We start from the raw sequence: 66680 nt of genomic DNA on the forward strand, positions 1-66680 counted from the left end.
TTGGGGGGGGCTGGCACGGTGCAGCCCGTTCAGGGGTCACCCGGCATTTGGGGGGGCTGGCACGGTGCAGCCCATTAAGGGGTCACCCGGCATTTGGGGGGACAGCACGGTGCAGCCCGTTCAGGGGTCACCCGGCATTTGGGGGGCTGGCACGGTGCGGCCCGTTCAGGGGTCACCTGGCGTTTGGGGGGACAGCACGGTGCGGCCCTTCTGGGGGTCACCCGGCATTTGGGGGGCTGGCACGGTGCAGCCCATTCAGGGGTCACCTGGCATTTTGGGGGACTGGCATGGTGCAGCCCGTTCAGGGGTCACCCGGCATTTGGGGGGGCCGGCACGGTGCAGCCCGTTAAGGTGCTCCGAGGGGGCTGAGAGGTTTCACGGGGGCTCCCGGTGCACCCCTGGGGCTGTGCTGGCCGCCCGTGCCGGGGTCCAGTGGCGCCGAGGGCTCGGCATCACGGCTCTGTCCCCCAGCAGCGGCGCGGGACCCCGTCCCCCCGTGGCACCCACGGGTGCAGCCGGGGCTCGCAGGCTGCTCGGGGGCTGTTTGGTCCCGTGTCTTCCAGCACTGCGTCCTGCCTGGCTCTGCCCCGCCACAGCGCGGGACCCGTCACCGTCACCGCTGCTCCATGGCGTCACCGTCACCGCTGCTCCATGGCGTTGGCGCTGGGGCAGCTCCAAGCCCCGGGGCTGGCTGCTGGCAGCCCCCGGCCGGCCACAGCAGCCCAGATCCGCACTGGGACTCGCCTCTGCAAATGTTTAATGCGCTCCCATGGGTCATCCTGGGGTTTTCTGTTGGTTCTCCTCCGCGGAGTATTTTTTTATCAATTACTTTTTCCTAGTACTGAGCAGCTGGCGGGTCCCACGCCAGCGGTGCGCTGCACGCACCGTGCGGGTTTGGGCTTTTCCTGGGCTGCTCGTCACCTTTGTCCGATCCTCCGAGCACACGCTCGGCACCGTGCAGCGTCTGGCCCTTCCATCCGGAGGACACGGGCCCCTTTCTCCCCAGGCTCGGTCACCTCTGTGCTCCCCAGCTCCAGATAAGGCAGCGCTGCTCACGGAGCTCGGGGTATAACTATCGCTAACCTCCAGCGTTAAAAAATCATGCGATCGGCTTAAAACCCCTTGGACTTTGCAGCAAAAATACAGCGATGTGCGCGTGTGGAGCAGAGAGAAGGTGTCCTGTCCTCCTGGCTTGCTTCACCTGTCCGGACGGCTGCGTGGGGCTGCCCTTCTCCCCACCCTGAGCTAGCAGCCGCTCTCCTCCTCCTCCTCCCGTACCTGAACCGCAGCATCAAGGTCGCAGGGCTCCCGGTAAACCCTGCTCACGCAGCCCTTGGTGGCCAGACCCCTTGTAAGTAAAAAAAAAAAAAAAAAAAAGAAAGTCTTAAAGCTCTTGCAAAAGGGGTTTCTCTGCTGTTTCCCCTGGCCCAGCAGCCGCTGCTGCCCACCCCGGGGTACCGCAGCCCTTCGGGGCTTTCCGTGCCCGCCCGGGGTCAGCAGCGCTGCGGAGCATCGCTGAGGCTCGCGGAAGATGCTATGTAAGGAATCGGTCTTAAAAAGCTATGTACGCAATACAGCGAACAGTATTTACAGGGTAATAAATGTCCTAAGTGGGTGATGTTGGATGGCGGTTTGGGTTTGTGACAAACCCCAGCAGGAAGTTTAAAAATTCTTAATAAAGACTTTATATGGGAAAAAGAAGGGCGAAAAATTGAATTCCTCTGGAAGAGGGGAGCCTGCGCTGGCGGCCGCGCTGGCTTGCCCCGCACCCGGCTTGCGGGGTGAGCGCCGCAGCCCGGCCCCGCGCTCGGCCCCGGGACCCGCCACGGCAATCTTAGATCCAGCAGCTCCGTACGGCGTTAAACACGGAGCTGATTAAGCCTCAGCCCCCCGAAAGGAAGCGTGCTGTGTCTTTGTGGGCGCCACAACCTCCCTCGTTTTAAGGAGGAAGCAGAGCTCGCAGGGGCAGGAAATCATTAATTGCCTTCCACCACTAGAAACTGCAATTGCTCCTTTTTTTCTTTCCCCCCTCCCCACCCCCAAGAGATTTATTTTTGCTGCAAGTGGTACCTCGCTGTTTAAAATATAAGTTAGCGCCGAGCGAGAGAGGGAGCGGGGAGTCGCGGAGACCTGGAGGAGCTGGCAGCGTGAACTGGGGCATGGAGAAAGTACAGACAGCTCTTAGCACATCGTTATAAAAACCAAATGGCTGATGAGCCCGGGTTCATCTGGGGTTTCTGCCGGGCTGCATTGTGCTGCAGAGCCCCGAGGAGAGGAAGGGAGACAAGGAAACAGCTGGAGCCGCGCAGGGAGGTCGGGCTGCTGCCGCCCTCCGCTTGCTCCTGCCACCATCCCCTCGCTCCTGCCACCATCCCCTTCCTCCTGCCACCATCCCCTCACTCCTGCCACCATCCCCTTCCTCCTGCCACCATCCCCTCCTGCCACCATCACCTCCTGCCACCATCCCCCTTCCTCCTGCCACCATCCCCTCGCTCCTGCCACCATCCCCTCCTGCCACCATCCCCTCCTGCCACCATCCCCTTGCTCCTGCCACCATTGCCTCCTGCCACCATCCCCTTGCTCCTGCCACCATCCCCTCCTGCCACCATCCCCTTGCTCCTGCCACCATCCCCTCCTGCCACCATCGCCTCCTGCCACCATCCCCTTCCTCCTGCCACCATTGCCTCCTGCCACCATCCCCTTGCTCCTGCCACCATCCCCTCCTGCCACCATCCCCTTGCTCCTGCCACCATCCCCTCCTGCCACCATCGCCTCCTGCCACCATCCCCTTCCTCCTGCCACCATTGCCTCCTGCCACCATCCCCTTGCTCCTGCCACCATCCCTTCCTGCCACCATCCCCTTGCTCCTGCCACCATCCCCTTCCTCCTGCCACCATCCCCTCCTGCCACCATCACCTCCTGCCACCATCCCCTCCTGCCACCATCCCCTTGCTCTTGCCACCATCCCCTTCCTCCTGCCACCATCCCCTCCTGCCACCATCCCCTTCCTCCTGCCACCATCCCCTCCTGCCACCATCACCTCCTGCCACCATCCCCTCCTGCCACCATCGCCTCCTGCCACCATCCCCTCGCTCCTGCCACCATCCCCTCTCCTGCCACCATCCCCTCACTCCTGCCACCATCACCTCCTGCCACCATCCCCTCACTCCTGCCACCATCGCCTTCTGCCACCATCCCCTCGCTCCTGCCACCATCCCCTTCCTCCTGCCACCATCCCCTCGCTCCTGCCACCATCCCCTTCCTCCTGCCACCATCCCCTCGCTCCTGCCACCATCCCTTTCCTCCTGCCACCATCCCCTCGCTCCTGCCACCATCCCTTTCCTCCTGCCACCATCCCCTTGCTCCTGCCACCATCCCCTCGCTCCTGCCACCATCCCTTTCCTCCTGCCACCATCCCCTCGCTCCTGCCACCATCCCTTCCGCCTCGGTGGGATGTGAAGCCCCGTCGGACACACGGACGGTGTCGGTGGGGACATGTCAGTGCTGGGACCCCGGGACCGGGGAAAGTTTCATCGTTGTTCTTGCAAGCGAGCTCACGCCTGCGATACCAGTCAGGTGCTGGGGAGAAAGCCCTGCCTGCCCGGCAGTGAGGGAAGGGCTGGAGCAGTGACCCTGCAGTTTGGTGTGGGTTGGGTGGGGAGCCTCCGTGCGTGATTTGCAGCCAGGCAAAGACACCTGAGACGTGCTGAGACACCTCGCTGGAGCAAAAAGCCCTTCTCCTCCTGCCTCACCTCTGCTTTCAACGCCCCGGTGCAGCTTGTGGCCACGGGTGACTCTCCCGGGGCAGAGCCGTGGCCAGGCAGGCAGCAAGGTCAGGGGCAGGATAAACCTATTCCTGGAGCAGAGCCGCTGGCCGCTGCGGGAGGGAGGCGGAGGGCTTGTCTCATCTGAGCTTTAATTCCTGCCCGGATGGCTACGCGGGTCGCTGGGTGCCCTCCCGGTGCGCGCCCGGTGCTGGGGGCAGTGAGGGGGCTCGGTGGCCGCACTGGCTGCGGGGTTTTGTGCTCGGCAAAGGGCTCCGGGTGCCTTCTGCGGCTGCTGGTCCGCACGGGAGATATTGTTAGATGACAGATGCTGCTGTCAGCAAGAATCCAGAAAGAAGGAAAGAAAGAAAGAGCGAGCCTCTGCCGAGAAAGCCGGGGGGAAGCCGCCGCCTCTGCCGTGTCCTGACCAAACCGGGTTCTCCTGCAGCGCCAGACTGGGGAGAGCCCAGGGACAAACGGACGGGGTGGAAGCCAGGAGCTGTAATTAGCCCAGAGTCTCTGCAGCCACCAACCGCTGTCAGTGCACCACTTTAATTAGGAAAACAAGGGGAAAAAAAAAAGGGGAAGAAAAGAAAAAGAAAGATCCCGAGAGAGGCTTTTCTTTTCTTCTGTCTTTTGCCAGAGTTTTTGCCGTTCTTGCCGAGAGCGGGAGCAGCCGGAGGGCACCGGCTAATCCTGCCTCGCAGGTCTGGGCCGGCGGCTTAGGGCAGGAATCTCTGGTATTCGGGAGCATGGGGATGACGGCGTGCTCGAAGCTGCAAAGTGGCTCCCGGGGCCTCTTGCTCCGCAGGCTGTTCCCGGGGGGTTGGGAGGTGTTTTGCATCACTTCCCCCACGCCTCGCACGGCGTGGCGATGCATGCGTGCGGGTCTGCCCGTCACGCTCCTGCCTCGCCCTGTACCTGGGGCAAATTGCACAAGGATGGAGGCAAATGTGGCCAAGCCCCTGCCTGGAGCTGCCGGGGATAGCTCAGCTTTGGGTGGGTGCTGAGCACATCCCACTTCTGCTGGTGCTCAGGTCCCTCCAAATCCCAGCCCTGGTCCCGCTCTCCGATGGGGCAAATCCCAGAGTGGTGATTTTGCAGGGGGAAGGTCACACGTGGGCTGGGGGCACGGTCAAGTGGCATCCCCAGAGGCCACCGCTGCTGGGGCGAGCCCCGTCCCGAACCGCAGCAGGCAGCGATGCTCCCGGGCCGTGCTCCCCAGCAGCCCCCCACGGCGAGGACGTGGCCCCAGGGGGATCCCAGAGCCCCGTAATGGCTGCCCACGGTGGTAAAACCAGCTGAGATGGCATCACAGGGCAGCTCTGCTGCTGGGAAAGCCAGACGGGCTGGGAAAATCCAGCCCCACGAGTCCCGAGCCGTGGGAACGTGCCGGGGCCGTGGGGCGCGGGGGCCGGTGGCTCAGCCCCGGCTGCTCCAGGACCGGCTCCATGACCCCGGGGCTTCGACCCTGCTTTCCAGAGGGGAAAACGGCTCCACTTTTCCCCTTGGGGGTGCGGCGGGGAGGATCTCCCCTCTCCTGAGTCCCCACGAGCATGGGGAGGATCTCCCCTCTCCCAATTTTGAGTCCCCACAAGCATCGTGCCAGATTTTTGGAGCCGCTGCCGGGATGCAGATGCCACCCCCCCACCCATGGGTGCCGGGCTCCCACCGGGCCCCCCGGCACAGCCCCGCAGGGCTGCTCCCGGCTCGCCCCGCTCACGCCGGCACAGATAACAGCATGGCCTGGGATCAACGGTCTCGGGCGCAGCGGAGCCGTCACTACACATTAACCAGCTGTCCGATGGAGCAACGCTTCCTCGCCGCCAAGATCAACAGTCCCAAAAGCAAACTGGGAGCAGGGCCAGGCGGAACGAGAGGAGCCCGCAGCCTCCCGACGAGCCCCCCGCTCCCGCGGGGCCACCCCGGGGTTGGGCACCCCCGTGCTGCGCTCGCCTTTGGGTCTGCAAGATGGACCCCAGGCCTCACCCTGCAGCTGCGGGCGGGTGCTGAGCATCCCTGCGGCGTCGCCGGGGCTCCCGGAGCTGGAATTGGAAGGGAAGGAGTTTTGGGAGAAGTGTGTGGTTTGGTTCGGGGCATCGCTGCTGCGCCCCCGGAGCTGCCGCCCCCCCGTGGGACCCCCGGCCGGGCCCCTCAGCCCCCTCCGCCGCCAGCCCCGAGCCCCGCTGCGGTTCCCAATGCCGAAAGCGTCGGAGCCCGGCCGAGCTGCTGGGGGGGGGCTGCACAGGTCCCCCCGGGGGGGCTCCGCAGGGCCGGGGGGGGGGGCAGGCGGGTCCGAGCCCCCCCCCAGCACCCCCTGCATGGGGGGGGGGGGGGGTCCCTCTCGCCCATCGCACGTGGCCCGGGGGGACCCCGCACCCCCCCTCCCGCTGCACCGGGGCCGCGGCCGGCGCGCGCCGCAGGGCCCCCCCCAACACCCCCCCCGCGCCCCGGGGGTCCCCCCGCCGCGCGCAGGGGGCGGAGCCTCCGCCGGCCCCCGCCCGCCCCCGCAGACGATGGAATTTTCCACTCGCCGCCGCGCGGGCTCCCGCCGGCCCCGCCCCCGCCGCGCGCGGCCCCCCAGGCCACGCCCTTCCACGCCGAGGCCCCGCCCATGTCCCGGCGGGCTGCGCGGCGGGAAGATGGCGGCCGCCGTGAAGGCGGGCCTGGGGCGGCGGGGCCTGCGGCTGTGCTGGCAGGTGGGGCCCGGGAGCGGGGCTGGGGGCCGGCAGGAGGGACGGGGGGGAGCGGGGTGAGGGGCTTGTGTGGGGCTTGTGTGGGGCTTGTGAGGGGCTGCGTGGGGCTTGTGAGGGGCTGCGTGGGGCTTGTGAGGGGCTTGTGAGGGGCTGCGTGGGGCTTGTGAGGGGCTGCGTGGGGGCTTGTGAGGGGCTGCGTGGGGGCTTGTGAGGGGCTGCGTGGGGCTTGTGAGGGGCTTGTGAGGGGCTGCGTGGGGCTTGTGAGGGGCTGCGTGGGGGCTTGTGAGGGGCTGCGTGGGGGCTTGTGAGGGGCTTGTGAGGGGCTGCGTGGGGCTTGTGAGGGGCTGCGTGGGGCTTGTGAGGGGCTTGTGGGGGCTGTGAGGGGCTTGCGTGGGGCTTGCGTGGGGCTGTGAGGGGCTGTGTAGGGCTGAGGAGCCACGGGGAGGCTGAGGAGCCATGGCATGTCGGGAGTTGCTGAGGAGCCATGGGGCGAGGGATGTGGGAAGCCATGGACGAGGGGATATGGGGAGGGCCATGGGACAAGGAAGGCTACAAGTCGTGGTGTTAGGTGTATTTACAGCTGCTCTGTGCTTGGGAGATGTGAAGGGAAGTCAGTCAAGGTGGTGGTGGTGGTTCTTGTCCATTGGGCTAACTCCACGGCTTCGTTATTTCTCTTCCTTAGACTGCACAGTCTGTGCTCCGTTCTGCTGGAGCGGCCCCAGCCTGTCTTGTTGTCCCAGTGAGAACAAAGAAGAGGTTTTCTGTCCCTGAATGGGTCAGAGAACTGTCCCCTGAAGAGCAGGAGAAGAGACTCAGATCTTTGGGGACAGAATTTCCTGAGCAACATATAGAACGGACTTTCTACTTGGCCTGCACAGGTGGTAGAAAGCTTGCTTTGGTCTATTCTCAAGGGCAAAACTAATGCAAAGTAGCAGCATGGAGCAGTGTGTGCCCATGCTGACAGAGAGTGTCTGCCTGCAATACACTGAATTACACACTCTGCCTCCTGCTGAGGGGTAGCGGCTGTCCTGCTTTACCTCAGAAGTGTGTCAAACCATTGGCCCCTTCATACCTAGGAACAAGGAATAGCAAGGGGAGATCACATTCCCTGCTGCTGAACGTGTCTTCTCCTCCTGGGCTGTATGGAAAAGGAGAGCAGAGAGCAGGCACCCGTCACTGCTGACGAGCTGTGTTAGACTGGCAGTTGTTTGCCTGCTCATATTTCATCTTAACAAATATATTCAGGGAAGAATCCCTCTACTCCAGCCCCCGGCAGCCAGGGTGCTGCACCTCTGTTTCTTTCATCTTGCTGTTTTTGAGCCTCCTCCTGACCTTTCTTCTCTCTCCTGCAGCTGATATTATAGACCCTTATGTCCCTCCCGAGGGAGATGCCCGCTTGACTTCCCTATCCAAAGATGGGCTGAAGCAGAAGGTGGAGAAGCTGAAGCAGAGTGCTGCCTCCCAGCTGGCGTATGTACCTTCTTTTTAATTAGTCTGTGGTGCAGAAGTTTTGCTCGGTTCTGTCTTGCAGTGGTGAGACAGCATGTTTTGTTTCCTACGCGCTTCTTCCATTGTTGCTGTTGTACCACTTAACCAGGAGTCCCTGGTGTGAGAATGAATGCAAAGCACCTGTCCTGGCATGAATGAATACAGTGCGCACTCATTTTCTTGAGGATTTTTTGGGTTTGCAGCACTACATCTGCTTTACGAGCACCTAGAGGTTATGTCTTAGTGGCGAGTCTCCAGTTCTCAGTTGTTCCCTGGTAAAAGCTGGGCTTGAACCGGATAAGATCGCTGTCATCATCTGAAACACGTGAGATGGTTCCAAGTTGTTCTTTACTCACTGTAGAGCTTTTCTTGTCTTTTCAGTCTGCGGAAGGTAAAAGATCACGATCCGGATTTCAGCACTAAAACCTTCCCAGAGAAGGCACAGGAGATATTTATTGAAGCTCACAATTGCTTGGCAAAGTAAGACCCTTTCTCTGACTGCTGTGGTTATGTGGGGCCTGCTTCTCTTTGCTTACCTGCTCTGTTTTGGTTCCTTGTCTTTCTAATCATTGTACCTCCTCTGCAACAAGTGCTTTGCCTTGTTCTGCCCCCATCTCTGTAAAGAGCAGAGTGTTAGAGATTTGGTCAGTACCCTCTTGCTTTTGATAATGAAAAGCAGGTTGCAGAAAATTAATCTTGATCTGACCTGCAAAGCAGATGAGCTGTTGCGGCACTAGTGTTATCAGCAGATGAGTGGGTGGTTGGTGCTGTTCAGAATCACGCTGCAAGGAATTGTTTGGGTATGAAACGATACTCCACTGGCTTGCTCCACTTTCTAGTAATAGAACAGATTTCAAAACTGCATCATTCTTGGTTACAATTCCAAACATCAATAAAACATTTAGGTCATAACTGGCTTCCAAAGGATGTTGTTTCTTTCCCTGAAGTCTTGTCAGCCAGCTTGTGTTCATGCTCTGATTTCGTGCTGAGATCACAGCTGAGAATTTCGCTTTTTCTGTTTTGCCAGTAGACTGTGTGTCTTCTGGGGAAGCAGGAATTTGTAACCCCCTTTACAATACGTGTATTCAAGTAACTGGGTGTGTTTCACTTGCAGTTTTAACAAGCAGAAACTTCACTCCCTGGTGACAGAGCGCTGCTACCCAGTAAGTGTTTACCTGGATGTAGCGTGTCCTTGATGCCTTCCGTGGTCTCTGAGGCTCTCTAAACCTGATCATCTCTCTCATTTTTTTCTGGATACAGTAAAGACAGAGCTGGGAGGGAAAGCACAAGTCTGAGTAATAGCTAATGAATCAATGCTTCGTTATACACAGTAGTTTGCTTGTCATTCAACTCGCATCCTAATTAAGTTGGTGCTTATTTTCCTTTATAGGAAATGGTCCGTGGGAACAGGTACAAGACCATCCGGTGGAGTTTTGTGGAGTCGCTGGAGCCTCCAAGAGTGGTTCACGTTCGATGCAACAGCATCGTGAATCGAGGCAACCTGTATGGCCAGGTGACGGTGCGGATGCACACGCGGCAGGTACGTCCCCTTGTGCCCTTTGCGTTTCCCAACTGACTCCAACCTGCTGCCGGCCCAGCGTTAAGTTTCTTGCCTGTGTTTACAGACTCTGGCAATCTATGACCGCTTTGGGCGGCTGATGTATGGTGGGGAGCAGGTGCCCAAGGACGTTTTGGAGTACGTCGTGTTTGAGAGATACTTGGTCAACCCGTATGGCACATGGAGGATGCACGGCAAGATCGTTCCAGAGTGGGCTCCGCCGAAGGAGCCCATCATTAAGGTAATGCTACAAGGAGAAGGCAGCAGCATGGCCTGTGTCTGTGAAACATAGGTCCCTAGTTAATTCTGGACGAAACCAAAGCCAAGCTTCCTGTAACGGGAAGGTGGTGCGTTAATCTGCAAGCAGACCTATTTATTAATGTTGGAGATTATCAGCCTCTAGGACCTGGAAGCTGTAATAGGAAGCTGATGGCGTTTGACGCATATGTGATAATTTAGGGGGTTACTGCTCCCTGCACAAAGCCTGGCAAAGTGATGCAGGTGCTCTGTCTTCCTGTGTTACCAAAAATAGGTCCTGGAGAGGAAGGAGGTGAGAACTATGGTGTGGTAGAAGGCATGTCATCCCATTCCCCCTCTGTGTCCTGCCCCATGCTGCTGCCATCTGGTCATCTTCCTGTGCGAGGCCTTTGCATTGCCAGAACCCCCTGCTCTCCCTTTCTTATGCTCTGTAATGCAAAGAATTCCTGTTACAGCAGTTCAGAGCTGCTCTGTGTCGTGCTGATTTTGTTCCTTGCTTTTTCAGACTGTGATGATTCCTGGCCCAACCTTGGATCCCTCAAAAGAGTTTGAAGAAACGAAGTAGGAAGTTCCAGAGCCTGTACAGAGACAGCAGTGCAAACCATTCTGGAGGGAAGAAGTGGAGAATGTGCGTGGAGGTAGCGGGTTGGATATGGTGTGCCTTTCCAGAGAGCAAGCAACAAACAAAGCAGCTTCAGAAATGGACTCCAGTCACAAAGAATTTGCCTTTAAAGGACTGAGAGGGGCTTGGGAGAGGGATTCAGATGAGCTCTGAGAAGAGCTTTACTCTGTCCAAGTAGACTTAGTGTGCTGCAGCTTAACCCTCTCTGTGTTTCTGTGAAGATGAGAAGTCTGTTCTCTTCAGGACTGCTCCTGACTAGGCTAACTTCTGTCCTGAACCTGCATCGTGAGAGCCCTTGGTGGCAGGAGTCTGTCCAGACACGGAATATTTGGCACTTCCATGGGAAGTACTGTAGATGTGGTGGGCTTTCATTAAAACTCGCAGCAGTAGGTGTTGGTGCTTTCTTTTCCCGTCCTCTTTCCCTCTCTACTGATTCCCAGGCTGCTTTTTTTAACAGAAAACAGGGAAGAGCAGCAAGCAGGCTTTAAATCGAATTCTCCTGAGTGGGTACTGCAGTTGGACTCCTGCTGAACGATGCTTGTCAGTGGCCAAGCTTCCCAAAGGGGCCGCAGCACAGCACTGATAATTTAATAAAATCTTTTGACTCCTACGCTCAGCGTTTGTGTCAACCAATGCTTTCTTGAAAGGCAGCGTTTCTTGTAGCTGATGGGTTTTGGTGCATTTGTTACAGACGCTGGTGAACGCAGCGCTGGGATGTTGTTAGTGAGCGGCTGGCACCATCCTGTGGACGCGAGGACATTCGCATCAGGTCGCCTGGTTTTGCAGGCTGTGTGGGTCAGAGGTTAGCTTTTTCCGTGGCTGGGAGTAAACCAGTGCACTCTGCTAATCTGTTCTTGCTCTGTTTTGCTCAGAGAAGTTCCATTTACTCCTAGTCACAGAGCAAAATATTCCCTAGTCGTCAAACGACAAAACATTTTCTTTTTCAACCATGTCTTGCTTTTTAACTCGGCCATTTTCCAGAGCTTGTGAGAGTTAAGTGCATTTTTTCTTTTCCTTGAAAGAGCTTTTACAGAGTATGCAGTGAAAGAGTTATGGCTCCTTATGCTTGCAGAGTTGTTCAGTGTTTCTTGTGAATGATGTTCTTTTGAAAGGGCAGAATATCATCTTTATGCTCTGTGAGGAGAGGAGCCAGTGATGGAATCCCTTTCATCTTTTTTGAAATCGGAGGGGTGTCGCAGTCTGTCTGCCTTTCCTGAAAGAACTTACTATTTTGAGCCTTCTGCCTACGCCTCATTCATGAGCTGAAGAGAGATTCAGTGCTCCAGCATATGTGAGCTGGGCTAGGAGCTAAAATAAATGAGTGTGAGCTGCCTGGTTTGTGTCTGGTGTGACTCGGGCAGCTTACAAGCAGGTGTGGACGTGACTCCTCAACCAAGACCAACAGACAAGGTTCTTCAGCCCTGGCTCTGAGTGAAAAGAGTGTGTTTTCCGGTGGAGTGGCTGGTTTTTCTGGGAGAATGGCCTTCCCTTCTGGTCTAGCAGCATGTGGCTCTCCATCTCCTTTGCCAATATTCAAACCTCTGCAACTAAACCCCTCCTGTTCCTGGGTTTCCCTCACAGCCTTGCTGCTTTCTGTTGTTATCTCTTCCTTCAGCACATTTAGTATCTTACCCACACCCCATGAATCGGCCACTAAGCGTGCACTCTGTAGATAATACTCTTTTATTTTCTGTATGTACACTTACTTACACAACTGGGTGATCATTTGACATTCAGCGCTGAAGACCACAGCAATGCCACTTTCTAAGGAGAGTGGAAGTAAACGACAGAGGAACGGCAGGATGAGCCCTGAGCCCCAGCCTTGCGTGGAGATCAGAGGGAGAACCAAAACCTTCACTTCTGCTGTCTCTGGTTTTATTTGCTTCCATCTAAGTGGAGCAGAGGGACAAATCTGGGCAGACAGCAGGCTTTGTTGTGTGGATGGCCGCGTCCTTTCCCTTGCGTGTTTGTGAGCGGGTGGCCTGCAGTGACGGCAAAGCCGGGAGCCCTGTCTGATGCTCCGGGGACCGTGTTGCCTCCGTGGTCTCAGCATCTTCTCTGGTGTACTGGAGCCTCTTTGCATCTCTGCCCCAAAGGAACAGGTCTTGCAAATACAGGGAGAAGCTGAAACGTGAGATGACAAAAGGCATCCGGCGCTTCTACAGATGGGCTGTAAAAGTGAGGGCTTGCTAGTGCCGGTGGAAATATTGATGGAAAAAACTCCTCTGTGATGGGAAAGTGAGCCCTGGGCATGTTTCCATGCATGGTGGATGTACGCACACGTATACATGGTGTGGGTGAAGAAGAAACCAGTAATGACAAAATGCTTTGGAAAGTTAGTGGTGTTGTTAATTAACAGCGGAGTTGCTGCAAGAATTAGAAGTAGCAGTGCCGTAAAGTTAGTCAGAGAGGAGGCTAGTAGCGGGAATACCCATCTCGGCCTTCGTGGTTGCGGAGGTTTCTAAAAGCAGAGTAGTGGGGTGGCTTTATCCCAGGTCGAGCGATAGGCAAAGGCGTCTGGGAGCAGAGATGGTGGTGGGCATCGCCAACGCGCAGTGCCCCAGCGCTGGGCTGGCGTCGCTGGACCAAAACGGGGCAGAAAGGTTTGCTTGGCCTGCGTGGAAGCGCTGTGCCTGGCTCGGCGACTTCAGAGGACGTTTGAAAATAAATGCCTTTGTATCAAGGAAGCAAAATGTATTGTGGGGCTGGCTGGGAACAAGGGGTCTTCATCCCAGGCTTCAGAACCTGCCTGGCTCTAGCAGTGCTTACAGAAACCACCCTGGCTTGAAATAGAGGTGACAGCAGTGCTGGAGGAGATCAGCTGGGCTGCAGAAGCTCTGGAAAGCTGTGTCCTTCCCCAGTTGCATCATTTTGCTGCCCCTGGTTTGATTCTCCCCTTGTTTCACTTGGCTTAGGATGGAGAGCTTGCTGCCTGGTCTTCCAAGTGCCTGGCTTGCCGAGGCTGTGGGACTGCATATTTCGGGGCAAGCCGTTCCTCGCTGTGCCCGAGGCGCAAACCTCCCCACGCAGTAGGAGGACGTTCAGCTGCTGGAGAGCTCGCGGGGGAGCGTCTCTGGCCAGCAAGCCGCAGCTTTGCGTCTGCTGCATTGGTGGGAGCGCGCGAGGCTGGCGCCGCGGGGGTTTTAACGTGTTTAGGCGGGGGCCCTGCGCTGGGCCAGGTACCTGTGGGGAAAATGCCCACGGGTGGCGTTTGCAGGCTACTGCCTGGTGTGAGCGCTTCAACGAAGGCAGGAGATGTTAATTGTCTCCTCGCTGCACTGGTCCCCGAGCGTGGCTGGTTGGTGGCCATTGCTGGAGCCCGCCGGGAGTGTGGCCGTGCCCTTGGCGTTGGCGGACACTCCTGTCCCCGTCTGGGCTGTGCAGCAGCCTTCAGCTCAAGACTTTTTGGTCACGAAAGCCGTGTCTGCACCCAGCTGGCGGCCGGGCAGAGGGAGCTACTCATGGTCCCACGGACAGACGTCGGGTTTGGCTTCACTCGCGCCTCTGCCACTCTCCTGGGGGCTCGCCCCGGCTCTGCCCTGCCTGCGGAGGGTCGGGGTGGGATCCACGCTCTCCGCCTCCCACGGACACACTTCAGAGGTTTTCCTCATGTCTGTGCTGGTCTTGGCAGGTGTTGGCGGAGCCTCTTCCGCTTCCCAGGGACAAACCTCGGCTACGCTAGCGCCTGGGCTGGGGCTGCTGCCCGCCGCAGGAGCCGGGCTTGCAGGCAGGATGCGGCACAGGGGCTTGTGCTCAGCCTCGCCGTCGGATCTGCCCTTGGGTTTTTTCGGCAGAGATGTTGTTGGAGACGTGGTGCTGGCTCCTGCCGCTGGCTTTGACTTCCCCGTTCCCGTGGGGGATGCTCTGTCAGCTCCCTGTGGGTGCACACCTGGTTTGAAGCCTTCCTTCTCCAAGCCGGTGGGTTCTGCTTCTTCCCAGGGGCAAATACCAGATTTCCTGCTCTCCGTGCTGTCGGACTTCTTGGACACCTCTTTCCCCATTGCGGTTTTCAGGGAGGGCTGCTCCGTGCCCAGGCTCTCCCGGGGACAGATGGCCTCACGCTCGCTGTTCCTCTTCTCCAGTGCTTTGGAGGCACCCGCTTTATTTGGGGGGAGGCTGCCCTTGCCCAGGGCTGCTGCTTTCTCTGGCAGAGGTGCAGCCGCCTCCCAGGGGCAGATTTCTGCTTTACCAGCAGCTTCAACCTCTGCAGCCTCCCAAGGACAGACCTCTGCCTTCAGGCTCTCCACACTCTGGGATTTCTTTGAAGGCGATTTGGGCAGTGCCGGGCTCCCAGTGCAGGGTTTTTTGGGGGGCTGCTCTGTGCCCAGGCTCTCCCAGGGACAGATGGACTCGCGGTCTCTGCTGCATTTCTCCTTCTTTGCAGACGTGCCATCTCCAATCTCTCTGCAGAGACCTTGACCTGTAGAAGGGCTTGTGCTCACCACGGACAGAGCATCTTTGTCCTGTCTTGATTTCTCTTTACCTGATGGTGGAACAGCCGTCTCCCAGGGGCAGATTTCTGCTTTATCAGTGGATTCCAGCTCCCAAGGACAGACCTCTGCCTTCAGGCTCTCCACGCTCTGGGATTTCTTTGAAGGCGATTTGGGCAGTGCCGGCCTTGCAGCGCAGGGTTGTTCTGGGGGCTGCCCCATGCCCGGGCTCTCCCAGGGACAGACGGCCTCTCGCTCGCTGCCGCCCTTCTCCGGGGACCTGCCCGGGCTGGCTAACGCTGCCTGGCGCGTGATGTGCTTGTCCCCCTTTGAGCCCCCCCCAGGACCCCGCTTTGCCCTTGGTTGATCGGGGGGAGGTGCAGCCACCTCCCAGGGGCAGATTTCTGCTTTATCGGTGGTCTCAAGCTCCTGAGCCTCCCAAGGACAGACCTCTGCCTTCAGGCTCTCCACACTCTGGGATTTCTTTGAAGGAGATTTGGGCAGCGCCGGGCTCCCAGTGCAGGGTTTTTTGGGGGGCTGCTCTGTGCCCAGGCTCTCCCAGGGACAGATGGACTCGCGGTCTCTGCTGCATTTCTCCTTCTTTGCAGACGTGCCGTCTCCAATCTCTCTGCAGAGACCTTGACCTGTAGAAGGGCTTGTGCTCACCACGGACAGAGCATCTTTGTCCTGTCTTGATTTCTCTTTACTTGATGGTGGAGCAGCCGTCTCCCAGGGGCAGATTTCTGCTTTATCAGTGGCTTTGAGCTCCTGAGCCTCCCAAGGACAGACCTCTGCCTTCAGGCTCTCCACGCTCTGGGATTTCTTTGAAGGCGACTTGGGCAGCGCTGGGCTCCCGGCGCGGGGTTTTTCTGGGGGCTGCTCCATGCCTGGGCTCTCCCAGGGACAGACCTCCTCCTTTATGCTCTCCATGCTCTGGGATTTCTTGGATTCTGCTTTTGAGCACTCTAGGCTTTTTCTAAGGAGCTTTGCAAAGATCCCAGTGTCCCTGCGCTCTGGCCGACAGCCACCCATCTCTGCCAGCTTCGCGTTGATGTCTTCAAGTCCTCCAGATCCTGGTTTGTTTTGCCCTTTGGAAGTCCCACACGTGTCCTGACTCAGTCTCTCCTTTCCCGATGGAGCTGCAGGCTCTTCCCAAGGGCAGATTTCTGTTTTAGGAAGTGGCTCATCCTCCACTTCCCATGGACAAATGTCGGCCTTTTTGCTATCGCTGGTTCCTGCTTGCTTAGATGATGTTTTGGGCAGAGCTGGGTGTTTTGCTGTGAGCCCTGTGCCGGGCTGCTCCGCACTTTCCCTGGGGCTGGGGGATCCTTGCTGGCTGTTCCCCTTGTCTGCAGCCGGAGCTGTCTCTTCTGTGCCCCTTGGGGCCACTCTTTGCGGAGAAGTCCTGTTTTTCCCGTGGGAAATTTCACCATCATCTACTTCTCCTGCGTTGGATAAGGCTGTTCCCCTTTCCCAAGGGCAAACTTCTTCTGCATCACTGTCAACTCCAGCCACTTCCCAGGGACAAACCGAAGCCTGCGCACTCGCCGGGCTCCTCGAGGTCACCTCTGGCAGCTCAGAGCTGCTGGGAGCAGGTTTTGGTGGGGGTCCCTCGCTGCCAGTGCTGCCGCAGGGCTGGCCGGGCGCTTGCAGGCTGCTCCCTCTCTGCTGCAGTCTCAGCAAACCCAGTGATTTTGGTCTGATGCTCTTGACCCACTTGGCCAGCTGCCTCCGCTCTCCCTCCTGCCTCTCCTGCTCCGGCTGAGCCCCCTCCACGTCCCAGGGGCAGATTTCTGCTCTGATGGTCCTTCCCCCTTCCCCAGTCTCCCACGGACAAACCTCAGCCGTCCTGCCCTCCACACTGCCCGCTGTCTCCGAAGCCGCTTTGGGCAGCTCTGAGGTTTTTGCTGGTGGTTTCTCCGTGCCCAGCTCTTCCCCGGGGTTGCCGGGATCCCTCTTGCTGCCGCCCTTCCCCGGGGCTCTGCCTGGCCCCCAGTGCTTGCCCCCACTCTCCTCCCAAGGGCAAATTTCTATTCTAATGCTGGAATCTGCCCGGGTTTCCCCAGGACAGACCTCTGCCTGCCTGCCTGCCGTGCTGCCGGCTTTCCCCACTGCAGCTGGGGCCACCTCCACGCTCCGGCTCTTTGCAGGGACCCTCTCAGCACCCCGGCTCTCCCCGGCACCGAGGGGCTCGGGCTGGCTGCCCCCCTTCTCCAGCGCCTTGGCTGGGCTCTCCCCACGCAGCGGGACCCCGCTGTCCTCCCGGGAAGCAATGGCCTCCTGGCGCAGCAAGGTTCCTTTTGCTGCTGGGACGCCCGGGGCTCCCCGAGGACAAACCTCAGCCCCCGGCTTCTCGGCAGCTGCTCTCCGCGCACCGGCGGCGGGCGGCCGGGGGCTGCCTGCGGTGGGTTTCGCACATGGCTGCTCCACCTCTGCACGGTGCTGGGGTCGGATGGAGCTGCTGCCCACCTCGAGCCCTTCAGCCAGCCCGGCCGCCCCTTCCTTCGGTGTGATCAGCCTCACGATGGCTGCCGGAGCATCATTCCCCGGCTCCACGACAGGAGTCTGGGCCCCTTGCCCGGGATCTATCTGTGCTTTCCTGCTGCCGGCCACCGCAGGGGGTTCACGGGGATGTTCAGCTTCTTCGTGGTGGCCAACACTGGGTGGGATTTTGTGCACCCCCAAGGGTGGCCCCGGGCCCCCACCAGCATCCATGTCTCGCTGGGGAGCGCTGGGCTCCTCTGCCAGTTTCTCACCGTCACCTGTCCCTGGGGCTGGGCTGTCCCGCTGTCCTTCTGCCTCTTCCCTGCCGTACCCCCAGCCTGTGGCTCCCCAGGCGCTGCCGGCGTTGTTGTTGTGCTGGCAGGGGAGCGTCTCCCCCTGCCACGGGCGGGCGGTGGGCTCGCTGCCGGGCCGCTGCCTGCTCCACGCGGGGCTTTTGGTGGCGGGGTCTCGGCCGATCCCCCCAAGGGACACGGCTGACATCTCTGCCAGGCTGGGCCTCTCCCTCCTGCTGCCTTCCTCCCGCTTGTGCCCCCTCTTCCCGAGGCTCCCCTCGCCCTCTCTCTTCCTCTTCAGGATGCTTTTCCCCCTGGAGCGGTTGAAGGCTTTGATGGCGAGCCCCAGGCCCCGGAGTGAGGTCTTCTGGGAGGGGGGCTTGAGGCTGGGGGGGGTGACCGCTGCGTCACCAAGGGTCCCCGAGTCTGCTGCTTCGGCTGCTTTTTGCTTCTGGCTCAGCATCTCCTCCTGGAGCAGCTCCCAGGGGCAGACCTGGGCCGGGATGGAGGCTGCGGTCAGCAGCCTGCCCTTCCCCGCCGGCGCGGATGCACGTCCCGGCTCTTCCTCCGCCGGCCCCTCCGGCATCCCCTCTGCCTCTCCCACCCGTGCCAGGGGATCCGCGGGCGGCTGCGGGCCGTCCCCCGCCGTCACGGCACGCTGCACCAGGCTCTGGTAGCGAACGGGGGGTGGCGGCGGGGTCCTCCGCACCGCCACCCGCACCCGCCCTGGCAGGTGGGAGCTGTCGACGCTGATGCTTTTGATGGGTGCGTGGGTGACGTGTTTCTGCACCTCGCCATCGCCCGGCGGGGACACATCCTCCTGGGAGCACCCCTCGGCGGGGCGGGAGCCGGCTGGCAGGAGGGCATCAGCTGCACCGGGGCTTTGGGGCTCCCCGGCATCCTTGGGGGGTCCCTGCCCTGCGGGGTGCTCCGAGGACAGGGCGGACGGGTGCCGGTGGGTGTCCCGCTCCTCCCGCGCAGTTCGGCTGGCGGCGAGCAGGGCCTCTTCCCGTGCACCGGCAACGATGCTGAGCGACTTCTGCAAGGGGGCTGCGCGGGGCGGGGGGAGCTGCCCGTGCCCCGCCAGGTTGTGGGCGCTGGCCGACTTGCACACGAGTGGGGCGGCATCGAGGGACTCGCTGTCGGATTGCTCCGAGGCCGTCGTCGCCATCGTCACCATCGTCTTCCTCCCCGGCGCAGGCTCCCCGCCGGGGCCAGGGATGGGTGAGCCTCCCCGGGGCTCCCGCACAGGACCCTCGGTGCTGCGGGATTTGCGCAGGGCTGCGGCGCGGCGCCGGGAACCCTCATCCCGCATCCGCAGGCCGGCGCCGTCGGGGAGCCGCTTGGCCGAGGAGCCGCGGCGTGCCGGGGTGCCCACCCGCTCCCCGCCGCTGCTCCGGCGCGCCACGGCCTCGGGCAGCTCGGCGACGCGGCGGGCGATGGAGCGGCCCAGGCTGCGGCGGGAGCTGCGCTTCTTGGGGAGGTGGGGGTTGTTGGCTGCCATCCTCCACGCCTTGTGCATCTCCAGCTGCGCGTAAAGCTTCTTCAGCTCCTCCTGCGCGCCGCGGGCGGGGGGACGCGGCAGAGAGAGGGGAGAGGAGAGCGCGTACAAGGCGACCGCGCAGGGGCTGCGGCTGGGACGACCCTGCAAAGCCCTGGCTCGGCCCCTCGGGCCAGGCTGTCCCCGTGTCCCCAAGCCCCCACGCTGCCCGTCCCTCCCACCCGTGGTTTCCCCACCCGTGGCCGGTGGCGGTTCACCCTGCACCCCCTTCTCCCTCCCCTCTGCTTTGCATGAGAAGGAAGATTGCAAAAGGCACCTCTTACTCTGCATAGCTAGCGTCAAAAGAAGGTCCTGAGTGTGCCACCCACCCGAATGTCATCGGGGTCGAGACTGTGCTCGCTCCAGGCGGACGCGATGCTGCTGTTCAGGCAGGAGCCCGAGCGCCGCATGGCCAGCTCGTCCTCGTAGACCTCGGCTGCGATCTCCTCCCGCAGCGGCGAGCCGGCGTGCAGGAACTGGGGGTTGGCAAGGGGCGAGCTCGCTGAGGGCATCCCTGAAACGCCGGGGACCCCCAGCCCCGTCTCCCCAAGTCCCCGGGCCGAGCGTTACCTTCGGGATGAAGAGCAGCGCCAGGGTCGCGGTGATGGTGCCGTGGGTGTGAGCGAAGAAGAGCAGCAGGGTCCAGTCAGGGTGCAGCGAGGGGACCATGACGAACCTGGGAGGGACAAGGAGGGCAGCGCCCGGTCCCACCGAGGCGCCCGCAGCCCCCTCCCGACCCTGGACCCCGCAGCCTCCACGCTGCCTGGGGACCCGTGCAGGGAACCCGCTGGCTTCAGGGATTTGCCGCCGGTTTTTCCGCATCGCCGGGGACGGGGACCTCGGATCCCAGGCCCCTCGCGGCCCCGCGCCCTACCTGACCACGTGGAAGGCGGCCGAGATCATGAGCTCGTTGTGGAGCGCGATGCCCATGTAGCGGGGCTCGTGGAAGGCGGAGGGCACGGCGCGCGTGGCGTAGCACAGGAAGCTGCCCCACAGCAGGAACAGCATTTCGGCTGTGGGAGAGAGCGGGGGAGCGACGCTGAGCATCCAGCCCCATCACCTTGCTGCTGTCGGCGTGTTTTCCTGAGTGGCACCCATGGGTGCTGAGCTGCAGGGTGGGTGCTGCTGCCCACCGGGACCTTCCCGATGCCTCGGGGCGCATCCAGCCCAGCACGTTCACCCTGGCTGCCATCGGCACGTGCCGTGGTCGGAGCCGGGTCCGGTGCAGAGCGTCCTCCGGCACAGCCTGCCCGAAAGCCACCGAAAGCCTGCACCGGGTGATTTACCCTGTGCCAGGGCGAGTCCTGGGGATGCTCAGGGGGGAGGGTGGGGGGCAGCTCGGGTGCCCCAGCCCTGCTTGCAGGCTCCAGGCAGATTACACGGACAAGGAAATTAAAACCCCACATGCCGCGTTTACGGGATGGGGTCCTGGGGCTGCGGGGACCCCGGGACACCGCGGGGGCTGGTCTCACCGATCACCATCATGTAGTCCCAGTGGTCATGGCTGCAGATGTAGAAGTGGAGCCCGCGGGCGGTCTGGGTGCGGATCACCAGCGGGATGTTCTTGTCGACGTTCTCCAGCATCCCGATGGTCCAGGCTGCCAGGAACCACAGCACCAGGAGCAGGATCAGCCCCAGCATCTTCAGCACCCGCCCACTCGACACGTAGGGCACCCGCTGGGCCGTGCGGGACAGGAACACCTTCAGCACCCTGCGAGGCGTGGAGGGGTGAGCCCCCAGCCGCTCCCCACTGCTGGGGGTCCCAAGCATCAGCCCCCGCCCCGTCCTGGCTACCTGTACAGCTTGAGGGTGATGGTGCCGTAGACGATGGCGAAGCCGAGCATGCGCACCCAGCGCAGGACGATGCAGCGGAAGATGCTCGGCTTGAAGTACAGGATGAACACCTGGGGCGGCGGGAGAGAGGGGTCGGCGGGCGGCACGGGGCCGCATCCTGCTTGCCAGGCGGGCAGCAAACGCCGGAGACTCGGAAACCACCCGCTTTCAGGCCAGCCCCACCGCCTCCCTTCCCCCTTGGCTCTACAGCATCCGCCGCAGCTCTTGCGGGACGGAGAGGGGATTTGGGTAGGGATTAATTCCCACGGCCAGCGGGAGAAAAGGGATTTGGTTTCCCGAGAAGGTTTATACCGCAGCTGCCGGGGGCCGTGCCAGCAAATTTAACAATTAGGTGGAGTTGTGCCCATGCCCGGCTTGGGGCCAGCTCGACGCTCTCTCCCGGGGGGCAGCCGGCCAGGCTGCAAACCCTCTTAAACCCCAGCCCAGAGGTTTTCAGCCCCGGGCCCGGCTGGATACTCACGGGGAAGTAGAGGAGGAGGGACCCGAAGAGGATGGTCTCCAGGAGGATGACTCCCGACGCCTGGATCCTCTGCAGGGACAGAGGCGTGAGGGTGCAGCCGGGAGCCTCAGCCGGTGCCCGGAGGGGATGGAGCCAGGGCAGGGAGATCCCCCCCGAGCGTGCTGGGCTGTGGCATCCCCCCCCAAGAGCCCCCCTGAGACTGCGGGGTTTGGGGGTGGGAGGGGAGCTGGGCCGGGGATGACGGGTGGACGGGGAGGACGCGGGGATGCCTTGCCTTGCTCCGTCGGAAGTGGTAGGAGACGAGCATGCTGAGGAAGACGGCCAGCATGCAGCAGGCCTGGCAGGAGAGGACGGCCGCCCGCAGCGCCCGGTCCTCCTGGATGAGGCAGGGCGCGTCGTCCTCGCAGGTGGCACATCCTTGGCGGCAGGGCCGGCACGCCAGCCGGGACCCCCCGTCCGCCCCCACCGCGCTCCCCGCCACGCCTGGGGACAGAGCGATGGCCGGGTGAGGCCACCGCATCCTGGATGCGGCGCTTTCCTTGCCAGGGCACGTGCCTGGGGGCTTCCCAAAGCTCCCCCCCAGCCCTGGACCCCGCTGCTGTAGCCATGTGCCACAGAGTGAAACGGGGGTCCCAGGGCCAGGCACGGCACCCACCTGCCTGGGCACCGCTGGCCACTCCGCCGGCCCCGTAAAAGCCCGGCTTGCACCGGCATAGGTACCTCCCGAGGACGAAGCTGCGGCTCTCCTGGGGGACACACTGAAGGAGACAGGCTGAGACGCACGGGAGGGCGAGGGCTCATCCTGCACCCCCTATGCTCCCCCCGGCCCCGCATCCCCCCCCTGCACCAGGGGCTCCAGCAGCCCCCAACTCGCAGGTACCCGACCCCACGCCATCCTCCCCGGCGCCCAGGAGGAATCAGTGGTTAAACATTTAAGAATTAAAAGCCAAAGCTTGGCCCCCAAATCTCTCCCTAAAACCTAAATGGACAGCTAATGCAGCAGAGCGCACTAATCCTGCCCGGCCGTGACGGCAGCGGCAGGCAGGGCGCTGCTTCCCTAATCCCCCCCAGGCTCTGTGGGGTGGTGCGGCCGGATCCTGTCCCGAATGGGCCGGGCTGGCAGTTTTTCTGGGTATTGTTGTTTTCTGGAGAGATGCCCGGCGGCAGAGCCCGTCCCTCCAAGGGCATCGCCCGCGGGGCGCTGGCAGGAAGAAGCTGCTGACGCTTTTCCCGCTTGGGAATGGCTCTTTGCCTTCGGGGTGGGACCCTGATGCGCGCTGAGCTGGGGGTCGCGGGGCTTGCCCCGGCTGGGGATGGTGCCGGTTGTGCCGAGCCCTGAAACACGCTCGGGCATCACCGTCTTGCCCGGGTGGGCACTGCCAGAGGGGATCGAGTTGGGGTGCTTCGCCGCCGGCTGCCAGCCCCCGGAGCCCGGCCGTCCCCGCGGTGCCCGGGCAGGGAGCAGCCAGGTCACACGCCGCTGCTGGCGGCGGGGAAGGAAGATTTGCACAATAAACCCCTCGGCTGCGGCGTCGAGAGCGGCTGAACGAAGCAGATGGATCGGCCGGGAGAGGATAAAGCTCAGCCCGGAGGGAGGGACACGCGGCAGGGGCAGCTCGGCCGGGGGGACGGGGACGGTTCGCTGCGGGGGACCCCCAGCCCTGCCGGGCGAGGGGATGGGGCGCAGGGTGCCGGGTGCCGGCGGCCGATACCTGGGTGCTGTTGAGGTCGCAGCGGTGTGTATCCGCAAACCAGCCCGGCCCGCTGGCGCACTGGTCGATGGCCACGTCCCGCAGCTCGATGTCCACCCGCACGACGCCCCTGTGCCGAGGGATGGGGTTGGCACAGGGCGTCCCCGTGCCCACCTCGTGCCCCCCACCCAGCGTGGCCGTGCCCCACTGCTGCCTCTGGGGGAGGCACCCACAGGGGTGGCTGGTGCCGGTGCAGGGACGGGTGGGACAGCACGAGGTGTCAGCAGTGTCCCCAGATGCCCAGGCAGGGATGTCCCCCCTCAGAGCCGTGTCTGGGGGAGGCTGGAGCTGGGACAGGGACAGGGACAGGGACAGGGGCAGGGACAGGGACAGGGACAGGGACAGGGGCAGGGACAGGGGCAGGGACACAGACAGGGACAGGGGCAGGGACACAGACAGGGACAGGGACAGGGACAGGGACAGGGACAGGGGCAGGGACAGGGACAGGGACAGGGACAGGGGCAGGGGCAGGGACAGGGGCAGGGACAGGGAAAGGGACAGGGGCAGGGGTACGGGCAGGGACACAGACACGGGCAGGGACAGGGACAGGGACAGGGGCAGGGACAGGAGCGGGGCAGGGGCAGGGGCAGGGGCATGGACAGGGACACAGGCAGGGACACGGGCAGGGGCAGGGGCAGGGAAAGGGACAGGGACAGGGACAGGGGCAGGGACAGGGAAAGGGACAGGGGCAGGGGTACGGGCAGGGACACAGACACGGGCAGGGACAGGGACAGGGACAGGGGCAGGGACAGGAGCGGGGCAGGGGCAGGGGCAGGGGCATGGACAGGGACACAGGCAGGGACACGGGCAGGGGCAGGGGCAGGGAAAGGGACAGGGACAGGGACAGGGGCAGGGGCAGGGGCAGGGGCAGGGGCAAGGACAGGGAAAGGGACAGGGGCAGGGACAGGGGCAGGGAAAGGGACAGGGGCAGGGAAAGGGACAGGGACAGGGGCAGGGGCAGGGGCAGGGACAGGGACAGGGGCAGGGGCAGGGGCAGGGACAGGGGCAGGGACACAGACAGGGACAGGGACAGGGGCAGGGACAGGGAAAGGGACAGGGGCAGGGGTACGGGCAGGGACACAGACATGGGCAGGGACAGGGGCAGGGGCAGGGGCAGGGACAGGGGCAGGGGCAGGGGCAGGGAAAGGGACAGGGACAGGGGCAGGGACAGGGGCAGGGACAGGGACAGGGGCAGGGAAAGGGACAGGGACAGGGGCAGGGACAGGGACAGGGGCAGGGGCAGGGGCAGGGACAGGGGCAGGGACAGGGACAGGGGCAGGGGCAGGGGCAGCAGCTCCAGGCTGTGAGTTCTGCCTCTCAAGAGGAACTTTCATGCAACCGATTGAGAAACAGGAGCTGCTGGGGTGGCCCCTGCACACCCTCCCTCGCCCTGCGGGACCAAACCTCTTCCCTGGGTGCTCCGAGGGGGACGGGGCTTTTCCCTTGGGAACGGGGCCACGTCCCCTCTCCCAGGCCGTGGCCGAGGGGAGTCGGGGGGGTGGCAGCCCAAGGTGGGCAACACGGGGACGACCGAGGGGGGACGGGAGGCAGCTCCGTGCCTGTGGACGTGCAAATACCCACGTGCACGCACGGGGACGCGGGCAGGGGGCTGGCACACACCTTGCAACCCGCTGCCCGCACCCGGGGCTGACGCCTCCAGCTGCACCCCCCCCAGCACGCACATGGGGCAGCCCCCAGCCCCCTTACACCCTCCCCAAACCCCTCCGGGTGCCGCTTACTTGAACTCGGGGCTGAGGTCCGGCTTGAGCCCGTAGAAGGCGGAGGAGAGCGTGACCGTCCAGGCGGGCAGGAACCTGCCGTCCTGGCACTCGAGGAACGGTGGGGACCACCGCACGTGGCCCGGCTCCCCCACGTAGCTGTCCCCCCGCTGCCATTTGGGGGTCTCCATGCTGCGCAGGTCGTTGCTGAGCACGCGCTTGTGGAGGACGGGGGTCCGCTGGGACTTGAGGGCGTTGAACCACTCGTTGTCCCAGCTGAGGTTGCCGAGGCCGGGGGCGGCAGCGGAGAGGTCCCGCAGCAGGATTTCGCCGTCCCCCTTGGTGGCCTGCAGCATCAGCCGGGGCTTGGCAGCCAGCGGGTGGGCGTCGAGGGCGAGCACCGCCCGGCGCACCCACGGGTGCCCCTCCGCCAGGCTACGGACCAGCGCCTGGTACCACTCCACGTCCTCGGCCACGCTGGCTTCGCGGATGTCGTTGGCCTGGAAGAGCATGTTGAGGAAGTTGGCGGCGTGGGCCAGCGCCTCGGGGGCGGCACGCAGGGCGGCACGCAGCGCCGGGGGGGGGCCGGGGCCGGCTGCCCCTGCCACGACGCCCCGGCTGCAGTTGGCCCGGGCCAGCCGCTGCGCATCGCCCGTCTGCAGGAAAGCCAGCGCCGCCGCCGAGCCCTCGGGGTCCCCCGACGCTCCCGGCTCCGGCGTGGGTGCCCAGGAGGATGACGGGGCCAGGGACCATCCCGCCGGCTGGGGGGGTCTCTCCTGCGGGCGCTGGCCCCCCGCGAGGATGGTGCCGCAGAGCAGCGCCGTGTGCAAGCGCCAGAGCAGCGGCCACCGCCACGGCCCCATGGCTGGGGCTCAGCGGAGCCCCCCGGCCCCCTGCGGCCCCGCCGGCCGGCCCGGGGTGGGCATGGTGGGCACGGTGCCCGAGCCGGCCGGGAGCCAGCTCTGCTCCGCAAGGCCGGACTCAGGCTCTGCCGCCTGTTTTTCTCTCTCTCGGCGATGCCGGAGCAGACGTCACTGGCTCCAAAACGTGTTCATCTGCTGGCGCTGCCCGCCCCCGCGCTCCCGCTCGGGCAGGCCGCGCAGCCGGGGAGCCCCCCGCCCTGAGCCCCGCGGGGACCCCCGCACCCCGGCCCCCTCGGGCTGGCCATGATGCAAGCGCATCCTGATGGGAAGCCATGGCAACGGGGCCGGGAATTTTCCTCCCAGCATCGCCCTCCCCGCGGCCCCCTTGGCAGCCAGGGGGGAGAAGGTCGCCCGCTGGTTCCCCATATGGTCCCGGGCTTCAATCCTGCAGTGCCCGGCCCCCCCCGGCCGTGGGCTGGGAATGGGGGGGGTGGCACACGTGGGATGTCCCTGTGGGGCTGAGGGTGGCGAGTGCGGTGGGGAGGCGGCCACGAGCACAGTCCCCGCAGCAGGGCCTGACGCCCACCGCCCAAGCTGGGGATGATGTCCTGGGTCCTGCGCAGCACTGCCCTGGTTGCAGAGGGGAAACTGAGGCACGCGAGGCTGCTCAGCCCCACCCCGCCCGAAGCAACAGTGACTTCCCTCTTCACCCGCTGCCAGGCAAGCGTGGGGAGCTGGTGCCCAGCCCCTCTCCTCCCGTGGGGCGTGCTGCCTGCAGGAGCCGTGCAGAGCCGTGCCAGAGCTGTGCAGCAGCCATGCAGAGCTGTGCAAGAGCTGTGAAGAGCCGTGCAAGAGCCATGCAGAGCCGTGCAAGAGTCATGCAGAGCCATGCAGAGCCGTGCAAGAGCCATGCAGCAGCTGTGCAGCAGCCTTGCAGAGCCGTGCAAGAGCCATGAAGAGCCGTGCAAGAGCCGTGCAAGGATCGTGCAGAGCCATGCAGAGTTGTGCAAGAGCCGTGCAAGAGCCGTGAAGAGCTGTGCAGAGCCGTGCAAGAGTCATGTAGAGCCATGCAGAGCCGTGCAAGAGCCGTGCAGAGCCATGCAAGAGCCGTGCAGAGCCATACAGAGTTGTGCAAGAGCCGTGCAGAGCCATGCAAGAGCCGTGCAAGAGCTGTGCAGAGCCATGCAAGAGCCATGCAGAGCCATGCAGAGCCATGCAAGAGCCGTGCAGCAGCTGTGCAGCAGCCATGCAGAGCCGTGCAAGAGCCGTGCAAGGATCGTGCAGAGCCATGCAGAGTTGTGCAAGAGCCATGCAGAGCCGTGCAAGAGCTGTGCAGAGCCATGCAGAGCCGTGCAAGAGCCGTGCAAGGATCGTGCAGAGCCATGCAGAGTTGTGCAAAAGCCGTGCAGCAGCTGTGCAGCAGCCGTGCCAGAGATGTGCAAGAGCCGTGCAGAGCCGTGCAGAGTTGTGCAAGAGCCGTGCAGAGCCGTGCAAGAGCCGTGCAGCAGCTGTGCAGCAGCCGTGCAAAAGATGTGCAAGAGCCGTGCAGAGCCGTGCAGAGCCGTGCCAGAGATGTGCAAGAGCCGTGCAGAGCCGTGCAGGGCTCGCAGTACGAAGGTGCCGGGCGCCCGTGCCTCAGTTTCCCCTACCACACCCCCCGGGCCCGGGGGTGCCGAGTCCCCTGGGTGGCGGCGGGGGCTGCGTCTCCCGGCTCCCCGGCCGCCCCCGCTGCCCGCCGGTGCCCGGGTGTCCCCCCCGCCCCGCCCGTGGGTGCCGGGGCCGCCCGTGGGTGCGGGGGGGGCTCGCGGCCGCGCTCCACGCGTGGTGGGGGGGCTGGGGGCGTGGCTTCGAGCAGTGGGCGTGACCACAGCCCGCTGGGGGGCGTGGCTTGGGCAGGGGGCGGAGCCAGCGGCGGAAGTGGGGGGGCGTGGCGGCGCGCGGCCGTCGCCGCGGAGGAGCGGGGGCAGCGGCGGCGGCGGGGCCCGTGTGAGGGCGGCGGCGGCCCGGCCCGGCCCCGTCCCGTCCCGGGGAGCCATGCGGCGGCCGTAGCCATGCAGCGCGCCGAGCTGCGGGAGGGGGAGGCGGCGGCGGCCGCCGCGGCCTCTTACCGGGTGCTCAGCCGCCTGCTGGGCTACGGGGCCGGGCCGGAGGCGGGCGCGGCGGGCGGTGCCGTTCCCGGCGCGGCGGGCGCGGGGCCCTTGGGCCCCGGGGGCGGCGGGCGGCTGCCGGCGGCGGCCTTGCCGGGCGGCGGGGCGCTGCGGGCCCCGCGGCCGCCGCCGCAGCTGATGGTGTTCCGCAACGCGGCGGAGGGGCGGCCCGGCGAGGAGGGCGGCCCGGCGGCGGGGGGCGGCGGGGGCCCGGCGGCGGGGGGCGGCGGGGGCGAGCCGCTCTGCCCGCGGCACCGCTGCGCCCTGGAGCCCAAGGCGGCGGCGAGGTGGGGGGCCGGGCCGCCGGCGGGGCTGGAGCTGCAGCTGGCGGCGCTGGGGCTGCGGCCGCCCGGGCTGGGCGCGAAGGGGCCCGGGGGCTGCCCGTGCCCCTGCCTCGGGCCGCCGCCGCCCGCCGGGCCCGCCGCCGAGGAGACCAGCGACGCTCTGCTGGTGCTGGAAGCGCTGGAGCCCGACGAGGCCGGGAGCTGCTCCGAGGAGGAGCCGGGATCCCCGGGGCGCGGGGCCGGCCGTGCCGCCGCCGGGAGAGCAGCGAGCGGCCCCGCGCTGCCGCCCGGGGGAGCCGGCCCCGGCGCCAGGAAGGGCTCGCTCAAGATCCGCCTCAGCCGCCTCTTCCGCACCAAGAGCTGCAGCGGCGGCTCGGCCACCGGGGACGGCGGCTCGGCCACCGGGGACGCCGCCGCCGCCGCCACCGAGGGCCGGCGGGCCGGGGAGCTGCCCGCCTCGGCCGGCAGCCTGACCGACGTCTGCGGGGCCCGCGGCCGAGAGCAGGAGGCGGGCAGGTACGGGGCGCGGGGGTTTGCCTCCCGGCCTTGGGGGGGGTCCATGGGGTGGTTTTGGGGCTGTGGGGAGCAGCCGCCTGCGTCGATGGCAGCCGGGAGACCGTGGGGCTGTCGCCGGTGTGAGAGCTGGGAGCGTGGCGGTGCGGCCCCGCAGCGCGGGGGGAGAAGGGGTGCCGGTGCCGTGACGCCTTGCTGGAGGTGGAGGATGGCCGCGAGGCGCAGGTGCCATCCCGCAGACGGGCGCCGTGGCCGTCCGTCCGTCCGTCGGCTCCGAGCTGGGCTCCGGCCTCTCAGCAGCTGCCGAGGCCTCGTCTTTCGCACGGGGTCAGCGAGCGCGGCTGGAGCCCCGGAGAGGCGGGCGCAGGACAGACACGCTGCTCTGAGCCCTGCATCTGCGAAGGGAATGGCGGAAAAACGTCCGGGAGCAGGACCGGCGAGGAGGCGGGTGGCTCGGAGCAGCCGCCGGAGCCCTGGGATGCTGCAGGTGTCGGCCGAGCGAGGAAGTGGTGTGCCCCGGGAGTGGCCCCTGGTGACACTGCACTGAGACCCAAGGGGCTGCCGTTTCCTCTCACCCTCCCGTGTCTCGCAGAATGATTTCCTGAGGCTCGCGAGCGTCGCAGTTGGGCTCCGGCCTCGGCTGGTGGTGGGCGCTGCCGGGGGGGGCTCTGCTCTCCCCGTGCTCTCCCGGTGCTCCGCGGCAGGATGTGGCCGGAGGAAGCGTTGGCAGCCAGAGGTTGGCTGGGTCATGCGTGAGGCCGCAGGGACAAATCCTGGGACCTACCGGTGTGGGTTTCCATGCACCCACCCTGTTCTGTCGGCTCCGGCACTCGGCTGCTCGCCCTACTCCAGCCTCGTGTTTCGGCAGAAGATTTGAGCTGCTTGGTACCAGCTGGGGAGGGTGAAGGGCTGATCTGTACCCGCTGCCCAGGCTCCGGTCGCGGCGGGCCTCCTGTGCTCCAGAAACCACTTTCTGCAGCGTTTCCAGCAGCAGAACCGAAATTCCTCGTGGAGGAGGCAGCGAGAGCCTGCCCAAGGTCTGCGCAGCCAGCCCGGGAGCAGCACTAAATAATTGAGTGGACTCTTGAGTGTTACAGCACAGGCCTTTCCCTGTGGGGTTAATTAACCTCGTGTAAGGCTTTCGGGGTGCGTTGCCTCCTCAGTGCAGCTGAAGACCTTTCAGGTCTTCAGAAAAGAAACTTTCCCCAGGCTTGCTCTGAAGATGCTGGCCTTGGGTCAGGTGTGACCCGCGGCAGTGGCCTGTGGCGACTGGACACTTGGGCAGCCCAAAAGGCAGCCGGGGCCATAGCAGAGGCCAAAATTACCACCCTTGTGAAGCGGAGGATGGCTTCGGAGATGGCGCAGCCTCGGCTCCTCCGGCAGCTCCCAGCCCTGCAGCTGGTCAGGGCGTTTGAGTCCTCTCGAGAGCTCGTGTGCCTGCGAGGAGCCTTGCTTTTGCATGTGGGGTGGTGAAGCAGTTTTCTACGATGGCTTCATTCCCCACGAGTGACTAAATGGGCCTCAAACGGCAGCGAGCTGCCCGTAATGACATAATGTTTTGCTAATGGGCTTGTGGTTTATTCGGTCCTCGCGCTTGGCGAGAGACCTCCCGGTGCTGGATTTGGCGGTGGAGAGTTGGCAGTCGCGTTTTAGCAGGTTGGGAGCGGCGAAGCACCGTATCGCTGCCCGCGTCTTCCCTCTGGTCAGGGAGTTTAATGGTCACTTCTCGTGCCACGGCGTCGTGCCACTCCGTCACGCTAATTAGGCGGTATTTTAACAAAGGTTACTTCAAGGTGCCTGATGCAGCAACTCTTGTGGTTCGGGGACGATTTTGCTGCTTCCAATTGCAGGATTCCCCTCCTGCTGACGAGGGCCGCATTATTGGAACGCTGCTTTTTGCTCCCGTGCTGGTGGGATGCGGGACGGGCGTGCTCGGCGCTGGCATCTCTCCTGCCGGGAGGCTGCGCGCTGGCGGGACGGTGCCCGCTGGCCCCGGAGGTTTGGCCCCGCTCTCGTCAGCGAGGACGAGTGGTTCGGGGTGCTGGGGTGCCCGTGCTCTCGTGAGCGGGTCAGGCGCAGTTTGGCTAAGCTGGGCTTGCTGGGAAGTGAATATTTGGCCTCAGCAGATGCTGCTTTTCTTTTCCTCTCCCCTCCTGGCTGCCCCGGTCCCCCAGCTGAGTAGTGCAGTGACTCGATTTTCTGCCGTGGGCTTTGCTAGACTTCATCTCGCACCCAGTGAACGCTGTCTGCTACTCCGCACCAGTTTTCCTTGGTTGGCTGGGAGGAAAATAAAGCTTTCCTCGGTTGTACGAAGAGCTGGAGGTTGTTGCCTCCCAACCTGTAGCCCCCATTAATATGGGATGGATCTGGCGTTCACCGTGAGTCGCTGCTGCAGTCGCTCGTGGCTGATGGGGTGGGCACAGAGCGACTTTTGGGTTAATTCATGGCTCTGCTTGCCATCGAGCTCTTGTTCCTGACTTGCGAGTCTCTCCGGGCTGGTGGTGAAGGGTGTTCCCTTGGTCTGTGGTGGGTGTTACCTAGGCTGGCTCTTTTTTTTAAATGTCCGCAAGAAGCAGAGTTCCTGGTATTTGGAGTTGCTGCCCAAGCTTCCCATCGTGCTGCGGGTCCTGGAGGCAGCACGGTGCAGCTTTGCCTCCCGCCTGCGGCAGCAGTTAGGAAGGAAACCAGCCCCATTATCTAAAATCAATAGTCGGGCTCTGCTGAGCTGCAAGAGGCTGAGAAACTAAATGTGGAGATACCAACGTGTGGCATCTCACCCCGGGCCTGAGTGTTGATATTTAAAGGTTGCATCAGTGAAAAGACTTTTTTTTTTTTTTTTTTGGAAGCGATTTGTACTGCAGAGGTAACAGGAGGGGAAGGGGACAGGGTTAGGCACCCGTTCTGCAGGTGGATGGGTGCAGGCGTACCCAAGCTGCAGCCGCATCGCTGCGGATCGCTTGCCAGGCTGGTACCCAGGTCTGGTAAGGTAGCTGCACGGGTGACCTTGGCTTTTTTAACGCGTCTGTATTATTACCTGCGTAAACTGGCGCGTAGCCCGCCGGGGTGGCCGGGTAAGACTTGCCTTAGCGTCAGCAGGACGGCTCTTTGGGATGAGCGAAGGCAGCACCGTGGGAAGTGCTGGCAGTAGCCACAGCTATTGCAGAACTGGTGGGTAACTGACCCTAAAAACCCTGATTTGCTGGAGCTCGAGGGGTTTCCCAGATTTGTACGTGCACAAATCCATGCAGAATCTGTCCACGGCATTCCTCAACGGCAATGTCCACCTTTGGCTTTCTCCAGCTCTGCAGGGCTGTGCTGATCCCATGCAGCAGCATTCAGGTACCGGTCACACATAATTACTTCTCCGTGGGTTTCAGCATTGCTTGGAGATGGCTGCAGAACCTGAGGGCAGGAGGAGGAAGTATGGAAGTACGTTGTTTTGGTGGAGACTGAGTTGGGAAGTGGAGGATTCGGTCCGTGTGAATCATCTCTTGCTCTCACCCTGCTGCCGATGTGAGCTTGCTAGAAATGAGAAATCTCAGAAATGGGTGGCTGTAAAATGTTGGCATAAAACATAGCTGTTTTGGTAACAGCAAAATGCCAGCAATGCTCCTTTCCGTTTGGCTTAGTGTGTGGGAACAGAGCTGTTGCTACATTATAAGGTTAGTTGATATTAGTCCAGAAGTGTAATTTTGCGTGTGCACGTGTGGCTGATAATTGGTGAATTGTTCTCCTTCGGGGGGGAAAAAAAATCCAGCCCTCAAATAGGTGTGAGAGGCTTAAAATGAAAACACTTCCAAACATTTTAATGGGATTTTATGTACCAGGCTGATGAGTGTATGAGTGTTCTTAGTATTTTTATTTGCAGACTTACAGTATTAAACGTTTATTCACGGCTGTGTGACCCGGTGACGTGTCTGGCCACAAACAAGAGAAGCATTTGGTCTGCCCTGGGAGGAGATGAGGGTGCACCCATCTGCTCCGCGCTCCCAGCGCCCTTCAGCACACGGCAATCCGAGACCAGAGCTCAGGTTTTTTTTTCCCTGCAGGGTGGTTGAGTTGCATCTGCTGGGCGCAATCCTTCCTGGAGGGTGGCAGTCCTTGCTCAGAGCTGGTTTTATCTGAAGCTCGGTTGGGGTTTCGCAGGAGGCTGCGAGCGGAGCTGGGGGCTGAAGCACAAGACGGGGTTAAGGTTCGGGGTCACCCGCTTGCTGGGCTGAGGTTGGGGAGTGAGGAAGGCGTCCGAGAGGAGCGGTGGCAGCCCTGTAGCAGCCTGCTTGCCGTGGAAGTGGGGTGTTCTTCTGGGTGGTGAGTAGAGCTGGTCACTGAGCTCCTGGAGATCTCGGTGGTGCAGGCGTTTGCCTGGATGCAGCGGCACCGGTTTCTCTGGCCAGCGCAGTGAAGCTGCACCGTTTAACTTGGAGTAACCGTGTCCGACCCAGGACAGACCTGCAGACTGATACGGGCTGCCCAGGGCTGGGACAGGCATTGCACGGCGTGCTGCGGATGCTGGCAGGACCTTTGTCGAAGCTGCGGCACACGAGAGCTGCGCTTGTGCTCAGCTTTGTTCTTGTGCTCCCCTCTCGGGTGGGAGCGAGTTTCTGGCAGCAGGGACGCATTTCTCTACTCGCCTCAACCATGGATTGAAGTCCTGAGGGTGCCATACTCCGTGCCTCAGTTTACCAGCATTTTCTCTGCCTAGATTTGGATAAAGCCCTTTAGCATTGCAGTACGGAAGGTGCTGGAAGGAGTGGCTTTGTGTGGGGAGAGCACAGGGCTGGCTACAGCGTTGTTACAAAACTGCTGGTTTGGAAAGCAAGCTTCGTGGGAATTGCTGGTATTCCTGGGTCCTCATCAGAGGTGCGTTTTTAGCTGTTTCCGTCCATCTCGACGGTTCCGGGTTTAGCTCGCCTTCCCTTCGCCTGCGTTTTGAAACCCTTCGGGGAGGTGGTGTCCTCCAAAGGCAGCGCGAGGGCATTCGGCGCGCTCGCTCTAGGCACAACCCCTAATTGCGCAGGGACCCAACCTGTTTGTCGAAGGCATTTGGCAATGCCTGATCCAGAGAAATAGCGTGACGTCTCTTGTGAAAGAGCTTCTTGGCTCTGGTTACCATATTTGCTTGGGGTTTTTCTTTGCAAAGGCTTTATTAATTACCTAGTTAGAGATTTGCTTCGTGGCAGGACAGAGACCTAGCTTTACTGGTTGACTGCCCTACTTAGGCCAAAGCACTGCTCTCGGAGTCGAATAAACGCGCAGCACGGAGCTGTCTCGAGCTTCTGTAAAGAGTGGTGAGGGTTCTCCTGGTCTGAGAAGGTCAAATGGTGTGTTTTTCTCGTGGGATGCACTGAATCTCATCTCTACTAACTGTTTTTCTTATTTCCAGCAGGAAACACAGACTGACAAGAACTCAAAGTGCCTTTTCCCCGGTTGTGTTCAGCCCCCTCTTCACAGGTAAGGATTTGAAAGATTTACAGTATGGCGTTTCATTTCGCTATGAAAAGAGTGGTGTGCGCTTAATGATAGACGCTGAACGTTGCCTCCACGCGCAAACCGGGGTCTCTGTGAGGAGCACCTCGGTCCTGCTCGGCTTCGAACCCTGAACAAGAGGAGTTGTAAAGAACGTGGCTGTTGCACGTCAGAGTTTTGCAACTCCTCCTGTTGAAACGCAAGTTTGAGTTGCGCTCGCAGAGGCGAAGGTCCTTCCTCCGCGCAGGGCTGTTTGCATTCAAATGGTTTGGAAAATCCCTCGTAGAGCACGTGCGGTTGGGCGCTCCCCTCCCGTGGTTTGCAAGGGGCTAAGACCAAGCCCCGCTTCCCGCCGGGACTGCGCACCAACATCAGCGGCTCTGCTGCGTGACAGCTATGGGAACCGAAACCTCTTTTGCGGAGCACCACCTTCTTCTGCATGTTTCCCCCCTCTCTCTCCACATCCTGCTGGTTTCTGACCTTCCCTTTTCTGCGGGGGGGGCGGGGGGGTGAAGTTGGCCGGTTTACAAATGGTGTGGGGGGCAAGTCCTGCTCCGCTGGTGGCTGAAAGCTGTAGTACGGAAGAGCTGGTCACGGTCACGTGCCTCTTGTAGTGTGGGCTCGTAGTCAGAACAGTCCTAGCCACAGGGCTTGGGGCTTCCTTGGGAGAGTCCTGTCTCGAGACTTGCATGAGTAGGAATCTAAGGTCACAAGTGAGTATTTATCAGCTGCGTGGGGTTTTACGCGGCTTGTTAGGAAGGTCAGATTCAAAATAAATTCATGTTGAGGGTCTTACTGCAGGGGCAAAGGAATCAAAATAGGACTGTAGTGACAGCTGTGTTAGGAAAAGCCGGTGGGTATTGCTGAAGGCCTGCTCTTGCTGCTGGCGTAGGTGTTTGATCGCAGAGAGCGGCTGGAGGGCTTGGTGCAGGAGCTGGTGCGTGGTTTGCGTTCCTGAGTAGGGTGAAGCCCTCTTTGGAGAGCAGTGGTGAAGTCTTACTGAGAACCGGTTTAAATTTCAGAGAAGTGACCTTCCAGGCAGAGTGTTCGTTTGACTTGCCCGAAACTAGTAACTGGAAGCTGCTGATCCGCTCCTGCGATTTCTTGTAGCTCGTTGAGCTCTTGCAGGAGTCACTTGGGGGTAATTCAGCTGTGGTGCTCCTTGTTCTCTTCTCCATTTCCACATCCCTCCAGCCGATGCCCTGGTAGCGGGGCAGCGTGCAGAGGACATACTCCTTGTGTGATGCGACCGGCTTCCCGTAAGCGCTGGTGAAAGCAAAAGCTGCTTCTGCTGCTTTCTCAGGTGTTGCTAGGGCAAGTTGTGAGTACAAAATCTGTCCTTCCGTGTGCTGGTGATGGGGGTGTGTGGATGTGTGTGCAGAGCTGCTTTTCTTCAAAAGAAACTACAGAGGAGAACCTGAGGTTTGACGAGTTTTTGCTTTAAATTTGGGAAATCGATCTGATTAACTGGTAGTTTATCCTATTAACTGTTTTGAATATTATTTGTGTCAATTTTGCCAGTTGGTGGAATACTGACAGTGCCCTCCTAGGAGCTTTTCCTTTGCAGAAGGCTGTTGAAGCATCCCCAAAGTGAATGTCTGGATTTTAATTGCTTTGTTGTTGACTTCTCCACTCTTACACAGCTGAGGACTTGGTTTCTTTAGTGGCTGCTGTATAGAGGATTTCTGAGAGTGGGACCACCAAAGCAGGACAGAATTCAAATGTCTGGCCCAAACTGCATGGTTTTCTTGGTGATTTGCTTTCAGGTTAGCATGTGGGGCGAGCGAAGGTCTTTGGGAAGGTTCTCCTGGCCTCTCCTGACCTCTCCTCGGGCACCCCTTGGAAGTGCTGGCTCCATAAGTGCACCGCAGCCTGCCGTGGCAGCTCCTGCTGCGTTGGGAGGGATTTGAAAGCTGAGTTCCTGCAACCCCTCTTAGTCTGGTCGTCTTCTGGTTTTGTTTGTACAAGATGAGTGCGGCCCAACCTACAGGGCCACTTTATTTTCTGGGTGTGGAAATGAAAGAGTGGCTGTGCGCACGTGTGTGCGCTCACACCCATAAGTCCCCCAGGGAGAAGGTGCCTCGGATAATAACCAACCCTAAATACTCCTCTTAACGTGGCTTATTAATAGATAGGACTTTTTAAAAGCAGAAGGAAGCTGAGTCAATATTGTCCTGTGTAATGCCTGGTAAATCCATTGTCAGGTACTTACCAAGAGGTGATACTGCGTGCGGTATCTAGAGCAGAAGAGGAGTTCCCTGCCCACAGGAATTGAAATCTAAGGCAGCCAGATTTCGTTGTCCTTGAGACCATGGTTCAGGTGTTTGGAATGATTTGGTTTATGGTGGTGGTTCATCAGAGCCTGCTTAGACTGATTTTTTGGGAAAAAAAAAAACAAACCAAACCAACCCCAACCCAAATGCCTTGGCTGTGGTAGCACCACTTAGGGTCTCTCTTTGGGATTTAGGTGTTTTCCTTTTGACTCTGTATCAGTCCAGTACTGAGGCTGATGCTTTGACCTTGACTTGATGGCTTCATTTCTCTCCCATGATTTTAGACTGATTTTTAAGCTTTTCTGGTTTTAAGTTAGACATCTTAGTTTGTGTCGTTATTTTCTCCAAGCACTATCCTGGATCCAGAGCCTTTAGGCTTCAGTGAAGTCCAGCTATTTAATATAAAAGCCTGTCCAGCTCCCTCTTATTAATTTTAAGAGCTGGTACCCTCATGGCCTTTGGGGTAAAAGGTATTTCTGTTTGATCGTCGAAGGCATTGCTAGGCAAACTGAGACTGGCGTTAACAGGAGCATTATCCGAGTCCCCTGCCAGCGGGTGCCACGTAGACCTGTGAAACCACTTCCCAAGACTATATAAAGCGCCAGCGCTGTGCACCGTTGGTGAGCCTTGCTTGATACGTGAACTTGGTGCTGGAGAGGTCTCGCAGTGCCTTCCTCATCACGTCCTCCCGGTGCTGGACTCGGACGGGTTCGGGGACGCGTACCGGTATCCGTCATTCCCTTCTGCCTGAGCTTTGGGCTGCGGTAGCAGAGCTGGTCAATGTCTCGGAAGCGGTGCAGCAGGGGAACTTGATTTAAAAACAGCTCATGAGATCATTCTGTAAATCCTGCAGAGGCTCCTGCCCCTTCCCCTCTCCCCCTGCCTCCGCGCGCTCGGCCTCTGCGTGCCCCGCAGAAGGTGCCATACTAACAGTCTTGCTCTGCCAACCCGCAGGTGAAACGGTGTCACTAGTGGACGTGGACATCTCTCAGCGAGGACTGACCTCCCCTCACCCTCCGACTCCGCCGCCTCCACCACGGAGAAGCCTCAGCCTGCTAGGTACCGTCCCGGAGAGCATCCTTTGCCGTGCGTCCTACGGGAGCGTAGGAACTGCCCGTCTGCCCTTGCAGGGACGACGGAGGAGCGTCTTGAGGGTCCCCGGCAGCGGGCTCGCTGCCTGCCCGCCTGACCCTGTAACACGCCTGCTCGCCCTTCCCTGGCAGAGGATTTTTTGCTGTTCGTTGAAAGCTTCGGTGTTTCTCTTAGATCAGCCAGGAGGGGAGGGTGGTGGTGGAGCAATGTGAGGTGGGAGGTAACGCGCTGGTCTCATAGCGTTTCTGCTGCTTTTGGAAACTTTCCTCCCTTCCTACCCATCGCCCAGCGAGGCCAGTTCCTTTCTGTGCTCTCTAGGTGGAAGTGGAGGCTCCCTGGGAGGCTGCTGCACCAGGAGCCTGGCTCAGCTGCTCTACACCCTCCTCTGGAGGAGGTTCCTCTGAGCAGGAGCAGCTTGGGATGGGTAAAGTCAGCCTTAGTGAGCAGCACCTTAAACTGCATGTCCCGTGTGCCGGGCCTGTGAAATCTCCTTTAAATGCCTGTCTTGTGCCGCGGGCTGCATGCGAGGAGCTGGCTGGGCTGGAAAACGTCCTCCTTCACTCTTAGGAGCGCGCGTGAGCGTGCACGTGTGTGTGCGAGGCTGCGCGCTGGTGCGAAGCGGCAGCAGCCGCCCGCGCTCAGAGGCGAGAAGAGGGTGGTGAGCTGCCGGTGGGAAGCTCCATCTTCGCTTCTCCAGGCAGCGCCGAGCGCTGGTTTGCTCGGGCAGAGTTGTCAGGCGCTCGCCGGCGCAGAGCTCGCTCGCTTTGCTGTGTTCTGAATCTCTCTTGCCTCTGTTCTCTCCTAGATGATATCAGTGGGACGCTGCCTACATCTGTCCTAGTGGGTCCAATGGGCTCCTCCCTGCAGTCTTTCCCTCTGCCTCCGCCTCCTCCGCCCCACGCCCCAGGTCAGCTTAGCTTTAGCAGCAAGGCTCCGGCTTCTCCCTTCAGAGATCTGGACTTTGGGGGTTTTCTCAGGAAACTTTAAGGCTGCGCTTTGGGCTTTAACAGCAGCGGTGCTGCCCACATTGCTCGCGCGGGGCCGTGCGGTCCTGCGCTGCCGAGTGCTCTGGCACTGTTGTGTCGAGGCTCTGGTTTCCGCCTGGTGTGGCTCTTGTTGCCCACAGCAGTTTTGCTGAAGCTCGTGATTGTGCCAGCTGTATCCTCAGTTCAGTATCTCCTGTTTTCTCCGGTTCCTCTCGGGTTCACCCCGATTTGCGCTGTGTCAGATAACGTGTCAATGAATGTCCGCAACGACGGAAAAGAGCCGTGGGAGCAGGGTTCTGTGCAGGAGCCCCAGCTTTGACAGCCAGCCTGGGGTGCGGTCCAACTGAACAGCACACGAGGATGTTTCCTGTGCATTTACCCGTTTGCTTTCAGTTTCCTTCAGGACCCAGAGGGCTTTAACTGCCCCTTTTTCAGGATGTGTGTTCCTTCCTTCCAGTCTGTGCCACCTGGCACTTGCCTTGCCTTCCCTCTGAGCTAGCATAAGGAAATCACGGGTGAAGGCACTGACTTAGTCACCTTGGAAGAGCCGGGTAGCGACTCCTGCCGTGTCCTTGGCAAGGACGCTGTTGTTCCGTCGGTCAGCCCAGCTGCCTCCTCCGCGCCGCAGCTCTGCCCCTCCTGCCCTGACCTCTAGAGCCGTGCGAGGGGGACGGGGTGGCTCGTCCTTAGGGTGAGCTCTCCGCGGGTGACCGTGCCTCGGGCTGTCTCTCCCTCTGCAGATGCCTTCCCACGGATTGTCCCGCTGAGGCCGATGGAGGCGATGCCCGGCCAGCCTGCCCCGCACCTGCAGTGTCCGCTCTACCGCCCGGACTCCAGCAGCTTCGCAGCCAGCCTGCGAGAGCTGGAGAAGGTAACGGTGACGTGGGGAGGGGGACGGTGGCAGCCAGAAGGAAAAGACAGCGGGTCTAGGCTCTGGGTTTGGGGACTGACCATCCCTTTTACAGACTTGGGAGCATAAGATTAAGATAGGACTGGAAAAAAAAACAAAACCCCTCCTGCCTTTCTCCCACTGAGGTCTTTGAGTCTAGAAGAGCATTTTGTTGTGCACGGAAGGGGTGTCGTAGTCTTTTGCCACTCCTGGGTGGTAAGGGGTGTGATGGTGCGCTCTCATCCAGGAGCAACAACTCCCAACCATCCATACTCCTGGGTGGGCACAACCAGACACTCCCATTTTGGCATTTAAAGGGAATTAACAAGAAGAGTAAATCGTATTGTGTTTGGTTGCTGATAAAATCTTTCTGGCTAGTACCTGCTGATGTTCTGGCTGTCTCTTTTTCCCAGTGTGGGTGGTACTGGGGACCGATGAACTGGGAGGATGCAGAGATGAAGCTGAAGGGGAAGCCGGATGGGTCCTTTCTGGTCCGAGACAGCTCTGACCCCCGTTACATCCTGAGCCTCAGCTTTCGGTCGCAGGGCATCACCCATCACACCAGGATGGAGCACTACAGAGGTAAGAGCCACGGGCGGTTCTGGGGGTGCTGCTGACAGCGGAGGCCTGTGGCTGGGGACCAGGCTGGTTGCAAGGTCCCAAAGCAGGGCTCTGGGCACAGAGCTGGCAGAAGAGGGCGAGCAGCAGCAATGCGTCCTCGCTCTGGTGTTGAGGTTCTGCAAGAGGCCTTAGAAGCTGCATTTGACTTTGCTTCTTCTGCCTTGAGCAGCGACTCTCCTTATAACTCCGAAAAATTGGGGGATATAAGAGTTCCCTGTGCCTGTCCTCAGGCCTTGCTTTGGAAAACTGGACTCGAAAATGATGATGGCAAGGTCTTTGGGATCTGGCGTCGCTGAGGTGTGATGTACAGCAATCACCATTCGTAGCTGTCGGTGCTGCCCAAAATTAAGCTTGTTTTCCTGTGAAATGAGAAGTGATCTCTGGCTGTCGCGGCTCGTCACCTTGCTTTGCTGTCCCCTTCTCCGAGGGATGCTCAGCCGTGGTACCTGCCGCAGCCGGTCCCAGGCTGAGGCTTTAGTTCACCGTGGTGGGTTTTTATTCTGAGAACCCTTGGCGCGCTGTTTGTGTCCGGTCTTCCTGCTGCGCTCTCCATCCTGTGTGGGCTGCTTTTCACCTCGCCCACGTGCTTTGTCCGTTCATCTTCACGTGTGGTTTTCTGTGCTGAACCCTTGTACAGGCAGCTGTCATCAGGCTGAGTAAAATGGCCAAGAGGCTCAATGCATGGGGGGAAGCTGCCCTGTAAGCAGTGGGCAAGCTTTAATAACAGCTGCCTGTAGAGCCGTGTCATTAAATGCGCCTGCAAATAATGGGTTCGGAGTCTTCCCAGCCAGCCTGCTGGAGAAAACAGTGGTTTGCAACCTTTCAGAGCAAAGCTCATCTTTTTCTCCTTTTCGCCCTTGCCCCAGGGATGCAGCTGTTGTCTTCTTCCACCTCTGCTAGCGAAACCTGGCAGCATTTCTGGTCTTGAGCCCCTCTGATGGAAAGATGCCCCAGCATTAATTCTAGCCCGTGTAGAGGCAGTTCCCCTGTCCCTGAGCATTGTGTAAGAAGGAAGAATTTTCATCACCCTGTCCTTACAGAAATTAGAAGAAGCTCTTGCAGCTGGAGGAGATGTGAGGCTGCCTGTGCAGTGGATACTTTTTCATAATTGAGTTTTGGAGCAAACTTCTCTTGCTGCTGGTTTGGTTTCTTATTTTGGGGCCGGGAAACGTTCGTTCTCAGAGCTTCCTTAGCCAGGTGTCCTTCCCTTGCCTCCAGCTGTCCTTCTTGCTGCATGGATGGAGGTTGGTGCTGCCACCTTCCCTAGAGCAGTGCTCCCAGCCGTGGCACCGCATCAAGGACTTCGGGTTTGGGTGCAGCGCTTCGGTCTGCGTCGGCAGCCCTGTGCCTCCCCCCAGGCCGGGCTGCCTTGTGCTGAATGTGCTGCGGCGCCGCGGAAAACTGCAGACCTGAGCACTTTGATAAACCAATGAAGATGACAAATGGTGAGGCTGGGGGAATGGTGAAGAGATAAATGCTTGACCTTCAGGTTTCAGGTAGATGAGAGGAAGAAACCAGAATTTCTTTGTCTTTTTTTTAGGTGGGCTGGGGAGGCTGGTGTTTGTGCTTTGTCCTTTGCATCTACTCGTCACTTTTAAAGGCTCGTTCGGATCCAAGATTCCCAACAAGAATTACTTATTTTTGTGCTTGCTGATCCTGGATATTTAGCAGGTGCTAACCCAGATCATTGCTCCCAAACTGGCCCATGGCAGGGGTGAGAGGTATCTTTTCCCAGTAAAGCCTACCAGACCCAGCTCTGGGGAGAGGAGGTGTGTTTTAAATTTTGTGGGCTGTATATAGCCCCTGTATTGCTGGTTGCTGTCCACCCTAGGAAAGCAGTGAGCGCTGGACATCCTACAGAGCTGCTTCCTCTACTTTTTCTGTACCAGGCTGGTGCTGCGGAGCCTGTGATGCTGCTGGGGGAGCTGCTGGCCCAGAAAGTCCCTGGCCTGAAATATGTGCTGGATACCTCTGATTTGGCTACCCCCTTCTCCTTAGCACAAGTTCTTTACGTGGATGCAGGGTGTTTTCAAAGCTGCTCTGCTGCCTTTTTGGCTCTGGGTTACAGTGCTTGTGCGGGTCGGTGCTGTCGCGTACCTCCCGCTGGAATCTGGCTCCTGACGGGCTCTGTCCTAAACAGAGCCCTTGTTTTCCCATTTTCTTCTTCTTCTTGGTGAAGCTCCGCTCTGTGGTGGCTCTTGCTGGAGCACTGACAAATCTGCAGATAGAAAGGGAGATACCGGGGGGACGGAGGGGGATGTAGGCAGCGTTTTGGCAAGTAAGGGGGGATAAATGGCTGCGTTACAAAGGGGTTGTGAGACTGGTCTGACTTGAGGCTTAAACTTAACCTATTTAGAGATCTGTAAACAGCTTAGAGGGCCTGCTTTCCATGTTGCCCATCTCCAGTTTCATTGTTTGCCACTTGAGCTCAATGCATACGTTGCGTCAGGTGGCGATATAGGGAGGGCTGTGTCGGTGTATCTTGACCCTGGTTCTAGCTGGACAGTAATTTGAATTAAGGTGTGTGAAACAGTTGGCAAGACCATGAAGCTGCTCCCGTGCCTGCTTTGAAATAAGTGATCCTTGACAGTCGTAGGGCTGGCAGAAGAGGACTTCAGGACCTGGATCGCTGTTTTTACATACATCTGTGCATGGGCTTAACTGCTCTGACGCGCTAGCTTTCTTTGGGAGAGCTGTTAATGGGATACTGCAGAGGAGCAGGGGCATCTGCTAATGCTCCTTTAAAGTATGTTTTGATAGTTGACGTTTTAGACCCAGCGGTTGTTGCAGGCTGTTTACAAGTTCAGGCAAGCATGACTTGTGGCCATGCTTGGCTTACGGTGGTCACGCTGTCATGTCTTTCTGCGCATCCTCAGCTCTCGGAGAGCACTGGTTCCAGTGGAACAGCATCCTTGCAAGCTGCTGGCACTGGCGTTTCCTCTTAGTGCCCTGCCTCGTCCCAGCTCTGTGAGAATTAGTCAGCCTGGGGCATTCACCCAGCCTTTGGGAACATCAGACTCGTGACTAAATGTCTCCTCGCCACCAGTGCTCCTATAACCTGAATCCTTTTCTGTTCTGTTGGAAGGGACCTTCAGCCTGTGGTGCCATCCCAAGTTTGAAGACCGCTGCCAGTCTGTGGTGGAGTTCATAAAGAGAGCAATCATGCACTCCAAAAATGGGAAGTTTCTCTACTTCCTCCGATCCAGGGTTCCAGGTGAGTCTCCCGCTCTGAGTCTGGGGGATATTTTGCTCTGTGTAACCACAGCTGCTGGGCTGTCCTAGAGACCCCGTTTAACGTGGCTCTGGTCCGCTGCACTCAGTGCCCTGGTCTGCATCCTTGCCCACTGACTTCTCGGAAGGATCCTGAGGAGCAGATCTCTCGCTCAGCAGCTGCACCACTTACTCGTGGTGGTAAGGAGACTTCCCCAAACCTTCCTTTCCAGGAGTATGGAAATGTGGTACTATCCCGCACTGTGACAAATGGAGCTGGAGACTGGAAAGCTACTCCCTCAACAAGCAATTATTTGGCTGCTACAACTCTTTCTTCCCTCCCCCAGTCTCAGTCCTGCTGTTCTTATGAACCACTCCATGCTTTGTAGTTTCCCAGTTCTCCCTTAGCTGAGACCCACCTGGGGCTGTCGAGGGGAGAGACATTAAGCTGAGCATGTGGGAGCGTTTCCAAATATGAGCTCAAAGTGAGCCTCAAGCGATAGATGCTGTAGATTCAGAGTCCTTGGGGGGGGACCGTGATGCCAGAGCCCATCAACAGGCAGGTGCTTGCAAGCAAGGAGGGAGTGTTGGCGAAGCTTTGTTGAAGCATGTTTGATTACATGCTGTTGGGATTGCAGGGTACTTGTTTCCCCATCCATCAGACTCTGGTTCCTTAAATCGGTTCACATCTCCCTCCTGCTAAATCTGGGCAGGTAACTGGACCAGTATCATCTGTATCTATTTTTTTTTGTTTCTGGTTTTTGGTTGTCTGTCCTGGTGTACTGGAAAGCTTAGTCAAAAAATCCAATGTGAAATGAAGGGAAGAGTCTGCCAAATAGGCATATATGCCTCTTACTTGCAAGAGAGCAATGGCGGGGGACAGAATTTGGAGGGCAGGTGAGCGGTGATGCTTTGCACAAAACAGAGCAGGAATGGGAACGTTGCCATGGTGAGATGGGTGGTGGCAGCGAAGCAGAGAGGGGCAGGACTGAGAAGAGTGTGAGGATTGCTGCAGTAAATCTGCAAGTGAAATTACAGTAAATTTGCTTCCTATCCATATTGCCGTCATGCCTGCAGACCCCGATGGTGACAGCAACCTCTCCATGGCACTGCAGCATGGTGAGGATTTGGCCCAAAGAGTTTCTGGTTTAGAAGAGGCTGGAGGGGAAGAGGGATGGGATGTCTCCTTCTCACGGTTCCTAGCAGCGCTGGAGTCGCAGCCCAGATCTGTTCAGTGTTGCCCTCTGCTGCAGACGCAGCCAGTAACTGGAAAGCTGATTTATAATGCGGCCATGCTTTGGGGAGGAGAGGAATGTAAAGCTGGTACCCTACCTTCAAAAAAGTCCCTTCAGCTTAAAGATACTTCACCTTCCTGATCCTGAGATCTCTTTCTCCTTAAGAATGGGGCTTTGAGGGCTTAGGACTCCAGGCAAATACCTTTGAAAGGACTTGCTCTAGAAAAATATCCTTGAAAAAGAAAATATGCCCCCCAAACAGCGCTGTGCACCTGCTGAGGAGTCCCTTGGTGCCTGGTCCCCACTCTGAGCCGCCAGCCAGCTGTGCTGCTGCTCCGGGTCCGGCACCTCTCCATCTGGGTGCAGCGTCGGACATGGGCGCTTCTTAGAGCTGCTGTGCCTTGATCCTTGAAAAAGATAAAGTCTCACACTGATGCCTGAGCTTCGGTGGGGGGAATATTTAGGATCTGCATCTCCCCAGTGTGCTCGTTAGTGCTGTTCTCCTGCTGAAATGTGAATGCTGCTCAGAGGAGGGGGCTGTTTCCAGCTCGCATCTGGCTCCTGGCAGTGAGGCATGTGGCTAGCACAGCGTGCGGAGCTCGTGCTGCGTCCCTGTAGTCGCTGGCTGAGCTCCCAGAGGCCAGTTCCTTTTTGGTAGGAGAATAAGAAGCGGGGGGAGAATCCAGCTTTCAATTGATTGCTGTTCTTTGCTTTCTCAAAAGCTGGCTCACAGCTTCCTGAGCTGCCTGGAGCAGTTTTGAGCCCATCTTAGTGTGAAGAGCTTTCCCTTTTCTCCTTTCACTCCGTTGCCCTCAGAGACAAGCCAGCAGGAGGGGGTTAGAGTGTAACTAGCTTTGAATCCTTCTGTAAAGACAGATAAAACCTTGTGCTGTGAATGAACCCAGCTCCCAAAGATCCTTCCTAGTGCTCCTGCTGACCTCTCGGTTCCGTGGGCTCGATTGTTGCTCTTAACTTTGGGGGAGGAGGAGGTTGTGGTGTGGGGGGACGGCTGGATGCAACTCGCTTTCAGCCCTGCGAGGTTGCTCCCTGCGTGGGGAGCTGGCTCGAGCGAAGCTGCTGCCGCCTCTGCCTTTGTGCCCAGCCTCGTGACCCCAAGAATGAGCAACTCTGGCGCAGCTTGAGCTGACCAAATCCCCCAGCTTTTTAACGCCTCGCTAAAACTACCCAAAGGGTTATGCAGAGCAAAGCCTACGTGCCGGTCATGCTGCCTGCCTTCTCATTTGGCTTTCTTCTGCGTCCTTTCAAAACCCTGTTGCTTCTCTGTATAAAGTGATGCTTCGTCTACAAGCCCTGTGCGAGGGGGGTGGTGAGGAGCTCACAGTGCCCCAGGGTCTGCTTTTGCACAGCCACCCCCTGACATCAGAACTGTTGTTGCCTTGTGAGGAAGGCTGGAGATATTTTGCAGCCAAAGGGGTATCACCCCTGGAAGGTTTGGCTCCCCAGTCCCAAGCGACTCCAAAGCAGTGGGCTCCTGGCAGATCTGCTGTCGGACACAGCCTTGCAGAGAGCTCCGGTTCCCAAGAGCCAGCTTTTCCTTTCTGAACCGGTAGCAGTTCCTTTCTGTCGTCTCCAATATTGCTTTTTTCCAAAGGTCTCCCTCCAACGCCTGTCCAGCTCCTGTATCCAGTCTCCAGGTTCAGCAATGTCAAATCCCTTCAGCACCTTTGCCGCTTCCGGATCAGGCAGTTGGTCCGAATAGACCACATCCCCGAGCTCCCGCTGCCCAAGTAAGTCTCGAGGACTGGCCTGGGGACGAGTCCCTTTGGTTTCCTCCCTGACCCTCGTGGCAGCAGGCAGTGAGAAGGTGTCTGTACCTGCAGCAAGGGCTCTGGGAGGGAGTAGTTGACTTCTTCAGCCTAAGGACAGCAAGAAAAATGTCCTGTGGCGTGTGGGGATGCACGCGGGAGCGGTGACCAGCTCAGGAGTGAGGTGTTATGTGCCGGCGCCTCGGCTTTGGGGTACAGGCTCCTGTTCCTGCTGGAGGTTGCTGTGCTGGGTGGGCTGGGGGAGAGGCTCTGGTTAGCCTTTGCAGAGCTTGGCGTGGTTGTGGCTCAGGGTTAAAGCTTCTGCCCGTACCTTCCCCAGGCCCCTGATCTCCTACATCCGCAAGTTCTACTACTACGACCCGCAGGAGGAGGTGTATCTGTCGCTGAAGGAAGCTCAGCTCATCTCCAAACAGAAGCAGGAGACCGAATCCTCCACGTAGCGAGGCTGCCTCGCCCGTCTTGTTGCTGTCACTGATGGTACGTGTGTGCTGCTGGTCCGTGCACCGTCCCGTGGGGTCAAACGTAAATCGCTCTGTTCCCTCTGATTGCAAAGAAAACGCAAAAGCCTCCCGAAGAAGTCGTGGCTATTCACTCCGTGGGCTTTTACCATTGCCCAGCTTTCCTTGGGGAGGGGAACGAGACTTCTGCTTTCTCATGCGTATTTGTGCCCACACGAGCCTGTGCTCGCTCTCGTGCCAAACCGGCTGCAGTCTGGGTCAGGTCCCGCTGAATGAAGCGGGCTGTTTGATCCCTCTTCCTTCTCTCTTCCCCACTAGGAATTTGATTGTTGCTATCCTGTAGCCCGAGTCGGGCTGTGGTGGGAAGGAGGCACGCGACGGTGAAGCCTGCTTCTGCGGTGCCGCTTCTGCTCTCAAGCTCTTTTGTACAGAGAAGAGGGTTCAAGACTCCTAAGAAGCACAGCAGAACGGGAACAAGAGCCTCGGCTCCTGGCTGAGGGAGAGGGGTCTCGGAGACAGCTGAGCCCAGCTCGCGGACTCCTTGCAGAACAAAGAATGTCATGGCACTATTTACAATTTTTTGAAAGTTTTATTTTTGATGTCTTCTCTTTTTCTTGTTTATTTTCAGCATGAGAAATACTGTCTTATGATCAGCTGAATTTTTTTTATCCTCCCTTGGAAACTTCAAGGCGGGGAGAGATAAAGAGAGAAGGGGACTCTCTAGGAAGGTCATCTGCTCCAGGCATTATGGCAAGACTGTTCTTTGGCCCTCACCGAGAGGGGATGCAGCCGGAGAGCTGCTTGGAGGCAGACTGAGCCAGAATCACGTGCAGCTACACGGAATAACCTTTGGGGAGCGTGGAGCTCTGAACAGCGGGCAGCTGCACAGCTCCCCTGCTTTCTAGGATTTGGGAGAAGAGGACCGAACCTAGTCTTGGGCAGCTGAGCTTTGCAACTGGATTTGCAGGGTGGTCTTATATGCTTTTAAGTTGGGTCCAAGGAAGGAAGAGCATGCGAGCCATTTGGATGTCCTGGAGCCTTCTGCCAAAGGGAATGGTTGCTGCTGCGCTGGGGAGCAAGGGCGGCTCCTCCGAGGAGGCATTTGTTCCCTTAGCAAACACTGGAAGATTTCACTGAGCCCGTGACAAGCAGAAGGAAGGTGGCAAAGCTGTTGCCGTAACTGTTGCAGCATTCCATGGACCAAAGGTAACTGCTGTAGCGATCTCAGTCCTTCAGAGCCGTGGGACATGCACTTTTAGCCTTTCTCTGGCTGTGTCCAGAAGCTGTGAATGAAGTGGCTTCCTGTAGAGCTGTGAAGGATGCTGATCAGGAGTCGCTGGGGCATTAAGAGGCATCTTTGGGGTGACTTGGAGCAAGAAACAGATAACCAAGGGTTGTTCTGGAACGGCACCTGATCTCTCCGAGCTTGCTTGCTGCTTCCTCCTCTTCCTGGGATGTCCGTGGAACCATAGCAGTTCAGAAACAGTAAAGCCAAGAGAGGTGGTAGCTCTTGCTGTGTTTCTGGGCTTGGCACGGGCTGAAATACCACCCCCCTTTCAAATGCTGGTCTGCTGTTTCATCCATTGCAGCAACTGCAAAGAGTTTGCATTTCATGAAGAAGTTTAAAGTTTGCCTGAAGTGATGCTGAGAAGTCTGGAGAAGGAACTTTCCTCCTGTATTTAAACGAGCAAGGGTTCCTGTGCTCTCAACCCGAGTGAAGGAAATGCTCCATCCTGCAACAGCGTGGCCTGAAAACGCGATGTCGTGTGTGGCCCGGGTCTCTGGATCTGAGGCTGGTGCCCTGTGAGCTGGCTGCAGTCGCTCAGGAGCTGCTGGGACTCTGGTCTTGCCCTGCCAAATGATCTGTGTCCTTGAGTTAGACAGCTGTGTGGATCTTAAAGCAGCCTGGAAAAATTCCGATTGTCTGCCTCTGCCAAGCGTTGCTACGAAGGGTGCTAAGAAATCCTGCCCTCCCTTTCTTCATCACCTCTGGCCTCAGTTTTGGTCTTGGAAAAAAAGGATGCTTTTTTAAAAGGATTTGGCTTCCAGATGAAACTAACTACTAAGCTTCAAAATCTGTAGAAATACCTCATCGGACGCTAGTCACTACTGACTTTGTGTTGCGTTGTCGGGGCAGTGGTTATCAGGAAAGGGGAGCTGCCCCAAGACGTGCTGAACAGCATATCCTGACCCTCGGTCAAATCGGCGCGAATCTAGTCTGCAGCTACTGCGTCCCCTCCGCACGGGGACCAGCGTGCATCCCTCCGCAGCCGCTGCTGCGTTCCCTCCCCTCGGCTGTAGACCTACAGCTCACACCAAGTTATCGGCGAAGCCTGCAAATAAATGCAACTGCTTCGACTAAAACGCACAGCACGTTGGACGGATGTCGGGGAGGAAAAAAGCATCCGTACTTATGCAGGTGAAACTCGAATTATCTGCCCACCTGGCCCTGCTGCATCTCGGCTGTCCGTGTGCTGAAGATTTGAATCTTCCAACTTATCCATATGCTGGAAAGGAAAACTTTCCTGAGAGCCAAGCCTGGTCTGATGCCTGAAGTGTCCAACTCCGTGGCAGCAAAGAACAGCGTGCCCGGTGCACGTGTCTCCTGTCAAGCTTCTCCAGAAAAAGAGGCCCCGGAGGCAAGGATACGATGGCCTGGGCCGGCGCGTGTGTGTAGGTGATGGCCTGCGGGACGCGTGAAACGGGGGAAGCGTGAGTCTCCCCTTGCCGAAGCCGGGGAGAAGCTGGTCCTCTCCCTAGTGTGATGGTAGTGCCAGCATTTTCACTCCTTCCTTCCCCGTTCTGGGATGGAGAGGCGCAGGCTGGGTTTGGGAGGGGAAAACAGCCGACCTCGAGAGCAGACCAGGGAAAACTGGTGGAGGCCAGGCACTGGGAATGGCCGCAGAGCCTGTCCTGCCGACGCTGGGCTTGCCTGGGCTGAAAACGCACAACCCTGCTCCGGGGTGGGTCAGGAGAGCTGTCCCGCACCGCTCCATCCCCTGCCCCTCCGGAGAGCTCCCTGCGTACCCCCCGAGCTCCTTCATCCCCTGCCCCTCCGGGGAGCTCCCTGCGTACCCCCCGAGCTCCTTCATCCCCTGCCCCTCCGGGGAGCTCCCTGCGTACCCCCCGAGCTCCTTCATCCCCTGCCCCTCCGGGGAGCTCCCTGCGTACCCCCCGAGCTCCCTGCGTACCCCCCGAGCTCCCTGCGTACCCCCCGAGCTCCTCCATCCCCTGCCCCTCCGGGGAGCTCCCTGCGTACCCCCGGAGCTCCCTGCGTACCCCCGGAGCTCCCTGCGTACCCCCCGAGCTCCCTGCGTACCCCCCGAGCTCCCTGCGTACCCCCCGAGCTCCTCCATCCCCTGCCCCTCCGGGGAGCTCCCTGCGTACCCCCTGAGCTCCCTGCGTACCCCCGGAGCTCCCTGCGTACCCCCCGAGCTCCTCCATCCCCTGCCCCTCCGGGGAGCTCCCTGCCTACCCCCGGAGCTCCCTGCGTACCCCCGGAGCTCCCCGTGAGGGTGGATGGGATGGTTCTGCAGCTTTCGGAGCTGTTGAAGAAGCAGCCAGACTTTAGGGGCAGTACTTGAATTACACGTTTTTGGTCGGCTGTCCCTGTCCTTGGGAGGACTTCTCCCACCAGCCTGCCGGTGGTTCTGCTGTTACTCGAACCCTGCCCCGGTGAGGGCAGCCCTCCCCAAATTGAGGCCAGCAGCAAGGCTCGGGACCTGTCCGCAGCAGCTGAGATGACAGAGTACACGTGCTCGGGGTGTGGGGTAGGGGACGGGGGGCCAGCAGCGCGTCACGGTGGGGTCAGCTCTGCCGTGAAGGTGGCAGATGCTCTCCAGCCCTGCTCCACCTCTCCTTGCTCCCAGACAGGCAGGGGAGCTGGAGCGTGGTCGGTGCCAGCCTGCTGCCGGTGGCTAATAGTGCTGGATAGGATCCCAAGGTTAACTGTAGTTAACGGCCTGCTCTTGAAATCCGGTTAAAATAAAGCTGTTCCTAAAGTTCCTTCCCATCTAGGTGTCAGGGGAGGGAGGGACTTGCTCTGCTGCTTGGGCATGGAGAAGGTCCAGAGCTTTTGTTCCGAGGCTGGATGCGAGTGGAGCAAGCGGAGCGGTCTCTGCCGCGGGGGTGATGGTCTTTGCGGACACGGCTGAGATCCCAGGGAGGTGGCTCAGTCCCATCTTGCCAGCAAACCTGCGTCCCCGTTTGGGGAAGAACACCTAATGTTTGTATCCTGCCTGGAAGGTTTTGTAGGTTGGTTCTGGAGGGTGCTCTCATCCTGCTGATTTGGAACAAAATTTTATAGCCTCCTTTGTCCAACCTTGAATTCTGCAGAGGTTGTTGCCATCCACCTCCCTCTATCAGGGACCGGAGGCAGATGAACAATGAAATGGACCATAAAAACTACCAAAGCGCAGAAAATACCCATGGAAAAGCTCCTTTTTCAGCTGGAGATGGTGCTTTTTCAGCCGGATGGGTGCAGCCTTCAGTGGCGGTGTGCCTGGCTGTCAGGCTGGCGAGATCCCATGGCGCGGTTTGCTCGAGCCGGCTGCTCTGGGCCGAGCCCCGCTGCGCTCCCTGCAGCCTGCTTCAAGGTGGGGAATGACCTGGCTCGCTCCTGCAGCGTGAAATTCAGATAAGCCGGGACGGTTTTCTTGCGTGGAAGTTTTCAGCTCGGCATTGACCTCCTTGGGGCCAAAAGAAGGGGAAAAAAAATTCATCCTTCCTTAGCTTGGTTTGGGTGGGACCTGCTGCGGGCAGGGTGGGAGCCACCCGAGCTGCTCGTGCAAGAGGGAATCGGTGGCTTTGAAAGCAGCGGGCACGTGGCACTTGCGTATCTGGCCAGTTTTTAAACCCTAAAAGTGTTTTTAGTAGGGACCCGAGTTACCGTGCACGTGCCTGAAGGAGCACGTGGGTGCGGGGAGAGGTGCAGGGCTGTGCCCCAGCGGGGTGGGCTCTGCTGCGGGGGGTGGCTGGGGCTGAAGTCTTGTCCGGGAGCATTTTGGGGAGGAAACCGCTGGAAAGCAGGGTCTGCAAAAGGACGGATCTTCCTGCTTCCAGTAGGAAGGGAACTGGCTGTTGTCCTTTTGTTCTCTGCAGTTAAGATCTGCCCTTGGGATGATTTGACCCTTAAAATTGATCATCAGGTCTGAGCCTGCCCGTTGGAGGGCTCGTCGGGGCCCCAGACACCCACCCGAGCCCCCTCGGCTTTCAGGGATGGGGGGGATTTATCCGTGTTCTCCGAGCAGCCCCGGTAGCGCTCCCCTCCCTGGCCCCTCGCTCCTCATCCAGAGTCTTCCAGGTGAGATGGGGCAGGCGGGACCCCCCTCCCAAACATCCCCCGGGATTACTGGGGTCCCAGCGGCGCTGCCTCCGCCCGTGCCTCCAGCTGAAAAGCACAACTGGTGCCCAAAAACGCGGCGGCCTCCCGGGGTGAGCTCCCTGTGCCCCCCCCAGGGTGCTCCCCGCCCCAGCCAGGGCTTTATCCCGAAAATCGCTGATGGGCAGCGAGTAACACTGGATCCGGACTTGCCTTTAGAGAAGGAATGAGCTGATAGCGGCAGCTCCGAGTGCAGGACCTCGCGCTGCTCGTCGCCAGGACTGTTGAACCACCCTTTGGTAGAAATGCAGCTTTGCTTAATTTTATCTTTTTTTTTTTTTTTTGGTGTGTGCTTAATTTATTAAAATAGTTGCTGTATAATTTATTTTCATAAACTATATTAAAAAGTTACTAAATGGTAAAAAAACAGACTTGCAGGCCAATCTTTCAGAAGAAAAAAAAAAATGTTTTTGATATAAACATGACAAATGCACTTTTGGGTGTGTTTGGTTATTTTTGGGGGTGGGGAAGGGGAGCCTGGCTGTACCTGTGGGTTTGTCTGTATATATTGTATTAATAGGCATGTTTGGCCTCTCGTGTGGAGACGTTCGTAACTGCTGCAGGTCCTGTTGGGGAAGCTGGCGTGAAGTTCCTGGGTTTCGGTTGGGTTTTCTTTTTTTTTGTAAGTCGTCAGTGAGGGAGAGCTGACTTCTGTGTTTGTAACTCATTTCTATTGTCGTTTTGACTGATGGCTTTGGTTTTTGGGGTTTTTTTTTTTTTGGTTGGGGGGGTGGGAAGGGAAGAGAGCGGGGGTTTGAAATAAAATAATTGGAAATTGTTTTATGCGCTGTGTGTTGTCTTGAGTCCCGACCCGCTGACTCCCCACCCTGGGCTCCCCTTTGCCCCCCGCTTGCAGCATCCCCATGGGGTGGGATGGGGACCCGGGGCACGGAGACGCCCAGCTCCTGCTCCCCAATTTCACCTCGTCCCCCTTCCCGGCTGCGGGAGCCACGTGCGGTGCTTCCCCCACTCCCCGCGCCCAGGCGCTTTGAACGCCCCCGAATTTGGCAGATCAAAGGCTGCGGAGCGACAGAATGGGGCTGAGCACCGGCTGCTGTGCGCAGGGGCGGCTCGCCGCATCCCCCCTCCTCCTCCTCCTCCTTCACCGCTTCTCGGGGCAGCAGGGAGGTGTCGGGGTGCGGTGGGGTCCCCATCCCTCCCACCGTGGTCCTTGGCGCGGGGCTGTGCCCCAGCCACGGGCAGGGTCCCCGGGCCAGGGCTCCGCGTGGGGACAAAGGCCCCATTGACGGGGCCAGACGGCCTCTCCGGGCGCCATCCCACATCTGGGGCCTCCTCGTGAATTTTTTCTCCGCTGGTCCGAGCCTGGGGGCCGGAGCCAAGATGCCAGCGGCCCCCTCCATTGCCTGCCCGCAGCCCCTAAACCCCGCGGGCGGGATGCTCCCGGCAGACGAGGGGAGCGGGGAGTTTTGGGGTTCACCCAGGGATGGCTGCGCCCCGGGACTCACCCCGGAGGCTGCCCCAGGGCTGCGGGGAGCCACGCGCCCGCGGCGGGGATGGGGCACCCCCTCCGTGCCCCCCGCAGCCCCATAAAGCCCCTTTGTCCGGCCGCCTCCGAGCCGCCCTGGAAAAGCCCCAACATGGCTGCGCTGCGCAGAGCTTATTTTTAACATCTCATTAGCATCAGAAAGCAGCAAATTTCCCCCGGTCCCCGGCGAGGTTCGGAGCCCCCAGACAAAAGCCGCTTTCTTCCCTCCCGCGCTCCCCGCTCGCCTGGCCCCCGGGGGGCTGCTGCAGCGTGGGGCCCCCGGGACCCCCACCCGTGGGTCCCCAGGGCCAGCGGGGTGCGGGCGAGGTGGGGGGACCTGGGGGGTCGAGCATCGCCGGCTCCCGGTGCTCCCTGCCCTGCGCCAGCTCGGAGCCTGGCAGGGTCCCCGGCCAAAAAAAGCCCTTGGGGTGTCACGGCGCGGCTCCCTCGCCCCTAACCCCCCTCCTCGGCCAGCCCTGCCCGAACTGCGAGGCCGGGCTGACCCGGAGGCGGGGTACGGAGCATCCTGTCCCCCCAGCGCGGCGCCGGCTCGGGGCCGGACCATGTCGAGGGGATGGGGTGGGTGCTCTGCCCCTCCTCATCCTCGCTCGCCTCGATGCGGGGCCGTGGAAGGGAAACTGAGGCACGGTACGGAGCCATGCGGGGGGACCTGAAGCGGAACGTGGGGCCGTGCCCGGGAAGCCGAGGCTGGGCGCGGGGCCGGGTGCTCCTGGCCACGGCACGCAGGGTGCTGGCAGTGCCCCAGCGGTCACCGGGCCGCGCTGGGCCTGGCACCGGCGCTGCCTCCGAGCTAATATTTACCCAGGCTGGAGGGCTTGGCCACCGTGCTGGGAAATGCCGCGGCCGGGCCAGGGGCCGCGAACCCGCCGCTCCCGGCAGCGCAGCCGGTGCCACCCGCCCCGGTGCCACCCCGACCCTGGGCACGGCCACCGGCCCCGGCACCCATGGGGCTTCTGCAGCCCGCCGGGAGAAGGGAGCTGGGCGAGCGGAGGGATGGAGGGTGGGTGGTGAGGAGGGGGTGGGATGGAGGGGAGGAGGATGGACAGACAGACGTACGGGTAACGGTTGGGGAGCTGGATGGATGGAGGATGTGTGGATGGGTGGGAGGAAGGAAGGATGAATGGGGATGGATGGGAAGATGGAGGAAGGATGGATGGAGGGGAGGATGGCTGGGGCTGGAGGGAGGGATGAAGGGGTGAGGAGGGGTGGAAGGATGGATGGAAAGATGGAGGAAGGATGGATGGATGGAAAGATGGAGGAAGGATGGAGGGATGGAGGGGAGAAGGATGGATGGATGGAAAGATGGAGGAAGGATGGAGGGGAGGAAGGATGGATGGATGGATGGAAAGATGGAGGAGGGATGGAGGGATGGAGGGGAGGAAGGATGGATGGATGGAAAGATGGAGGAAGGCTGGCTGGATGGAGGGGAGAAGGATGGATGGATGGAGGGGAGAAGGATGGATGGATGGAGGGGAGGATGGTTGGGGTCTGGAGGGAAGGATGAAGGGGTGAGGAGGGGAGGAAGGCTGGCTGGATGGAGGGGAGGAAGGATGGATGGATGGAACGATGGAGGAAGGATGGATGGAGGGGAGGATGAAGGGGTGAGTTGGGGTGGGTGAAGGGCAGCAGGAGGATGAGGAGCGGGAGGGGGTGTGAGGGGAAGCTGGGGGGCAGGGATGCGGGGCTGCGGGGATGGCGGGAGGGGCACGGCGGGGGACTGGGACGCGGGGGGGGGGGGCCGGGCGGAGGGGAGGGCGGCGGCGGGTCCCGGGTGGGCCGGGCACGGCCCCCTCCCGCCGCCGCTCGGATGACGCCGCTCCCGGGATGCGCCGGGCGGCGCCGGGCGTGGGCGGCGGCGGCGAGAGGCGGCGGCGGCGGCGGCAGCGGGGCCGCACCGGGGCGAGCCGGCTCCGCCACCGGCCCCGGGACCGGCCCATGGCCATCCCTCGGCGGCCCCATGGAGCAGGTAGGAGCGGCCGGGAGCGGGGCCACCGCGGCGGGGACGGGACGGGTCCGGCACCCACGGGTGCGGTGCCGCTGCGGGGGCCCGAGGCTGGGGAAAGCCTCGTACCGGGACCCCCGGCCGCTCCCCGCCGCCTCCCCGGGGGACCCCGCCGGCTGCCGGGGGGACCTTGCACGCCACCCCTGTGCTGCCCACCTGCTGCTCGGGGACCCCCTTTGGCCTGCCCGGCTCCACACCCACCTTCCCCAGGCCCCCCGGCTGCTGCACCCCGCCGTCCCCGTCACCCACCTGCTTCCCCGGGCTTGCCCGTGCCCCACCCCAGCATCACCTACCCGCCGCTCGCCAACCGGGGACCCCCAGCATCGCCCGCCTCCTTCAACCGGGACCCCCCCGGGGACGCCTGCCCGCTGCGGGGATGCGCAGCCCGGGGGCCGAGCTCCTGCCCACCCCGGTCCCCCGTGTCCCATCCCTGCCCCGCCAACACCAGCGCTCCCACCGGCTGTGGCACACGCGTGGGCTCCTTGCGTGGGCACCCGTGGGTGCTCACCCTGCCCAGGTGCCTGCCACTGGGACGGTTTCTTGCCCCTCGCCCAATGTGGAGGGGACGGGTGGCCGGGAGGGGACGGTCCCCGCTCTGCCACAGGTTTCCGTCGCAGCCCGAGGTGCGTCTCGCCCCGCTGGCTGCGAGCAGCGTGATTTGGGGAAGGGGTTTCTGCTCGGGGAAGGAGCTGGAGCTGCCATGGGGTGTCTGCTGTGGGGTGTGGAAAAAGCTGAGGGGGGCTGGGCTGGGGCTGTTGGTCTTTCCTCTGCCTCCCAGTCCTGGTTTTCGCCAGCCAACACCTCCAGAAGCCGCCCTGGCCGCCGTGCCCAGGCCGGGCTGTGATGTCCCTCCCCGGTGCCCACCCGGAGCCGTGGGTGCTCCCGGTCCCCCCACGCCATGGCTCTGCGTGGACGGGGCTTTCCCAGCTCGGCTCCCTGGGCTGCGGGGTTGTTCCCCCTCTGGGCATCTCCCCCCACCCCGCCGCTGCGCACCCAGGCGAGGGGTCCAGCTCCCTTCCCTCCGCGCCCCTCGGGCTCTGCCTCGTGTTTTCGCCACCTGCCCCATCCTTCTGGCTCGGCCCAGATCCCAGCGCAGGATTTAATGCCTCGTGTGTGCCCCTCCCTGGGGCAGGAGGGTCTGGGGCTGCACCGGGGACCGGGGCAGAGCCGTCGCTTTGGGCATGACACGTCCCCAGCACGCGGCGAGGGTTCACGGCACGTTGGGGGCCGCGTGCTGGCGAACCCCCCTCCCCAGCCCGGGGAAGGGCCATGGCCGGGAGAGGCGGCGCAGGGAAGCGCGCAGCGTGGGCGAGCACGCGCCGGCGCCTTCGCCAGCCCCGCCGGACCCCCGGGAGCTCGCGCGCATCCGCCCCGCTGGAGCGGCGAAAGCCAACGTGGGGGCCGCACGTGATGCGCCAGTATCCCCATCCAGGGGCTGCGAGCCAGGGAACGGCATCCTCCCTGGGGCTGCGAGCACCCATCCCTCCGCACCCGCAGCCCCCCCTGCCCGCGGCTGCCCGGCGTGCCTCAGGGCTCGCTTTCCCGCTGGAAAAATCCCCCCTCGCGCAGATCCAGCTGCAATGCAGAGGAGCTCCCGAGCAGCCCGCGTGCCTTCCCCACCACCCTGATTGGCGGCGACGCCTTTGGAGGAGCCGTGGTGATTTTAGGCCGTGAGCGGCAGCAGGTTGGCATGTGCCTGCCGGCACGCGGGCAGGGCCGGCAGGATCCGGCGGCGGGGGCAGCCCTGGCCAGCCGCCCTCCCGTCTCCCGCTGCCAGCTGCGATGGGCCGCGGCAGCCGGGGATGCACGGAGCCAGGGGTCCCTGGGGTACCCCGATTCCCAGCAGGATTTCAGCCCCTCCCTGATGTGGGATGAGCATGTAAGTCCGCGCCGGCCCCCCGCACCCCGCCGCCCTCCTTCGCTCTGCCTCGCCGCTGGCTTTCCTCCCGATCCCATCCCAGATCCCTCTGGCCTTGCTCTCTTGCTCTTGTTTATCCCCCGACAGACCCGCTGGCGGGCAGGGGAAGGAGGGGTTGGGGCCGTAACCCTTTCGTCTCTCCGCCGCCGGCTCAAAATGGCTTCACGCCGCGGTGGTTGCTGAGAGGGGAGCGGAGCTCTCAGCCGGGAGGCGTCTGCCCGGGGCCGGGAGGGTGCTGAGCGCCAGGGCGTGCACCCGGCTTTGCCACTGTGCCGCGGCGAGCGGGGTCTGCGTCAGCCCCCACCCAACGTTGGGGCACCCGACGCCGGGTGTCCCTGTCCCCAGCCCCGCTGCTACGGGCAGGGCACGGTCCCGCTCCGGCTTCGGGGAAGCTGTGGCCAAGTGGTGCTGCTGCCGTGCCCTGCCGCGACGCCGCTGCCCCTCCGGCCGCGCCAGCCCCGCTCCCGTGCCCTGCTTTTGCTTTCCTTAATTTTAATTCGAAGGATTCAGTTAAAACCCATCGCCCAGCCGGGATTCCCCTCTCTCGCTCCCTTTGTCTGCGGCGCGGAAGCGGCTCCGCAGGGAGCGGCAGCCTGGGCGGGCGGGGGGCTCACGCTCCCCCCAGCTCCGCTTCTTCGGCTGCCGGGATTTGGGCTGGGGGGCGGGTGTTGAGACGTGATGGATCCGCGCTGCTACGCCGGGCGGGGTGGGCAGCGAGGGGGGCAGCTGCCTTGGCAGCGGCAGCCAGGATGGTGATTTTCGGGTGGATGGGTATGGAACGGGGTGCGGGGCGAGTGGCGATGGCAGCCCCGGGCTCGGGGACGCCCTGCCGGGGCGGTGTGTGCCGTGCCGTCCCTGTGCATGGGGACAGAGGAGCCGGGCATCACGGGGGGCTGCAAGCGGGGTCTCGGTGCTGGGGTGGGGCCAGGGGAGACAAAGAGGGCTGGGAGGAGGGAGGGAGCATCGGCTGGCTGGGTGCGTGCTGGCACCCTGCTCCTTGGGGACCCTCATGGAAAAGCTGCCCCAGGAGTGGGGCTGGGGTCTGGGGGGTCTCCTTGACCCCCCTCCCCAGACCGTGCACCCAAGAACGGGGGTCACCCCTCGCTGGGGATGGCTGCTTCTCCCTGACCTCGTGCCAGGGTCCATCCCCGTCTCTGTACCTTGCACAGAGCAGGGGGTCAGGGCCACCGTGGCCAGCTCAGGTGCGTCACCTCCCCAGTGGGGGTGGCACCGGCGAGGCCATGCGGGGACCCAGGAGTCCTGGGGGTCCATGGTGGGGTCCTGCCGGCAATGGCTCTTCCGCGCCGGGCTGCCGGGAGGGAGGTGAGCATGCGTCCCCTCCTGGGGGGACACAACAAGGACCCCCAGGAGCGGGTGCTGCCAGGCGGAGGACAGGAGCCGGTGGCTGGTGGGCGCAGCCGTGGGATGGCTCCATTCCTTCCCATCGACCGGCCGCCGGGAAAGGCGGGATGTCGGTCGGCTCAGCGCTCGGAGCCAGACCGAGCTGGAGGGGATGTTTCCTGGAAAGTCTCTCTGGAGAGAGGCCGCGGCGGAGCCGGCTGGGCTGGCAAGTCCTGCCACGGCTGGGCAGGGCGAGGGCAGCTGGGCAGGCAGAGGGCAGGCGTCCAGCGCGTCCCGGCGGCACCCGGAGCTGCTCCGCTCCACCGCCGGCGGGAGGTCACCAATCCGGGGGGGCTGGGGACAGCGGGACCCGCCGCGGGGCCGGGGGGTGCTGAGCGTGGGTGGAGGGTGGCCGGAGACGGGGTGCGGGCGTCCGGCTGCGCCCGTCGCGGGGAGGAAACGTCCCGTCACTCGCATCCGACTGTTCCCTCCAGCTGCTGGGATGGTTCCCGAGGCCGGGGCAGGAGACAGCGGTGGTGGCAGCGCTCCCGCACGTCCCCCTCGGGCGGTGGCACCCGCACGTTTCCAGCGCACGGGATCTCCCATCCCACCCGCCCGTTGCTGTGGGTGCTGTACCCCAGGGTGGCGGGTGCTGTACACCGGGGCGGCTGTTTCAGCATTCTGGGGTGGCCGACCGTGCTGTCCGCCTGTGGTTGTGCGTCTATGGCTGCGTGTGAAGTGTGCGGAGGGTGACAGCGCTGCGGGAGCTGCCGGCCGGGCGGGATGTGCCTGTAAGCAGGATCAGGCCCCGCGGCCTTGCTCCAGCCCTGAGTTCCCGGCACTTCCGCAGCGGCAGCCGATGGCTGGGTCATTTATTTTTTCTGGTGGTGCTGAGGTTTCTCCGGGTGCCCGGAGGAAGTCGTTGTTGATACAGACTTTCTTAATTGTGTCACGGAAAACTCGCGCTCGGCGGCTGGGGCTGCGCTACGTGGCGCGGGCTGGCAACCCCGGGGCGTGCGGGGCAGCGCGGGCAAACCGTGGGTGTGGGCAGGGAAACGGCTGCTCGGGGGGGTGCTCGGTGAGAGGGTGGGGGCCAGCACCGTCCTGGGTGCGGGGGCATCGCGGGGCTGTGCCAGAGCCCTTGGCGTCAGCCCGGGCTGCACCGTGCGCCCGGCGCTGGCCTGGCACGAGCGGGAGGTCGTCTGGCCCCGGCACTCTCCCTGCACCCCGGGGTGCTCCGCAGATTTCCACCTGCAAGCGGCCAGCCCCCACCGCTCACCCCGTCGCCCCGCGCACGGAGCCCTGTCCCCGCGGGGGACCGGGGTGAGGACGGTGACGCCCGCCCGCAGCGGAGGAGCCATCTCGGCGTCGCCGCAGTGGGAGGCTGGGAGGCCATCCCGCCGGGCCCTGGCCCGAACCCCCTTGGGCTCAGCCCCCGGCCAAACCCCGACTCCAGCCCCGGCGCTGCCACGGCTGTCCGTCCTCCCCACCCTGCGTCCGTGCGTCCCCGCGGGCTGTGGCCGTCATTCCTCCCTGGTTTCCTGCGCCTCCTCCCGCTTTCCCGTGACTCAGGGCTCGTGCCGCAGCGTCGCCGCCGCCTGCCGCCGCCGAAGCGCCTTTGAGGTGCCGTTTGCACCCCGAGACTCAGGTGTGGGAGTTAATTTACTCGGCGGCTGCTTAATGACGGCTTTGGGATGCTCTCCTGCGGTCCAAGCCGGGCCAGGCCGGCCCTGTCTGGCTGTCCCCATCCCTCTGTCCGCCAGGCCAGGCTCCGTCCGTCTGTCCTGCTGTTTCCCGTCTTCGCCGTTTCCTTTCCCCGTGGGTCTGTGTCAGCCTTTGTCCCTCAGTCAGCCCCAACCCGGGTGTTTCCGTCCCCGTGTCTGCCTGTGCCAGTCCCCGTCAGTCCTGTCCCCTGTCCTGGCGTTTCCTGTCCGTGTGTCCTTCCGCGCTCCTCCTCCCGCATCGCCTGGCCTGGGCCTCACCCTGCCGGTCCCTGTCCAGCTGTCCCTGTCCCGCTGTCCTGTGATCCCTCTGCCCACTCCCTCCGTGCCCACCCTGGCCGGTTCTGCTCCCAGGCCGTGTCCCTCTGTCCTGGCTTATCCTGCCCTGGGTGTCTCCTGCCCGTCCCTGTCCTGGTCCCTGGGTGTCCCCTGTCCATCCCTGTCCTTGTCCCTGAATGTCCCTTGCTTCGTCCTGGTCCCGGGGTGTCCCATCCATGTCCCAGTCCCTAGATGTCCCTTGCCTGGTCTTGGTCCCTGGGTGTCCCCTACCCATCCCTGGGTGCCCCTTGCCTGGTCCCGGGGTGTCCCATGCCTGTCCCAGTCCCCAGATGTCCCCTGCCTGGTCCCAGGGTGTCCCATGCCCATCCTGGGGTGTCCCCTGCCCATCCCTGGATGTCCCTTGCCTGGTCCCGGGGTGTCCCATTCATGTCCCAGTCCCGGGGTGTCCCCTGCCCATCCCGGGGTGTCCCCTGCCCATCCCGGGGTGTCCCCTGCCCATCCCGGGGTGTCCCTTGCCTGGTCCCGGGGTGTCCCCTCTCCATCCCGGGGTGTCCCCTGCCCATCCCTGGATGTCCCTTGCCTGGTCCCGGGCTGTCCCATTCCTTGCCCGGTCCCGGGGTGCCCCTTGCCCGGTCCCGGGGTGCCCCTTGCCCGGTCCCGGCGTGTCCCCTGCCCATCCCTGGATGTCCCTTGCCTGGTTCCGGGGTGTCCCCTCTCCATCCCGGGGTGCCCCTTGCCTGGTCCCGGGGCGTCCCCTGCCCAGCCCAGGGTGCCCCCTGCCCATCCCGGGGTGCCCCTTGCCTGGTCCCGGGGTGTCCCCTCTCCATCCCGGGGTGTCCCCTGCCCATCCCTGGATGTCCCTTGCCCGGTCCCGGGGTGCCCCATTCCTTGCCCGGTCCCGGGGTGCCCCTTGCCCGGTCCCGGGGTGTCCCCTCTCCATCCCGGGGTGTCCCCTGCCCATCCCGGTCCCCGCTGTCCCCCGTCTGCGCCCGCTCCGGCCCCCGGCCCGGTGCTCCGGCAGCGCCGGTTGCGGCCCCGCTGTGCCGGTGCCCGCCCCGCTCCGGTGCCCGCGGTCCCTCCCGCCGGGGCGGGCCGTGCCGGGCCGGGCCCCGCCCGTCGCCGCGGGCGCCCGGAGGAGGCGGAGCCGCAAGCGGGGCCGGGGCCGGCCCAGCCCCAGCCGAGCCGTGCCGAGCCGTGCCCAGCCGGACCGGAGCGTGCGGGGCCGGGCCGGACCGGACCGTGCCTTACCGAGCCGAGCCGGGCCTTGCTGAGCCGGGCCGGACCGAGCTCAGCCCGGCCGCCGCGCCCCGATGAATGGGATCGCCTTCTGCCTGGTCGGGATCCCGCCGCCCGCCCCCGCGGTGAGCGGCACTGGGGGGACTGGGAGGGACTGGGAGCGCGGGGAGCGGGGGTGCTGGCAGCGCGGGGCTGCGCATGGTGCTGAGGTTTGGCAGCGGGGCTGGGTGCTGGGCGATGCCCGGGCTCCTTGGGGCCCACGGGCACCCTGGGGACCAGACCGCGACGGAGCTGGCACCCTGGGATCGGGAGCGGCAGGGCTGGAGGGCACCGGGCCACCCACGCGGGGCTGCGTGCCACGGGCGACGCCGGCTGCGGTGGCTCGTCCCCGGTGCCCGGGGCACGGCGGCGGGGCTGGGGCGCCTGGATCCGTCCGCGGGGCTGGAGGCGAGACCCTGGGGCTGGGCGTCTTCTCCGGGACGAGACCTGCAAATGCCCACGCGTGTTTCCTCCAAAACTCCCGGCTGGGCTGTCTCCTCGTGGGTCCGGCTGCTCCATCCCTGCCAGCTCCATCCCTGCCAGCTCCCGGCATTGGGCAGGCAGCAAACTCCCCCAAAACGCGCCCATAGCCCCTCGAGGCCACGCTGGCTCCCCTGGCTCCGAGCAGCCCCCGTCCTCGAAGCAGCGTGGGTATTCGCGGCGCCGCTGACCCGCGCTGTGGGTGCTCCTCCCGTGGCGTGGGCACCGGCACTGCCCGGCAGCGCCGGACTGGAGGGCGCTGGGGCGATTCTCATCTCCCCTGGGAGCAGCGTGGTGCCAAGGAAGGCCAGCCCGGCCACCAGCTAAAAACCTGCTTCCTGCCCATTTTCTGCCAAATCCCGGCGAAGGCGTTGGGTGGGGCCGGGGCCGGTGCTGGGGGCACAGCGGGGTAGTGCCAGGGCGGGGATGGGGGCTGTGGTGTCGGACTGGCACAACGCCTGCTAATTTGAGCAGAGCTTGCACGTCCTCGCCCCAGAGCTGAAGTTGGCCTCTGTTCCTCAGTTCCTGGTTATTTGAACTTGGCTTCCCCGGCCCGGCGATGGGGCTAATAACCAACCTCAAAGGATTAATTGGGGTGTGCGAAATGGTTCAGATATGAGGAGTGCTGCTCGTTGCAGCGGCTGAGCATTAATCATGGTTTCTCTTCAGATTCCTCCCTGCTTACTCCGTACCGCTGAGCGCTGGCGTTCGGATTTTCGAGGGGGGTTTCAAGTCTCGAAATCTGCTCTTCTGCTGCGTTTTGGGGTGAAATGTGCGCTCCTGGGGGGCAGCACCTGGAGCGTGGGGGCTTTGCTCGGTGCCCGCCTCTGCCCCCCGCTCGCTGGGTGACTTGGGGCACTGGGTGACTTGCGGGGGGGCGGTTATTTAACCACCGCTGCCTCCCCCTGCGCGTCCGGGGAGGACGGTGGTGAGGAAGGCGCTTTGCAATCCTCTGGCGAGGATTTTTGTGCTGCGTAAGCAGAAATCCCGCCCGACGGCCGCCCCTGGGGCTGCGTGGCAGAGGCTGCGCCCCACCATCCCCAAGCCTTTGCCCGGTGGCTGCTGCCCTCGTCCCCGCGTGGCTGCTGCCTCCGTCCCTATTTACAGCTCGGCAAATTGAGTTTCTTAATGCCTTCTTTTATTTTTTTTTTTTTTTTTTTTTTTCCCCTTTCTTTCTGAACCCTGAACTTGAAAGACAGGAAAAGCCTGTGCTCGGGGCTGCTGCACCAATCCCGCCTTGCAAGCGCGAAACCTGGCACCGGCGCCAGGTTGGGGCACGCAGTGTGATGCCATGCCGGGGTCTGGCTGGCCACATCGGGGTTTTCGGAGTCATGGGTCCCCTGCCACGCGGAGGGCTCCGACCTCTCCGCCGCTGCGGTTTTAACCTTGACGTGCATCACACGCTGTGCCCGGCCGGGAGCTCTGGCACCCGTCTCTCGCGCCGCAGGGGGACTGCTGGGTGATGTCTAGTGTCCTAAACCCCCCCCGGGGCTGGCAGCGCTGCCCGGGTGCCGTCATCGGCAGCGTCAAATGCCAAGGAACCACTGCCGAGCGTTATTTAGGGCTCAGGGACCATGGTCTTCAGGGGTTTGACGTTGCAAATCTGGCAGGGGAGACGTGGCGACAGCTCTCGGTTTGGGGTCAGAGCGTGGGGGCTGGCTCGCATGCCCCCGGCGGGGTGCGGGCGCTGCCGGGGTGCGGGTGGGTGCTGCATGACCGGCTCCCGGGAGCGCTCGGAGCCAGCGCCCGGGGCCTCTCCCCGGTTTGTGCGGAGCCACTCGCTGGGAGAAAATACAGAGGGATGGGGGGGTCGTGCTGGGAAGCCACCGAGCCCCAGGGATGGCCTTTTATTCTCATTAAAGGGAAAAAAAAAAAAAAAGACTAGGTTTCAAGTCGGTGCCGTCCCATTAATAAACCAAGTTTGTCTTCAGCAGGCAGCAAGACCTGATTTAAAAAGGAATGGAGATAGATGACCTATTTTAAGCTCTCAAGTTGGAAAATATCGACCTGGCTGCCTCTAGGCCGCGAGCGGCGGGGCCGGCTGCGCGAGCTGTGCCGTGCCACGCTGCACCGCGCCGCCTGCTCCCAAAACCTGTCTGACTTTCCAGGAGCCGGCCCGGCTTGGGATGCCCCAGGTTGCAAACCGCGGTGGCTGCTTTAAACCTGCCGCCGACCTCCTGGCCACGTCCCAAACGTCTCCGGCGCTGGCTCAGAGCACCCAAAGCGGCTGACTCCTTTTCCATGGCTGCTTATCCCCAGGATTTCATTAAGCCTTCCCTAATTGCCTTCTCGGGCCGCACCGCAGCGCGCACACCTCCGCCGACGCGGCTGCGTGTCGCAAGACCCGCGGCGTCGCGGTCCGGCGGGTCGGTGCCGTCGCCTCGGTGGGAATCGGCCGCATGCCCGGCCGGTTTGGTCTCTGCTGTGCGAAGCCCTGGGGTCCCCAGTGCAAAGTTGATTTCCCAGGGTGGGAGGGTGCTGGGGTGAGTGGGACGAGGGGTCGGTCCCGCTCCCCAGCCGAGCCAGAGGGATGACACAGCGCGGCTCCAGCGGCTGAGCCTGGGAAGATGGGAGCTGGGAGCTGGAGGGCAAAGCTGGAGCTGGGCTCTGCCCGGGGAAAGGGGGTGGAAACCCGGGTCGAGAGCCATCGCAAAGTGGCTGAAATGAAATGCTGGTGAGCGTGGGGACCGATCCTGCTCTTGCCCTGGGGTCGGCGGGGTCCCCTGCCCTGCACCTGCAAGCGCTTTGCTTGCTTGAGACCCCGATGCAGCAGGAGGGAGCCGGGGCCGTGCTGAGCCGTGCCCGGCCCGCGGTAGGGTTCCTGCCGTAATCCCCGAGCCCTGGCGCAGCCCCGGGGGGCCGCGTCCCCCCACGATGGGCAGCCAGGCAGGTCCTGGGGCTCTGGGCAATCCCCCACCACCCGTGGGGCAGGACCAGCCTTAAAACCTCCACCATCGGTGGCACCCGCAGACCTGCCACCGCGCACCCCGGGGTGCCGGCGTGGGGGTGCCTGCAGCAGCCGTGCCCCCCCGCTTCTCCCAGCCACCCCGACGGCAACAGTGGGTCCCTTGATGGGGCCAAGCGCGTGGGGCAGCCCCGGGGCGGGTGGGACGGAGCCCGGTGGCCGCGGGGGACAATCGTGCTATTGTGGCACATAGTGGGCTCTTTTTCTGCTGTGCGAGGCGGGGGGCCGGGCTGCGGTGCCGGCGCTTTCGGGGCGAAGCGTGGTCCCCGCCGGGGCTGGCGGTGACTGGTGTGGCACCGGCGGTGGGACACTGATGTCCCTGGGTGGGGTGGGGGCAGCGGCGGGGTGGGGAGGTGATGGAGGGGAGAGGGGCTGGCCCTTTCGCTTATGGATGCGTGTGGGCTGCGGAAAAATGTTGGAAAAAGCCATCGGGTGTTGGTGCTGGGGCTGCAGCAGGGCAGGAGGTGCTGCAGGAGTACGGCTGTCCCCAAAGCCGTGCCCCCAAAGCTGCCCCCTGTCCTTGCTGTGGCCGGAGAGAGGCTCAGGACCCCGCTCGGCTTTTTATTTTTGCCATCCAGCGAGGGATGCAAGATTTGGGACTCCTGTGCGTCCCCTCATCCAAGCGTCGCCCACCCCTGCGCTCCCTCCCAGCCCTCAGCCTGGCCCTTGTCCCCGGGCAGCACCCCACAGAGGTGCGAGGGGGTGCCCCGTGTGTGCGAGGGGTGCACGGCCACGGCCCCCACCCTGGGCCCCCGGCCTTGAGCCAGGCAGGGGCTGGAAGGAGCAGGCAGCCTTCCCCTGACCTCCCCGGATAGGATTTTCCGCCGCGGAGAAGCGGGAGCAGAGCGCAAGGTGCCTCTCGGAGCCGCCGGAGGAAATGGCTCATTGTTAGCCCTGCTGAAAAAAAAAGAGACCCAAAAAATTGCAATAATGAGGCCAGCTTCTATTTGAGGGTTTCCATGGGAAAAACAGGAAACGGAATCCTGTTACTTTTCTAGGGCTTGCTGCTGATAACGCCGTTTTTAGGACAGGGCAGAGAATGAGGAGGAGGAGGAGCTGGGGATGAAGGCTG

At 61.9% G+C, this 66680-nt stretch overlaps 3 protein-coding genes across 3 annotated transcripts; 2 read left to right on the plus strand and 1 right to left on the minus strand.

The window, feature by feature from the left end:
- Positions 1-6406: 6406 nt before the first annotated feature.
- On the plus strand, positions 6407-10982 carry MRPL45 (mitochondrial ribosomal protein L45). Its single transcript, XM_075722781.1, has 8 exons — positions 6407-6463; positions 7143-7338; positions 7813-7930; positions 8330-8428; positions 9063-9111; positions 9339-9488; positions 9574-9747; positions 10270-10982. The coding sequence occupies exons 1-8, from the start codon at positions 6407-6409 to the stop codon at positions 10327-10329; spliced, it is 903 nt and encodes a 300-aa protein (XP_075578896.1). The 3' UTR covers positions 10330-10982.
- A 2859-nt stretch (positions 10983-13841) lies between these two features.
- On the minus strand, positions 13842-25779 carry GPR179 (G protein-coupled receptor 179). Its single transcript, XM_075723013.1, has 13 exons — positions 24938-25779; positions 23160-23268; positions 22103-22205; positions 21722-21930; positions 21448-21516; positions 20928-21037; positions 20606-20844; positions 20008-20146; positions 19704-19809; positions 19463-19609; positions 18537-19148; positions 15252-18482; positions 13842-15203 (listed from the first exon to the last, which is right to left on the minus strand). The coding sequence occupies exons 1-13, from the start codon at positions 25777-25779 to the stop codon at positions 13842-13844; spliced, it is 7278 nt and encodes a 2425-aa protein (XP_075579128.1).
- A 2051-nt stretch (positions 25780-27830) lies between these two features.
- SOCS7 (suppressor of cytokine signaling 7) lies at positions 27831-46744 on the plus strand. The gene is made up of 9 exons (XM_075722771.1): positions 27831-28726; positions 34110-34174; positions 37417-37521; positions 38360-38461; positions 39281-39411; positions 39843-40011; positions 43136-43264; positions 46108-46243; positions 46602-46744. The coding sequence occupies exons 1-9, from the start codon at positions 27831-27833 to the stop codon at positions 46720-46722; spliced, it is 1854 nt and encodes a 617-aa protein (XP_075578886.1). The 3' UTR covers positions 46723-46744.
- The last annotated feature ends 19936 nt before the right edge of the window (positions 46745-66680 follow it).

This window comes from Pelecanus crispus, chromosome 18, assembly GCF_030463565.1.
Source record: "Pelecanus crispus isolate bPelCri1 chromosome 18, bPelCri1.pri, whole genome shotgun sequence".
Lineage (NCBI taxonomy): Eukaryota > Metazoa > Chordata > Aves > Pelecaniformes > Pelecanidae > Pelecanus > Pelecanus crispus.

Excerpts from the sequence above, each read along its gene's own strand:
- SOCS7 (XM_075722771.1), top strand. The coding sequence starts at position 27,831 with ATGCAGCGCGCCGAGCTGCGGGAGGGGGAGGCGGCGGCGGCCGCCGCG. Across the intron at positions 40,012-43,135 it reads CAGGATGGAGCACTACAGAG|GGACCTTCAGCCTGTGGTGC; the intron begins GTAAGAGCCACG and ends TTCTGTTGGAAG. Across the intron at positions 43,265-46,107 it reads CCTCCGATCCAGGGTTCCAG|GTCTCCCTCCAACGCCTGTC; the intron begins GTGAGTCTCCCG and ends TTTTTTCCAAAG.
- MRPL45 (XM_075722781.1), top strand. The coding sequence starts at position 6,407 with ATGGCGGCCGCCGTGAAGGCGGGCCTGGGGCGGCGGGGCCTGCGGCTG. Across the intron at positions 6,464-7,142 it reads GCCTGCGGCTGTGCTGGCAG|ACTGCACAGTCTGTGCTCCG; the intron begins GTGGGGCCCGGG and ends TCTCTTCCTTAG. Across the intron at positions 7,931-8,329 it reads AGTGCTGCCTCCCAGCTGGC|TCTGCGGAAGGTAAAAGATC; the intron begins GTATGTACCTTC and ends TTGTCTTTTCAG.
- GPR179 (XM_075723013.1), bottom strand. The coding sequence starts at position 25,779 with ATGGGGCCGTGGCGGTGGCCGCTGCTCTGGCGCTTGCACACGGCGCTG. Across the intron at positions 21,038-21,447 it reads CCCTCCTCCTCTACTTCCCC|GTGTTCATCCTGTACTTCAA; the intron begins GTGAGTATCCAG and ends CCGCCGCCCCAG. Across the intron at positions 20,845-20,927 it reads ATCACCCTCAAGCTGTACAG|GGTGCTGAAGGTGTTCCTGT; the intron begins GTAGCCAGGACG and ends CACGCCTCGCAG.